The sequence below is a fragment of the Larimichthys crocea genome, chromosome I (assembly GCF_000972845.2).
Source record: "Larimichthys crocea isolate SSNF chromosome I, L_crocea_2.0, whole genome shotgun sequence".
Classification (NCBI taxonomy): domain Eukaryota; kingdom Metazoa; phylum Chordata; class Actinopteri; family Sciaenidae; genus Larimichthys; species Larimichthys crocea.
Window position 1 is genome coordinate 14,988,763 of NC_040011.1, and position 72,089 is coordinate 15,060,851.

The following is a 72,089-nucleotide window of genomic DNA, read 5'->3' on the forward strand; positions in this document are numbered from 1 at the left end:
TTTTACAGTTACAACCAAATATTAAGACATATATGGCATTTGAGTCAATATTCGAACACAGAGGACATGATTAAACCAAAGTAGATACAGGTAGAGTAAGATGTAGCAAAAAAAACAAAACAAAAACAAAAGTCACGTGATGGATAAAGATGTCATTAAGTCTCTTTAAAAGGAAAGCTACAAATTAATTTGGATGCATAGAACTGCTATGTAATGTTTGCTTTTTCATACAATTTACATCAACGCTAACGGGGCGCTAAATGAACAGTGGTAATAGACAGCATAATGTGTAGTGTGCTTTTGAAAATGGCCTCAACATGGCTTGTGGCAGGAGGCGAGGGTGCTGTGGCTTTGGAGGAGGCGGTTGGCAGTAGCGCATCTTTATCCACCAAGTGGCTATAAATGTGAAATGAACAGCAAAAAGTGAGAATGCATGCTGTTTTGGCTACTTCTACAAAGGTCTCTATATACAGAATCTTTACACTTACAGCTATGAGGTTCTTTCCTGAGCAGGAAGTTAGCAAAGGAACATTAGTGTTTGTGTGTGTGTGTGTGTGTGCTTATGTGTCGAAGCTGCCTCGTTCAAAATACAGCACTGGGTATAATAACAAAGTCACCAATCTCAGCATTGTTTAATGCACAATAACTGGTTAGTGTAGACAATAACAGATAAGAAAGATAGCCATATTTCCACTGTGACAGGAATATGTGATTTTCTCCATGTGTGAGGACCAGCACTTACTGAGTATTAAGGTACAATGTCAAAACTTTAGAAGCAATTTTTTTTTTTTTTTTCAGAACAAATTGTGTAATTGCAAAACAGGCAGAGAGAAGTTTCCCAGGCTGGCTCATTAAAAAGGAATCAAAGCCATTTTTAGCACAATTATGTCTTCCTGTATTCTCTTATCATTTAGAGATGAATCAGAGAGATGACTTTAGCTGTAAGCTGCAGTTTGACAGCAAATCTGATTTTGCCCCTAAAACTCAGATGTGGTTTATATAATCTGACATAAAACACCGGAGGGTCAGTGAAAAAAGACACAATACACGTAAAAAGAAAGCCAATGCAAGAGCACTCAGGAATGGTAGCACACAGCCTCCATGAGATGATACTAATGCTGCAAGTGAGAAAGAAGCAGAGTCAGTGTCACCATGCTAGCAGCTAATGTACAGTGTGCAGGAGTCGGTGGGGACTGCAGAGGTCACACAGGGAGAGGTGGAGGGGCTGTGGGGTAGGGTTGGGGTCTAACCCTGCTCGTCCCCGCCCTCGCTGGCTGCATTGAGAGCAGTTGTAGCTTCTCCGTTACAACGCGATGTGGGTTCGGCCTCCTGTGGTTGCTGTGGCTCTGCAGCCGCGGCTGCGACCCCGGCTCCGGCCTCCGGTTGGCTTATTTCTGCTCCAGCGGGGAGCTCTGTGACGGCAGCGGGCAATCCCTCAAGTGTCGCGGCAGATGAAGGCGCGGAGGAGTCGGCAGCAGCCTGGGGAGCCGCGGTGTCTGCTGGGGCACCGGCTGCAGGGCTCTGCTCAGGAGCTCTCAGTCTCTTCATGATGGTGGTCACACGCACAGCTTTCTGTAGGAGGAGGGAAAGCAAACTGAACTAATGGTTGCTGTAAGCTGCAAACTTCAGAGAACATAAACTCTCATCGGACTGCCACAACTCTTACACAATACTGCGCTACTCTACCTCCCTGTTCCAGGAGCGCACAACTACTGTTGAACTTTGAAGAAGAGGAGAGAGAACAAAAGGTCTTACCTTCCATTTAGCTCTGGCAAAGTTCTTCTCTATTTGTGCACACACATTTTCCTTGATGTTCTTGTCTGAAGCTGCACCGCCAGAAATCCTGTTGTACAAAAGGGGAAAAACACAACTTTACAACAAGGCTTTATAACTCCCCTATCTTTGGATGGCACAGGCAACTGCACACAGCATTATTACATTTTTTTGTTTTTCATTTTATTGACCGGCAAACTTTTGCAGGAACTGTTTAACCTTTTGGGATTGTCCTGAACATTTCTCAGTTTTTCAACAACCTTTATCTCCTAGCTTCAGCCAATGTGACATTTGATTATTTCTGTTCAAATGTATAGTTCGATGGCCCGTTTTAGTTAGGACCTGGTGGTTGGTGAGTAAGTAAGTAAAGGTCACAAAAGTGAGGAGAAAACAACACCTGGGAACAATGAATCTTTACTAAATTTTGTGCCCATCCATCTAACAACAAGAGGCTTTGGCTTATTGTCAATATTGTTGCTATGGTAACCTGCAGTATAATGCATGCTGATCAAGCACTCATTCAGAACTATGCTGTGTCTGAAATGTTATTTTAAGGGGCACGTCAAGCAAGAAAGCCTGCTCTTTTGCAGCTGTTCGAATCACATTAATACAGTCTAATATCAAAGCTCTGCTGCCTACCATTCATGGTTTATAGCCTCCTGTGCTGTCAGTCTCTGGTCTTGATCCACCTCCATTAGACGAGCAACCAGACTCTTGGCTGTCAGGAAAAAAATCACACAGAAGAAACTCAACACAAAAAATGTGAAAAACAAAAATGTGTTTGACACTGTAGAGGTAAGAAGGGAGAAAATCTCTAGATTTTGAAATGTTTACTCAGGAAGCTGTCTTTGTGCTCTAACTTTGTCCTAAAAGTACCTGAATCAGAGATGTCATCCCAGTACGGAGAGTCAAACTCATAATCGCCTGCCAGGATCTTTCGGAACAAGTTCTTGTCATGGTTTTCATAATCATCGTCATCAGTTTCATCGTAGAAAGGAGGGTTGCCTGACAGCCTGAGGTAGCAAAGGCAACAAAAAGTCACCATTATATCCACATGCCATATTTAAACACTACATTTTATGTTATATCAAACTTTACCAACATTCATCTGAAGATTTATTATAGTATATATAATATAGTTATCATCACAATGATTTAAGTTGGCACCAAGTGACTCTAAATTAGGTGTTAGGCTATGTGTTAGGTATGATTTCTTCTCTCTTTATGTGTTTTGTCACAACTTACAGTATGTACATGATGACACCTGTTGCCCAGCAGTCCACTGGCCTGCCATATCGCTGTCTGCCAACCACCTCTGGAGCTGCACAAGAGTACAGAAACCTCATTGAAATACCTCTATCCACATCACGTTCACTACTGATCTGCCTGCGTAACAATGTCTTATTAAGTACGTGGTAAATTAATATTCTCACCCAGATACTCTGGTGTCCCACAGGGGTCTTTGATTAGTCCGTTCTCCAGCTTGGCAAGATGGAAGTCGCTGATGACTATTTTAGAGTGCTTCAGGCGGTTGTAATAAACCAAGTTCTCCAACTAAAACATAGCATATTACAATGACAATTGTTAATGTTTAAATATTAAATATTCATGCTTAAGGTCTTTCATTTTTATAGCCAGTCATCTAGGGAGCGTTTAGGAGACGGAGTTTCAGTTGTGAGATCATTTTCTGACAGAAATATAATGAGAAGACTGAAAACATCTAAAAGTCTGATTATGCATTGCGGGTTCAAATGAGAAATGATTTAATTTGGTCATTTCTATTATGACTGGACTAAAGCCAAATGCCTCCAACAAGTTTGATAAATTTTACCTTCAGAAATGCATTGATTTGCATTTAAGCTAACAGGGGATCTGGGAGGTACTGAGGTAGAGAAGCTGATCTAGCTCCTGCTATAAATAGTAATCACATGAGAACCAGCTTTTGCTTCTGTTACTGGTTGAATACTAACAAGACTGAGACAAAGGACCTGCCCAGTGTGTCAAGGGTGTGCCAATCACTTTTTGGCATTTTTGTGCTGTACCAAGGTGCACCTGTAGCGTACTGAGATATGGGTTGGATCACAAAAGAATACATTATCATACACTATAGGTAGGCTACCTCCTTTTATCCTCTTTAGTCATGTCTTGACACAGTGACGCAGGACACAGGAATCTTGTGGAGAGTTTTTCTAAGAGGAAACTTATTGCTGATGAATACAGCAGCTCAAATAATCACATGAAGTGCATAATTTCAAAAATATCTAAAACCTTTGTCCAGTTAACAAGAGAGTCAACAGAACACCACTGGCTGCCATCACAGCGTGACATCAGCTTTGCTCTGCAGATCCAGACTGTCAGACACATGGAGTATAGGCAGGTTGCTTGGTTCAATTAAAGTCAATTCAATTTCCTGGAGCAGAAGCTCATGGATTCTACTGAGGTTTGTTGTTGTTGGAGATAACAGAACAGTGAGTGCAGTTCTGATGTTCTGCAAGTGAAGAAACTGATTCTAAAGGAACTCACAGATATTTCTGTGGGTAAGAGTGGTGAAAAAGTGATATTCTTTAATCAGATTACAGCTTTATTTCTTTGGTTAACAGCGAAAAGCCTCCACAGTAATAGCACCTTACTTACTTTCTGCCTACAACCAGATTTAGTCTCTATCTTTTAAATCCTGCACTACTGCAGTATGTTACCTTGAGGTTTCTGTGAACAATATGCAGGGAGTGGAGGTAGGCGACAGCCTCCAACACCTGGCGCACCACATTGCTGGTGTCTCGCTCTGAGTAGTAACCTTGATCCAGGATCCAGTCAAATACCTCTCTGCCTGTTGCACTGTGGAAAAAGATTCAGCACTGTCAACAATTCAGGTGAAGGCAACAAGAAAGCAAAGATCTGGGGATCTCTAATTGTAATTTTCCATTTTATATTTAGAGTGAAATGTTAATTACATTGTACAAGAATAAACTTTTCTGACATAACATGCTACACCTGTTAAAGGGAAATTTGAATCATTTCCCCATAGATGTTTCTGTTGTATTTGATCATTTTCTTTCTAAGCAGGATTCCTAAACCAACCAATCAAGTGTCCTCGAAGGACGAGACGAGTATCGCACATTTAGCATATCCATGGAAATGTATCAAATTCCCCAAGAACACATGCACATGTGAGAATGGAGCAGCTAGCAAGCAATCACATCTGAATACCAAATGAGTGGAGTTCAGAGCTGTTCTCATATCTACCAGGCCTCAGGCTACAACAGCTCATTCCCCACGAGTGTATAATCAACACATAGAGTTCAGCAGGCCCGAGCGACTGCAAAGACAAGCAGAGGGCCCTTTCCCCCGGCTCATCAGACATCAGAACTCACAGTTCAAGGAAGAGGAAGTACTCTTTTTTGGTCTCGAAGACGTCCACCAGTTGGAGAATATTGGGATGCTTCACCCTGAAGACGTGTCACAAAGCACAAGACACAGAGAGAAGAAGAAAGAGAGATAGAGAGAGAGAGAATGATGTCAGAAGTTATAATGGAGATAAAGTCTGAATCATTCATTCAGTTGCAGGAAGAATGTGAAGAGCTGATTTAACGCTCATGAATAACACACTACAGCAGGCAGAGAGAGAGAGAAGTCATGAAGAAAGCAAACATAATCAGTTAACTTTGCTTCACAACGCTGAGATGTGCAAGCTCAACTGCCCATCCATAGATAACCAGATTTATGTAATCTAATGCACCCATGTGGGCATAAAGACACCATGCAGCAGCATGGTGCTGAGCAGATGACCACGCCTTTGACACAGCACCAGATGGAAAACTTCACAGTGAATTTGGCCAATAAAACTACACAATTTAAGGGCGTTGCCTTCAAGAACGTTGATATTGAAATTGTGCTGAATGTGGAACAGGGTCAAAGAGGACTAAAGCTGCGTTCGAAATCTCTTCCACATTTGTTCAAGACTCTGCAGGTTGTTAAATGAAACATTAATGTGTCATTATCACTTTGAGTCACCACTGACCAGGTGGTGACAATGTTGCATAACTGTAATTAGCATGTCTGTTACATCAGGAGCCAAGGAAAAGCATCACATTATGGGATTTTTGGCTTAAAGTATTGCAGGTTCTTTGGACAATTTGTGTTTCATTGCGATGATTTCTAAGCGCACATATACATTTTAAATTTTAAATAAGCACCGAGATAATAATAGCAATAATAATAATTTAAAAAATCTATAATCTGCAAATTGTTAATTTAGAGACAGCATTTGATGTTTGCCGACAATTATTCCCAGATTTTGACATCATATATGATTAGGATGATGATTTTACTGAACAATTAGATAATCATAGAGAAGATGAGAAAAGATGTTCAGATACAACAAAGCTCTTAGAAACAGTGGATGTTAGCTTCTCAATAATGTTGTTGTGAAATCAGTTTTAAAGAGGATTAGATTGAAAACCCACAAATCATGCACTATTGAACAGACACTTAGACTCCAGAGAACATCAACCTGAATGAATGAATGAATAACTTACATCTTTAAGATGAGGATCTCATTTTTTGCAGCCTTACGGACTTTCCTTCCATCCTTTTTCAGGAATTTTTTACATGTGTACATTTTCATTGTAGTTTTGTCCTTGGCCCTGAATATCTCACAGAACTCCTCCCTGAAAAGAACCATTTTACAGGACATGAACAGATCCTGGGATCAAGGGTTACTTGAAGAGAAAGCATCATTCAAATGTTTGTGTAGATGATGTTTGACTTTACAAGAAACTTGAAATACTCACGATTTAACAATCTGACCCAGGTCATATTTATCTGTCACGTCTGAAGGATTGTTATAATCCTTCTTTTCCCCGATTGTTAAACAGCCAAATGGCATGGCCACTCCTGACCTGTGGAAAGAGAAACAGAAAGAGAGAGCAGAAGAGTGAGTGAATGAAATGAACTCTTTCTTCAATCTATCTTCTGTTATGTCCTGTTGCCCCACCTAGCTGATGATTTCTCTTCAGTTTAGTTTCAAACTGTGCCATATTATTACACAGAATGATGACTTGGCAAAAAAAAAAAAAGTGCCCCCCCTCCCCTCAGTCATAAAGAATTACTTTGATAATGCTGAGAAAGCCTTTTAAAAGTGTGAGAGCTGAAGTGCAGTGCACTGCTCAATGCAGTGGAAATTTTGTTTCACTGTTTTGTTTCACTGTAACAGAGCCTTTCATAAATCTGCTTTTAAAAAAGAGCTATAATGGGATCTGCTACATGGGCTCAGCTTTATGCTAATATCTCACTTATATAAGTAATATAACAGCAAGGAGGATCTTGTACTTCACATTGAACTAGACGTCTGGACTGAATGTACCAGTGCTTCTCTGTTGGGTGAAAGTAAAAAACCATAGGGGTCAGCGAGCAGAAGGAGCAGTGGGCAATATGGTCCGAGAGCCCAGCGAGGCAAGCGCAGCAACGAGTGAGACATTTTCAATCAAGAAAGTGAGCCAGCGATCACAGGCACAGCACCCCGCGACTCAGACAGGAATTACAGCACTTTACAAGCTCTGAATCACTTGAACACCTAATTGCAGTGTAGACTCTCTGTGGCTCTGTGAAACAGCATGGAGTGAATATGGAGACCAGCCTTTGCAACTTTAATGCAGGTTATTTATTTTTTCTTACTGAAAATGAATGAATGAGTCAGTTTGGCTGCAGTTGTTATTTTTGTATTTCTCTCCCTGAGCTGTACAGTCAGGAACAGGGGAAGAGGAAATTAGCTGTTTTTGGAGTGTGCAACAATAAAAGATTCATGCTCCCTTGCAGTCAAGGCAGTGTGTGCTTTTGTGTATGTGTGTGTGCATGCATGCATGAGAGTGTGCGTAAGCATAGCTATAAACCCAGAATCGCGTCTATGAACAAAACACAAGGGAAAAATTCACATGCTTCTTTTTTGTGTGATAATGATGTTTGAGAGTTGGACAATCTGATGATATCAGCTGATGGGGAAACCCAAACTGTAATTTACCCAGTTAATTGATGCAACTGATCTGAAAATAGTTGAGTGAACTCTTAGACTCAACCCTTACACGGGACTCACACCGAACGCGGAACAGAAGCGGAACGGTACTTTGCCCGGTGTCAACTCACACCGGACGCGGATCAGCCGCGGAACGGCAGCGGAGCGAGCCGGCCGTATTCACGCGAGATCACGCGAGAATCCTGGACATACCCGAGACCCCGCGATAAACAGTGTATAAAAAAACAACAACAACAAACAGCTGACTTTGCTTCTCCGACGTGGAGCAGATTATAAAAAGCATCTGTTGTGTCATAAATGGTTGTGTGTTGTTCCACTTCAACAATTAGTCTCTCGTTGAGACCCTTTGATCGATCTTTGATCACCTGGTGCCACCGGTCATGACGTAACGTTGATGTGAAGTTGTAAAAAGCTACATGAACTGAGTATTGTGTTTTATTTTGAAAGGGGGCGGAAGTTTATTACGTTGATTCAAGGCCCGGTTTCCTGTCTGGTGCGCAGTGCTCTGTTGAAATTTACGAGGTTCAGCCGCGGCTCGCGGAAGAAATAGAAATCTTGCGGAAAGCTCGCGCCGTGGCGCGGAGAGCCGCTTCTGATCCGCGCCCGGTGTGAGTGCTCTCATTGACTAGACTGGATTCTATTTGCTACGGTGACCGCGGCGGTGCCGTTCCGCTTCCGTTCCGCGTCCGGTGTGAGTTGGCCTTTAGAGGTGGATAAGTAGGAGCACAGCACACTGTGGTGGCCAAACTGTGAAGACCCTTTCAGACTCTTGACTCTTCAGGATATTCAGAAATAAATCATATTAGCTTTTCCTCTCCCTGTACAGATTGTAAAGCCCTCTGAGGCAAATGTACTTTGTGACTTTGGGCTATACAAATAAAACTGATTTGAAACTGATTTGATTTTCCTCCATTCTGTGCCTGGTACTGGCCACACATATATTTGTCACAGCATGCCAGGGAAGCACTGTGCGTCAGGTCGCACTTTGCTCAATGCAACAAGAAACTGTTGAGGCGAGATGCAAATAATGTGGATAATAGGTTTTAGAATGCAGTTCTGCTATTGCCACGTTGTGTCTGAAAGGACCATAATGGTGACATAAAGCTGTATTTATGGTTATAGTTTATAGTATACTGCAGTACAGTATATATAGTGTATATTAGCTGCAACAAGTACACAGTGTACCTTCAGCATACATATGTATGGACACTGCATGCACCTAATCAAAAGTTTCAACATCAACTACAAAACACGACACAGCAATGCTGCTAGTTTGACTGCATTTCACAGTAGCCTTTGGGTAGCTTAGCTAGTTTCAAAATCACATAACATTTCCAGAAGCAAGTTGCTGTTTTTTTAAGTAATGCAACCAAACACAGTAGATTAGATTTTTTTCTTAAATATCGAAAAGCTCAAAAAAATATTGAGTTATTGCTTCATGATTCTGTCCCTACATTTCCAAGTCTTAGGGCTGGACATGGACATGGACATGGAAAGTCTTCTATTATCGTGAGTGTAGTTTTATATTACAGTATCCATAAACTCTATAGTATGTCATTATATGGTACAGTTTCCAAAAATGCTGTTAAGAAACCATTTATAAATAAACTGGGAACTATGTAAATCTAATAAGGCATAAAGCAGTCCTCAATGATTTGCGATACAACCTACAATGGACTCATACTGCCTCTCCATAACAATGGAATATCTATTTTGGTACATTAAAATCTTTTACATATCTTTTGACAAGAATATTGCAATATTAACCAACCATAGACGTCATTACATTAATCCAACACTTAACAAATAATTGGTTCTGAATGCAGAATGAAGAAGAAGAAGGAGAAGAAGAAGAAGAAGAAAGTGAGAACAGTTACAACAAAGCAAGTGTGTGAGGCTAAAAGTCTTTCTGGTTCAAATCCCCCGACAGTCGCGAAATCTAAAGGGAAAACAGCCTCTACTGCTGGTGTGTCCTTGATCAAGGCACTACACTATTTATTGCTCCAGTAATGCGGCTCAACACCACGGCCTTACTGACAAGCTCTGAACTGGGCCAAATATTCTTTATGTGAAGCTGTTTGAATATAAAGCAAGGCAGTGCTGAAAAATCATTGCGCAGCAAAAAAATTCTCCAGATGAATACGTAAAAAAAATATTTATTTCCTAGCCACACAACATCCATCTGTGCCGACAGTCTGGGTGATGGATGTCCACATGTAAATGAGCGCAGCCAGCATGAGAAGTATAGCGTTATGTGTAAGGAGAGCAATCTGTTCACTGTAGCTCTGCGAACCGACTCATAATCAAATCTAAATGAACGAGGCTCAGCACGGAGACGTCTCAAATTGCAGAGAGAACTGTGCTCTCTCTGAACTTGTGCGTTGTGCAGTCAGTGAGAGAAGATGACCTTTCCTGACTGCCTATCTGTCTCTCTCTCTCTTTCACTCCCAATATACTGTACATGTCTCTCCATGATAAATGCTTCGGCTCAGTGAAGTTATGCTGCAGAGAAGAATGGAAAGTTGTGCAGGGTCTGTGGCTTAAATGAAGTTAATTCTGAGAGTAAGTCTGGCAGAAGTAAGGCATCAGGAAGCGTGTCAGGTAAAATCTATATTATTCTAGAAAATATTTATATTCTGCAAGTAGCAATAACAGTCCTCAAGAGAGCCATTGCATTGCAGAGAGAGGAAACAGACTGGAGAAAAGGAGCGAAAAAGCAATCCTGATGATGATGAACTCTAATAAATCTAATGAAGAAATCCAGCTAATAAACAGAGGCTTTGTGGTTGTGGAAAAGCTTTCTGAGTGCAGTCAGATGCAGACATAATGCAAAGTCAAATGCGTTTAGAAAGACCTAAAGAACGTCAAAGCATCTCAGCTTCTTCCATTTTACCTTTCTGTAACGATGAAGAATGAAGGATTTTCAAAGCTATAGTGGACAGAGCAGAATGACGGTCGTATCATATAGCCAAGGCTGCATAATGGGCCCATTTGGACTGACCACCATCAGCAACATTTAAGCATTATCACCCTGCTGTTATCTGCCCTTTAGGATCACCAACCAATGGCTCGTGATGTTTTACGGTCCAATGTGAGACCTGGGTCTGACATCTTGGATTTTCTGCAGTAAAGATTTATAGGACAGAATGTGGATAGCGATAAAGATCTTGGGCTTGTTAGGCGAACATCGCCCCTCCTCCAGCCAGGCAAGCCGACGAGCAAATGAGGTTTTTCTTCAACCTGTAGAAATCGAAGAGGAACTCTTATAGTGCTCGCGTCTGGGTGAAGCTTAGGATTAGGCTAAAAGCAGCACTTACGTGCGCTGTGTCAGGACTTTTAAATGCAGCAGTAAAGGGGATTATTTTACCTGCTGCTATGATATAATGGGAAAATTGCTGGTATCTGTTTGGTATGGTAAGCCTTTACATACAAGAGTGAGTGCACTAATCCCAGCATGAAATTCCTTGGTTAAACATGTGTTTCCTCGTTTTTTGGGAATTGTGCATTTAGCGTTTAGTTTTCAACTCACTGTCCTTCTTTCACCCCTTCCTGGATACTCTCCCTGTGGCATAGCAGCCACTTAATGAAAATGTACAATGCGATCAGACCCCATGTAGCTATGTAAAAATTTACACAGACATCATTCACCTGAGCCTGATTAAATCAAATCAATCATGCAATTGGATTATTAATTCTTGAAATGTCCACTCAGTTCTTGGGTGTTTTAGATGAAGTCATAATTCCATTTTCACAAGGTTCAGGAAATAATCGCTCAGTCGTTCCCTCTGTTCCTGGAGAATGGTTAGAGCCTCAGCCCCCACAAGGGCCGACTCTCCAGCTATTAGCAAATAAATATCCTTGACATTCATTTTCTTTCATCCCTGCTGATCTCATGGGATTGCCCAAGTGACTGCAATAGCACTCTGCCTTCAGCTGAAAGGAGAAGATAAGGTCAACACAGATGGGCAGATGACAGTTGTGTAAGTCTTAACAGACCAATGTGAGAAAGATGCTTAAATGGTTTCCTCCTGCTATCTTTTCTGTGCTATTGCAAACTGGAATCAAACATAAGTAAACAAGTTCTTGATGGACTGCACAAGCTCTGTCTTAACTTGAAAGCCTATAACTAAGTAATCCTGAAAGGAAACTTATTTCAAGTAATAGAGGTTTTAATTAATACTGAGGCTACAGTTATACTTTAATGACACAATCATTGTGGATACCTCTAACTCAGAAGGGCAGCCCCAAACTGAGACGGATACATTCTTACACTCAAGAGCTGGTCATTGGTTGACTCCCGGCACTGGAGGCCAAAGGCCAGGCCATCGAGAGAGTGGAAGCATAGAAATACCTTGATACCCCAACTGACCACAAACACATTTAAACCCAACAATGAAATCAACTTTTCCAAATATCATCCACACCTCTTCTTTCTGAGGAAACTTCTTAAACTCCAGGTCCACCAATCAGATTCATTAGCTTTTTATGGGTGCTTCATCAAATCCATCATCACCTTCAACATAACAACCTGATTTGTTGCTTTGAGTGTAACGTTCACCACAATCCTCCACTAAGCAGCATCTTTAACATACAGGATAAGACCAAAGTACTACAAATAACCTTGGATACCACACACACACACACACACACACACTAAACAATCAATACAACCACTTACCTTCAGGCCAAAGATACAGTTCACTTCCATTCAACACCAAGTTGGCCATATCAAGCTTTGTGCCTACTAGACTCATTAATGCTTGGGCTAGTTTAGGCTCTTGTTCCTATTTATATGGACAATCGTAGGCACTCTTAACTCTTACTGGTGGAAATTTTAAACCACATTTGTATATTGTCGTTCTTTATTATTTGGGTGTTGTGTATGCACTGATCCTAACCCTTACAGAAATCACAGATAAATAATGTTAATTTGACTGAGGTTTTAAACTAGGATATTTAAACTGTAGCCACATGGAGGTACATTTAATGACATTTTTGGTTGTTCATAACATATAAGATCTCAGCCTAGCCTATTAGTGAGGAATTCACCATCATCAAGTATTTGCTTGTAGCATTTTATTCATGTTTATTTATGATGATGTCAAATACATGTCATGCATGGACCAGGAGATGAGCATGTGACATGAATTGATTTAATATATTTGTATACATATATTTCTATAATACATTAGTGCATAAAATTGGATTTTAGGTGTGAACATTGCCTTGTAGAGGCAGGACGATGAATGTTGTGTGTTAATCAAACCAGTTTTCACCAGTCAAGGTGTAGGAAAGCCAGGCAGGCAAACTTCTAAATAATGTAGATATATACAAAAATGTAATTTTGCACTTGTAGCTCCAAAGATCCAAGAGGCATAAAAGGCTTAAAAGTGCTAGTGATTGTTATTGCTTGCTTTACTGAAACAGCAAAATCCCATTAACACCAAACTTGTCCGACTCTAAGTGAACTTTTATGGATGAAGGGCTGAACCAAGGGCCAAGAGAACCCATTAGTGGTGAGATTTACTCTATAAACATTATACTCAAGGTGGAATACTGATGTTATGCAATAAATCTAAAGTGCCTCTGACAACGCTGACAAATTATCGCAGTACTGTTGCCTGAATTTTTCTTATTATTCTGTCTATTTCTAATGGGCATCCAAGATGAAGGCCAAATCAACATACTTTATATGTATATAATTTTAGTCTTCGGCAAAAAATGCATTAATTCAGTAGCGATTCCATACATTAATGGAGGCACTTCTCAGAAACTCACAGGGGAAGAAGAAACAACATTCTGCAACATCATCACACCGCCTCATTACTGCACCTCACAAGAATTATATCTTTTTACGTTTGACTCTAAGGGGAAATGGCTTCTTGGAAATGTTGACATAAAACTTTGCATGCACAGTCTCGGGGGGGTCCAGCACTAATTAAAGTTGCAATGTAGAATATTAGACTTGCTGTTTCAACCTTTGCAGGGCCAGCAGGAGCGCGCTGAGCTGAGAGGTCTATAACGAGGGGAGAAGAGCTTGGTAATAAGAGCACATATAAAATAAATGTAGAGTTGATAAGTTGCATCAATCAGGAGTGTGTGTGGAGCAGGATCAGAATAAAGATGATGGCAAGGGTTTTTAAAAGTGGGCACATACACAATTGAATTAATTATTCATGGCTGGCAGTCTCCTTTCCCACAGCGTGTCTCACTGGGCCTGCAGTTCGTGTCTTTCTTGTATCGAGGAATAGTTGTGTCCCGGGGTGCTTGCTTAACAGTGTACTGGGAGCAGACGCATGCCAGCTCTGGCAGTGCTGTAATAATTACCAGCCTTCTCTCTTCAGCCATCCTCTAATCCCAGTTCAGTGCGCTGCACTGCTTGTCGGTGCCTGCGTCAGCCTCACACACAGCAAATCTCTAAAGAGCTGGAACTGGGAGGATTGTATGGCTTTGCAATCTACCTTATATTTTGATTTTCCAAGGACTTATTCAATAATTCCTTTAGAAAACAGTCACTCTCTGTCATTTATTCAAAGCCAGGCTCTGTATCTGACTCATATTGCTGCATTCTTCACTCAGTGAGAAAAACACTGCAGTGGCTTCTTCATGAGCAGAGAGCGGGCTTGAGAAACCCCTCACTCTTGTCCACTTCACTTCCAACCCACTTCCTTCTGTCTTCCTGTGACATCACTCTTTCATGGTCACACTCAGAGCCCCTCTATCACACTTTGCAAGAATCACAAGGCAAATAACAGCTTCCTTTTTTGACAGCTTCCTTAAAGGGGAGGTGAGACTGCAGGATCCTATAACATATATATATATATTGCACAAGAGTCACAGTTCTATAGTCTATATATCACGTTCCCTTCCAGGACTGGCAGATTGCCCTTTATACACCTGCTGCCCACCCTACCATTATTTTCTGCTCCAGAGCAGCGACAGTAAAGGCCTTAATTAGGCAGGCCGGTACACAGGAATTTCTGTTGTCAACTATACCCATGGTATTACAAAGGCAGTGAACAGCTGCTCAGAGCCTGTGTGGATTACAGCCTGAAGAAGCAGCATGGCAACATACAGTGGCTGTTTTTTGTTCGTTTTTTTGGCTCAATACGCTTTGGCAAAAATGACAGCACCTGTAAACTGTGAGAGCTTAAAAATTTGATTACAATTGTCCACTATGTATCAGTGACTGTATCTGTCTTTAGTGTCTTCTGTAATCCTGCCAGCAACAGCATTCATCGTCATATGCCTCTCCCCAAAGGAAATGATTGTCTAACCCAGATAATCGAACACGTGCAGTACAGTAAGCTCGCAGAAGCACTTCGGTAAGAGCTGGGGAAAAAAAGCCTTTTGCTGCATTTTGTCTGTTTTTTTTTTTTTTTTCATTTAACCTGCAAGTCATTAAGACATTGTGAATATGAGATGTTTTACATTAATTATTAAACTGATTCAAGCTAGTGGATAAGCTGACTCTGCTACTAGTGCTTGAATGGTAATTGTGGGCTTGACTTGCCGGGGGGAGAGGTTTTATTTCCTGCATTTAAATTTTGCTGTATGGAGATTTTTGTCATAAGATTTCAATTACTTTGTTCATGACTCATTTACAAGTCTGATGCACTTTGCAAATAAAGTATGTATTTATACAAATGTGTAAGTCTGCATCAATCAAAAAAAATGAATGAACAAAGCAGGAAGTGAAAACAGGTTTAATCAGAATAATCATCTTTTCCAGACGCAATTAAAGTGCAGCAGTAATCACATCGATCACTGAAAAAGTAACTAGTTACAGTATATTTGAGCTATTTTGTTATTTTTCTCCTTTTTGCTTTTTACAGTAACATGCTTCTACAATCTAGTGTCTGCTTACAATATTAAACTAACAGGTTCATAGCTAACAAACAATGAAATTGATAAAACAGATAAGAAGTTAAGTCATAAGTCTTTTAGAGGAACAAAAAGAGTCACAGTGACAGCTGAATCCTGCTGAATGCTAAATTATACGTGTTTAGAAATGATTCCACCCACGGCTACATGGCCACAGTTGACCTCCAATAGGCTGCCTGAGGGTGTTTCAGTGTGACATGGACAGCCTATAAATACAGTATATTACTCTTCAGGTAAGATGGCCTAGAAGTGGTTTCCCTATGGAGAGAGTGTGCGTGAACAAATTCAAGCTTGTTTTGATATAACAGCTACAGACAATCCATCCTGAGGGAGAGAATAGCGTGTGTAAGTGTATAGACATGAGTGCATGCCTGAATGCACACATGCATGTATGCATTATGGTGTGAATGCATACTCCATACTATGAACATTTGTATCCTTTGTGAAGGATACAGCCACTATTTCTAATTTTAGCCCAAGAAATGTCTGTCAAAACTCTTGTACCTTTATGTCACTTTTAGTCCAATGCAGGAGAGTGTTGGTGTGGTGAATCACAATGTACGGTGGTAAGAGCATGTTTTTAATGCTCTAATTACAGAGGCAGCTCAAAGGATGTATGATGAAGGCAGGTTCAGAAAGGGTTTGAGACTTAGATCCAACCTGAGACACCATCCGACACAAACACGGATAATTAAAACAAGGTTTTTATTTCATTCAAGATGGCGATATGTACTATAACTGTTTCCTCCATTACCGTATTATAAAAAATCAGAAACATGAAATGTCTCAGATGTTGGACGAAAGCCAAAGTATTGATCAGTAATTCCCAGTGTAGATGTTTTAATGTGAATACGTAATAAGTAGAACATATACTCCACAGAAATGTCCACAGCCACAAATACTTAAGTACTTAATTATAGGGCTTAAAGAACCAGTGTGTAGTGGGATAGTTACTGGTGGCAACTGCGCCCCACCTAGAGCCAGTGCTTGGCTTGTTTGTTCTTGGCATCAGTGGAAACCCAGTGATTCAACATGGCAGTGGTCCTGAAAAGAAGACCTGCAGCATCTGTTGATAATAAAGGTTTCATTTTAAGATAACAAAACATGATGATTCTTATTTTCAATTGGTTCTACTGTACACTAATTAAAACATATATACGATATTCAGTCTGTGCCATATTCTGGGAATAGTGCCGCATATAATGTTCCTTTAAGTTTTATTTATTCACATGCACAAATATGCTAATTATCATGAGTGAGTTCAGGTCAAAATCACGTTGAGTACACCCACGTCATACCCTCCTCCCTCCTGCTGGCTGAAATGGGTATACCAGCCTCTTGGTTTGAGCTCTGTTACTTGGTGCGAACATTTCAGACTTTGGTGCCCCCAGTGGCAGTATCAAAAAAGATGCCGTTGCATAGATATACGGAGCGCAACTCACTCCAGGCTAGAGGGGAAAACGATTAACCACACTCCATTAACTTGTCAGCCTCCTTGTCACTTGTTTTCGCTGGCATACAACAGAAAAATGTCTTTAAACTGCTGTGTGGTGGAATGCACTATAAACAAGGTAAAGAACTGAGCTGCCAAATAAAAAAACTGAGCCTTTAAGAATAAAGTGCATACAATCAATACGACGTGGAGGAGCAGCAGAAGGAAAGAACTATGAGATTCTGACACTCAGTGTGCCTATGTCTGGAGCTGCGCAGAACCTCGTTTTGATCTTTGTTCAGGTTAAATGATTTTCTTACCTGGTGATTTGATCAAATAGTTGTGAAGTAAGTATTTCACATCTGAGAAAGCAAGGTGAGAAGTAATCCAGGCCCATAGATCAGGCCAGAGAACACTGATGAATGGGCTGAAAGCAACAACATTTCTGACTGTAACCGTCTCTACAAACAAGAACTCATACCATGAGAACTATTAAAAAGACGCTATTAGCATTAGGGGGTGTAATGGTAAATGATATTAACATTTAACAGTGGCTCATTGGCCATATTTTATTACTGTAACAGTTAAGACATTCAAATATTGGTATGCTATCCATGAGAAAAAAATAAATGTCAACACTAATATCAGTAACGCTCCATTGAAAGACTCTGTTGAAGACTGCGTTGATGATTCCGGAACAGCTTGTGCTTGTTTATACAGGGCAGCAAAGCAGATACAGAAGGCACACTGATACAGAGCTCAAGCACTTTGACCATATGCTTAAATCCCGTAGACCGACACAACATAAATACTGCAATAGCATTAGTTATCACCTGAATGCTGTGGGAAGATGGACCTGCCTGTGTTTCCACAGACAAAATTCAGTTAAATAATCGGAATATAGTTTGACACTAATCATTGTCTATTTTGGTAACTAACTAACTGTGGAGCAGCGACACTACATGAGCTTGATGTAAGCCAACTGACATGCTGGGCATATCGGACCTAAATGTCCTGTACAGTCTACGACATAAGCGTCATATAAAAGTTCACTGCCATGTTTTATATCTAAAGACGTTGTAAATTTTGAAAACATTGAGATCAACGGTTACATTTTACCTTATGGTAAAGGCTAACATGATTTCATCTTGACTCCAGAACACAGGACTCTTGTTGACCCAGTGGCTCAGCAGAAGCCATTGCGTTGCCAATCCCATTAGCTTTCAGTTCCCCTGCGCTGCTTCAGTAGACAGAAACTTTAATTGCCGCGCATAAAATCGACATTACATGACATATTATCATCTAAAGGCAGGGATAAATAAAGCGTGCTCAGTTTTAATGTCAGGCTCACGCTAATTGAAAGTCCCCTCAGAGTGCTGACTGTGAAATTGATAGTGCAAAAGAGACACAAATTATGAGCAGTAAATTCAAGAAAGTCCATTAATAAAACTGACGGGAGGAGACTGTAAATTGATGACATGTGAAAGAAAACAATACTACACCACAGCAAATGCCTCCCCATTGTGGGATGAACTATTTCCTGTGGCAAACTTGAGGGAAATCGTGTTGTACTGTAGCTGAACCGCAGCAGAAGGTAACCTTAGGCTATAGTAGACTAGTCAAACTCCATATCATCCGACGTGCACAAGCTCACACTCATGACATTTCTATATCGCATCTGGTATAACATAATTGTCTTGTTAGACACAGGATTAGACTCCTTGTATAATAAAGTCTCCCACATTTAAATGACATCTTCCCTGAGTCCATGTTTCATAGTGTGTGTGTGTGTGTGTGTGTGTGTGCAGGGTGTTAAGATACATTTTACATCTTGTAGGTTATTAACATAGTTACATTTCCAGATGACAGAAACATTACAGTCTCCCTGCTACCTGCAAGAAAAGGTGTACCATAAGATATCAGATCACCAGCTTTCTGTCTGCAATAATATCAGTGCTTCTTTTCTTGCTTGATATCTCCTGATGTTAGAAAGAAACATAATCACATTAGCTGAGTGGAGAAACTTCTCCTAGTTATTTGCCTCTACAGCAGACATACTTTATGCTCCATCTCTGTCTTTGTCTCATACTCTTGGGTTTCATCAAGTTCTCACCTGCAGCAACAATCACCCCTGGCTGTCTCTAATCTCATCCACTTACTAGAATCTACTTTCACCAGTCTCAGCTGTGATATCCCAGGGAGAAGAAACTGAGGCTATCGGTACTTTTTTTTTTCCAGTTCCAGTTCCAGTTTCTGCACCTCAATTTATGACCTGAAAATGCCCCATGGCTTTATGAATCTGTTTGATGCTTGATGTTCTGGTCAGCTCTGAGATCAGTCAACGGTTAAGCTTGCAATTAACATTCACGTGATTTACATTAATTGATGTAGTCTGTGTCTGAAGACACTTGGATTCGTCAATGGGAAACCTTGAATGTTTCTACAAAATTTCATGCTAACCTCTATAATGCTGAGATATTTTAGTGGATAAGTGAAAATTTTGACCTGGCGATGGTGCTAGAGAAGTCATAGGGATCACAAAAGTGATTAGGATTCATCTTCTGAGAACCATGAATGTTTCTGAGATTTTTCAGCTTGAAACAAAGTGCTGGACTGATTCACTGACTGACTGACAGGCCAACTTGCCATCCACAAAAATGTTTCATCTTTGAAAAAAGACAGGCATACGTCTGTACAAGGCTGACATGGCAAAAAGAATACAGCCTTTTCTGCAGGCACAAAACTCCTTAACTCTAAAATGACAACAAATTATTTCCAGGATAATTTCCCTGTGCCCTGTTGTCTAGTAAATAGAAAGTAAATAGATTGTGTCTAATGCTCTCATTAGTATCTGTTGTGTCTCTGCGTAGCATTGTGTGCTGGTTCCATCTTTTATTCTCTCTTCTTATTCAGTTTAAACAGCTCTATTCTCCAGAGAAGACGCTTCTTGTATCATCGTTTCACTGAACTGAAAATAGGAAGTTCAGAGCATGCAAATTCCTTTGACAGAGGAAGTGGGGCTGACGCTGCTGCACCCGCAGCCCGATGTTAAAAACAAGGCAGATCTGGATGGTCCAGCACAACTGAAACCGAATGTGCATGAGGTCATCTGCAAGGTTTATATTAAAGAGGACAAATGAAATGTATATAAAATATGCATAAGAAAAACACAATAACAATAATATACATTTGTGGGATTTTTAAATTCAAGTCTGGTCAATAATTAGCAGCATGAAGCGAGGATTTCAATATGACTGAGCAGTACAGATCGGCTGTCTGGGTCTTGTGACTAACTGCCAGAAGTCAAGCTCTGTTGGAGTGGATTTTGATATTCAGCTAAAACAGTGAGTCAGCAAAAACAGAAACACTGCAGTGGAAGGGTTAGTGTAGTGTTAGCAAAGACAGAGCAAACTAATGTGTATGAAATCGACCTTTCTCACTCCAAAGCTGGAAACCATCAAATCAGTACAATGCTGTGTTAACAGATAAAAAATAGTCTGATTGTAATCATTTCATCGTGTACACAGGCCTCCTCACAAGTGTTGTACAAGTTTTAGGTTTTGTTAGCTCTCCATCCATGTCCAATCTTGAGAGCCATCCGCATGTTCTTTTAAATTCTCTTTCATTCTGAGAGACCAAATAAAACTCAACAGCATGAAGAGACTTCATGGCCAGGGCACCACGCTTAGAAGTGTGTTACAAGGTTCTTGGAGGGGATAGAAACTGATGGGTTGGACTGCTGCAGAGCTGTTGTTGTCTGAGGGCTTGGTGTGAAATTAAAGAGAAGTTTCTCTCTAACGCTTGCTGCTTTGGAGAGAGGCCTAGAAAATGGAACAATGATATTGTATCAGTTCATGTTAGTTATTGTGATGCTTGTCTCAACTCTTTATCTGCTACTTTATTTTGTGCTGCAGCACAGTTAAGGATGCGCGAACATCTAAAGGACATATGGTGGATTGAGATATTATTGTCCATAGACCCTGCCCTCCTGTCTGTATTTTCTTATTTCAATGTGCCTGGGATGTTTCTAGGCATCAACATTGGTGCAGTGGGTGTGCAGCCCCCAGCAAGGTATAAAAATGGAGCAACCAGTTCCTAGATCGTATGCACGCATTGTAGAGAATGTGTCATTAAGCTGTGTAGGAGGGGCCAACTCTGAATATTGAATTTACAAACTAAACTAAAGGTATTAAAGGTCCAGTGTTTGAGATTTAGTGGCATCTAGCTGTGTAGACCCTTTACCTCATCCTCCATTTCTAAGCTGTAGAAGAAGCTACAGTGGCCGCAAAACTTGAAAAACTTGAATGGCCCTATCTAGAGCCAGTATTTGGTTTGTCCGTTGTGGGCTACTGTAGAAACATGGCAGACTCACTCCGTCTGTAGATATAAAGGGCACATTCTAAGGTAATGAAAAGACAAATCTTATTTCAGGTGCTTATACACAAATGATACCATGCAGTAGATCTGGCACACTGGATGTATAAGGACAGTCAGATTCTATTTGAAAGCAACATTATGTAACTTGACTGCTATTTACAAGTTACATAATGTTGTACATAACTATGTAACTTTGGGCTCCAGGTACAATCTTGCGTCTGGTGCAGCAGTTACAGCATTCACACAACCATGTCACTGATTATGATGAAACTGCATTATATTTACTGGCAAAAATGTTTTCTGGTTTTGCCTCTGATGTCCTCCAGCTGCTCCACATCAACTCTCAGTGATTCACGGAGTTTCTTACGGACAGTAAAATAAACTGCTGTGAACTATAGCTGCTGTTGGCTAATGTTAGTTCAGTTAGTGAGCCATGCTGTCCAAATTATGATTTGCGCACCAGGGTAGTGTTCGTGGGTTTTTAGAACCAAGGGGTGCGCCAGAATCAGAGCAGGATAAGCCGGCTACATAACCAGGCTCAGGAGAGGCAGAGCATGGCAGAGGCAAAGAGACCGAAGAGGAATTATTATGATTGCTAGTTTTTGATCATAAATAATTAAAAACAAATACACAAGTACATATTTACAACAGTGATATTACTTTACTTGAAATGGTTCCACTTATTTACAGCTTCCCATCAAAAATCTGCAAAGTGTATGTCTGAGCAAGTGCACTGTGAAAGTATACACATACAGTACATGTGTATTCCAGCCTACATACAGAGAGCCTTCACATAAAGCCTAAAGCAATAAAATTATACGTCTGTTTCATTATGTGTTATGAGCACACATTGTTTGTGTGCGCGCAATTCCACATATCTATCAAATTCTTTAGTATCTCGGCTAACAGTGAGCCTGCTATGTTTGAGTGAAGCCACTTTTATTTTAAAGAGACAAAGACAACAGGACAGGGACTGAAATGCTGACAGTATGCTGCCATGATTCAACTTCACCTGTTTTCCAACAATTTGCTCAACTGAAAGCTCCACTGTAAAAGTACATGAACACTGTTGGCAGAATGGCAGCTGAAATAACCCGTCACTTGTTAACGTTATTAAAAATGGATAGGAATAATGAGATACAGGAAATGAGTGTGTGTGCTTTACAATCCCCTCATGTTAAGGTGAACACAAACTGAAACTAAATCTACTGGTGCCAAATTTCACGATAATAAAATCAGGACACACAAAAATACTTGTCAAGTTGAGTGAAACAAATATTATTATATGCAATATATATCTAATAACATCTCCTAAACATTAATAATTTATCACATTTGATGATTTATCATCACTAGATTTTTCTAGATTTCTTGATTAGGCCTTCGATGCTTGTACATTCCTAGTTTTCAGATGTAGTGGCACAAAGAGGGAGCACTGATTAATGATTATGTAAATCAGCTTTAACTATTATAATATTAATATTGATTGAAGGACCCCAAATTGAAACCTCAAACTGCAATAAGTTTCAAAATACAGTACAATTTTTTTTTTAAAAAGGCAGATGGTCAGAAAACTAAACCATTTTTTTTACAATAATAATATTAAAAGATAGTTTCAGAAGGTAAAAAAAAAACAAAACAACTACAATAACCTTGATGCCGCTGAACCTTTGATGCATAAGTGTTTGCTGGAAGAAATCAAATTACTGTGTGCGTTTTCTTGATAATTTGAAACAGTATAGGTCAGTTATGCGGTTCATAAGCTGATTTGTTTTGGTAATATGTGGTATATGGTAAATGTTTCTTTTGTCTCATTGTCTACCGTCCACCGTTGTTGTATATTCGGGTACTTGAAGGCTGATCTATATGCATGTGTTGCAGGCAGGATTTGTAATACTGTCCAAAGTACAGTACGTTGCTCTGAGAGCCTCTCCTGGCACAACCGTGAGCTGAGTAAAGAAAAGCATCATATTTTCAAATAAGTGGTTACAAGTTGTGTGTGTATTTGTGTGTGTGCTTTGGGGGTGGAGGAGGGGAAGGGAGGGTTATATCTATAATAGATGTGCAGTGTATTTCTAGCACGGTGCTTGTGATTATAATCATCGCTGCTACGCATAAATACACAGAAGTCTGGGTATGATTGAACTGAATGAATAAAATCACAAAGTTGATAAGATGGCTGTTCTGCCTCGACAGTCACCACAAAATATGACACGATGGGCTCGAGTAGCCATGTGCAAATGGTAAATTGCTGCAAAGTAATTAATTAGATCAGACACAACTTGACAGACGCCCTGCAGATAGGAAGCTGTAGGCATAAATATTCAGGATGTTTCGGGGGGGGGGGGCTCTTTAAAACACTGTCATGCTCTGATGATTTCCAACATGTGCAGTGAGAGCAGGTTAATCCACAGATTGTGTCATATTTGGGAATAATTACTCCCAACATGTTTGTGCATCACTTACAAAACATTGGCTGCAGAACGACAGCTCCTGCAGTACGAAGAACAACGCTAATGCAGTCCTTATAATTTGGATATTATAATGTTTTTCATTAAAAATATATAATAAATAATATAGATTTTATATAATAAATAATAATATAATAAAATAGTATTTTAATATGTAATGTAAGTCAGTTTTGTAATATCCATCACTGCCTCATCATATTTACAAGCTATTCTCTCTGGGGCAGAAATCCCAGCAGGATGAAGGATGCGTAATCTCTCTTGACAGAATGTTCATAAAAATTAGGATCGTCTCACTGCTGTGTGCTTTTAGATGCTTAGCAAGAGAAGCCAGCCTGTGCTGAATTTTTAACTGCCTTACAAATGACAGTAGCGTGGAGCAGCTGTATGTCTCGCCGTGTGCAGGTAAACAGATGTTGCAGACACTGCTGAATGGCTTGTAGAAAATCAGTCATAATAGCAGAATGAATAACACTGCAGTGGCGTCAAAGTTTCAAATTAGTGTAAATGAAGCTAACAGCTTGTCTCCATGGTTACACAGTGGTCACACGGGCGAAACAGCAGACAATGGCCGCCTTCATCTGCAGAAGATGACATATTCTCGGTGTAGAAAGAAGTTTTCCTGCAGTGAGGGTGCGCTTTTGCTTCTTAGACCGGGGTGAGTACACGTGTTGTGACCCACTGTAAGCACAGACCCAGTGAGGGGTGGTGAGCTGTCCTACATATGACCTTGATAGTCTCAGTGGAATCACAGCACCGCCTGCCCACCAGTCCGACCCACCTTCTCCTTTAGTGGAGCCAAGCAAACCGAATCCCCATGCTGGCTACATTTCCTGTTGCACGCATGCAAACATTAAGCCGCTCAAAAAATGTCATCTAGTTTGCATTTCAGCCAATGTTTAAATTGTACTAGACATTCATGCACCCACAGTGCGATCACATTTGTCCTTCTCAAAGGAAAGAGAACATGATCCAAACCTTTACCCATCCTGTGCTGCACTCCAACTCTGCTCTACGTACTGCACTGTATGTAGCAACAGATGTCTAATGAATCCATACAGTACATTTTATTCACAAGACTTTTTAACTTTTGAGTATCATCAATTTAGAGCCAGAAGAGCTAACTTTTAGGACCACTCATTTTGGGGGAGACCATGCTTGAAAGCAAAAAAGTAGAAGAAAGAGAAAACTAAGAGCTAATGCCTTCCAACTATTTTATATCCACTCAGCAAAAGTTCAGGCAGGACATGTAAATCATGCACAGCCCTTCACCAGATTATCATCTGCTCCCAAAGAACACCAATGAAATTCACTACATCAGACACAGCTGCCAACACCTCATTTATTTCTGCAGGTTCTTGCCTCCATGAAGCTGTGCTGTGCAGAACGGCTTAAAATGTATAATTACTGTATATGTCCTATTGTTTTGTCTTACATTACCATGGTCATACCATTTGCATATAATATTATGATGCACTAATGTTTGTACATGGCTTTATAAAACACAAAAAGTAGACAAACACGAGTAGTGGGGTGACAATCTCACCCTATGGTCCATTTCATGGATTTTATGATTTTATGACCCCTAAAATTACTGTATCAAGGATCATAGTTTTGATCTGTTGGCCTAGTCTGAAATATCTCAAGCATGTAAACCATGAAACTTTGTACATTCATGGTCCTCAGAGGATGAACCCCCCCTTACTTTGGTCAGTAGAGCTCAGTCAGTCAGTAGTAGCCCTCTCATTCTTTTGAATGGAACCAGTCCGTTTGGCAAAGCTAAGGGTACCAACACAGGGTAATAAAAGGTAAACACAGTCATAGTATTATGGATACAGGCCAGAGTACAGCGGACACAGCACATTGTGTTATTTGCCTTCTCTTTCATCTTTGTGGTTGCATGCCAGCTTCACTGTGTGCACACTGGGTTTTGCCAAATAGTAATGGTTACGCAGGGTTTTGAAACAAGTTTTATCAACTAGCACTGATTTAATAAACTGGATCATTTTCACTGCAGGATCATGGTTACACTGATTAATCGTGATGATTATACATTGATTTGATTGATTTATTTTAATTAAATGGAGAAAAAACCCCATGGTTGCTCATTGCCTCTGGTACACTGAGGTTCAAGCTGACTGCACTTGTGTATTACACAGTTGGATGTAGTTTTTACCTGTTAGAGGTCCGCACAGCCACGCGTAGAACGCAAAACTACAGACCAACTTCTACAGTTGGTTCATACAGGCTGCTGTTCGTATTTCAGCCAGTAGTCTTGTCCATGACAAATGAACAAACTCTACTAATGCACATGTAACCAACCACAAAATGGACTTTCAGATTACAGTGCCAACGTTAAAAATCTACAGAAACACATTAGTGTGATTTTCTTCATCTTCATTTGATCTGACATTTTACATTGATAATCATTTTTGCACTATGTGCACAATGTAAATATGTAATGTTTGTGTTTTTGACTCCAGACTGTTTATTTGCTTTAATATATAATAATTTGCACTATGTTATATGCACAATGTAGTTTACTTTTTTGCTTTTTTACTTCAAGTATTATTATTATTGTCATTATTATTATTATTATTATTATTATTCAAGCAGAAATTTTTCAAGTCGGGTTCAAGTCGGGCTTAGCCTCAAAGCTGCTTCTGTGGTTCAGGTTCTGGTTCATCAAAGCTCTACTGTAGAGTATGTTCATACAAGAAGCACATACCAGTACATTTTAAACATATACTGTATAATTTCTGTTTTAGTTCCTTATTAATAGGTAGGTGCTATGAGATGTACCCCTGGAGGAGCCTATTAAACTGATATCTGTTTTATGTCATATGTGACATGTGGCTCTGTTCTGGTTTTATCTTCATGACGACAATGTCCCTACCAAAAATAACAACTGTGCAGGCACAATAAAGCTAGTGTGAACTGACTCATTTAAATCCATGCTGCAAGGATAGAAACGCGTGTCCACAGCACAAATGTGTGCTGGGAGAATTGGAGCCGTAACACTGAAAGCTCATGGGGTTGGTCCTCTGATGCATGCTTAGCCTTTCTTGTATAAGTTAATGTGGCTAGAAAACCAGGCTCATTGCTCTACAAAAACCTACTATCCACCACAAAGCTGGACTCGTGCTTCTTTTCGTCCCACGTGAATGAAAAAAAAAAATCTCTGAGGCCTCCAGTCAATAGTAGCAGTCTGTGCCTAAATATACTTTCCTCTGTTTTCTTGCTTTGTCTAGGCAGTGATACAGTTAATCTGCTCTCGGTGTGTTTGTGTGCTCCATGAGAGAGAGAGGCTGACGTACGCTCAGAAAACAAGCAGGGAGGAGTGGCGAGGAGCCAGGTGACTCAGAACATGTGTCAGGGGGTCAGCGCGGTGGGAGGTGGTGAGATGAATGACTGAGGTGTGAATCCTTGTCGCTAATGGAGGCATCCACCTCCACCATGCTCTCTTCCTGAAGTGTGTGATTAGCTCATCTCTAGCCTTGTGTTCAGCTATCCGTGCCTCAGCCTTTGAGCGCCGTGTTTCAATATTCTGCTGTGCTTCACTTTGTGCTAAAATCTCTGATTGTCAAGCATAGCTGCTGCTTGTGTTAATGCAACTTGAAAAAATTGGTGAGGTACACACACGAAACAAACGCTGCTACACGTAAAAAGATTAAAAAGAAAAATGTTCCCCCGTTTTTAATACACTGTTTTGATGTAAGACAGCTCGGCTGTTTTGCTGTATGTAAAATCTGAAATGCTTCCTCTTCACACTTCACCGGCTAATCTGACCATTCTCTGTGCCTGTTGTTAGTTGCCTTGGTTACGAAGTCCTTCAGTGTGGCATCATAGTACAGTACCGTTTCTGCTCAGTGCAGAGAAGAGCATCATTTGCTTTGGAGGAGGGTGTATGTCGTATGCTGCATACTGCTAAATTTAGAGGATTTCTTTCTCTCCTTCATCTTTTGGCGGTGCAAGAGGTTGGCTTATGTCTTCAAAAGGAGCAAGTATTGATAAAACATTCATGTGCATTACCACACGAATCAGTGATACTATTGTGTCTTTCACGCAAGAGGAGTAGGAACAGTTTCTTTCAATGGGTTTTATTGGATCTGCTCATTAATGTCTACCACCTGTTCCCTCGGCGCAGTTTCCCTCCCCCTTATCTATTGACGGAGATTTTGCAAAGTGGATCTCATTCAATGTGAAACTGCTGCATCTCATTAAAGTAAACGAGTCTAATTAGTGAAGCGCCTTCAGGTGGGAAACATCACATTATTTCTGGATATGTCTTCCCTCTGTCACAACACATGCAAGGGCAAACATAGTGAGAATGTACACAGTTACAGTTACAGTACTGTACGCTACCAGAAGACTCAGATGTGGGACAGACTGAGGCAACGAAAGGTTACAACCTCCAGTTCAAGAAGCTGAAGCCAGTTTCAGGGAAATATCAATGAAGGTGGTGTTCCAGTGACATTTAACAATGTATGAAATGATGGTGTGAAAGGTATCGCTTGTAGTGATGAGCCTACAGGGATTTTTCAGCTGTATCTGCCGCTACCCTCGGCTTTACAAAGATTTATAGTGAGCTTTAGCTCATTGTTTAGCTATCTGGATGCAGTTTTACTTTTCATTTGCTCTCACTGCTCTCATAGAGTTGTTTTCAACCAAAGAAGACGGCTGGTTTTCACAAAAGAAAACCTAATATGGAGTACCTGCCTAGCACCAGATAGCAGACAGCGAAGTTGGCAACAAGCTAGTAAACATAGTAAGTCTGAAGTGCAAGATATTTTCCTACCGAGCTGGTAGAGACCAAAAACAGAGCGTGAATGTTCATCATCAAGTGGCCAGAAGCGCAACTCCAAATGAATGATGATGGATCCACTATATAAATTTAAAACGACAACGATGTGTTCTGCTGTCCCCAAGTGGCCAAAAAAAAATCTGTTACTGCAGGTGAAATGCAGGTGTTACTGGTACTGAGGCAGCAACAGTACAGGCATATGTCCATAAATGCTCTTTGCTGTGCACTTTAAACAATAATTAAACCATTAAATCATTGTTTAATTCCATTTCCATTCCACTCATTGTACCATACAACATTCTGTGAGTGATCAAGCCTGCTGGGCACATATAATTAATTTCTGTTGTTTAGGAAAAGAAATCGCTCTTTTTTGCTCCCTCTGGTGACTCAGAGCTCCTTTAACATTTCCAGTTTAATTGCATACTGTCTGTAGAGAAGTTGTCTGCTCTATTACCAAGCCCCCTCTCCCTGTCCTCCTCCTCCTCTTGCTCTTTCGCCAGAAGCCAAAATTGCACATTTACACCTTTTAAAATTACAAACTGACAAAGCCGAGCTTGTCATCACGCTTAAAAAGGAGCTCAAAAGCTGAAATCACACAGATCACAAAGCCTGTTCAACCTCTAGCAAGCTTCCCTATCAAGCTGTCTAAAAACAATGCAGTAGTATATTACAGCAGGCCAGAGTGTCATTAAGTCCTGATTCAAGGGTCAACTCAAAGCACATCTCTACCACGTCACCGTGGAGACAAACTGCCAGAGCATGAGCGAGCAGCATCGATTGTACTTATGAAACTGCCGGGTGTCTTCAGGCTCTGTCATACAACTTTAATGAAAATAGATTTCCCCTGTCCTTCACCTGTGCAATGGTGTGCTGTAGAGGCCAGTACAACATGTAGAGGAGACAATATTAAAAGGAAGTGAGAATTTAATAACAGGACTGACACATGAAAGATGACAAACTGAAGCTAGAAGCTTTAATCTTTATTTTTCTCTATGAAAATAATTAAATTCTGAGCATCGCATCTACAGTAGCTCGAGTGTTTTGGCACTGATTTAGTAAGGGAAGATGTCTCTGTAAAATGCAATACATCAGATTTTTTGTTGCATAGAGCAGAGCCATGCTGCAGAGTTGATCCACATCACCTGAGAAATTACCTTGCACTCTGAAATATCATGGTAAATGTCATGTATTTCTTCAGGACGCAGTCAGCAAACACCTCAAGTCAATAATAATACCTTCCATCCATCAGAGCCCTTATCGTTTCAACCCCTGTTATCTCTATCGCCACTGTGAATGAGAAAATGACAGAGCAGGCAGCTGGGGTGACAATCTAAGTGGCGATGACAGCCAAGCTCCACATAGGAGGCCCATTACTTCTAATGCACACTGGAAAGGAGAGGATGTGGCAGATCAAGACCGCGGTAACGTCACTGCATGCCTTTGCATAAGCAACTCGCTGAAAATGAAAATGAAAATGTCTACAGAGGGAGCATGAATCAATGTTGAGGTGAAATATTAATCCACTTCCATTTAAAATTCCCCTTCAAATTTTCTATTTGTGGGTGCTAGGCGGGGTGGCATTTGAAGCTGCATGGTACCAAGTAACCCTTTCACTAAAGCTGAGGTTTGAGGGCAGAAAACACTCCTTCCGTTTCAGTTTTTTCAGTGGACGCTATTGTGATCATGATTGCTGACATTTATCAAATCTGTCCCGCAGTATATTTTCTTAATCAACGTTAATTGTTTCCTCCTCATAAAAAAAACAGGCAGCGCGGCACGATATTAAAACATAACTGCTGTTACATGTTCCCCCTGATACAACTCATAATGACAGATGATGACAGAGTCGATGTTTTCGACAAGAGGAGAACCAGCCAGGACAGAAAAGCACAGATGAGACTGAATAATCCACAGCTGGTCATCCTATAGAGGATATTCACTGATGTCACTTTTTCACGATACTACCTCCATCACCAACACCAAATGGCACGAAGCTGCAGAGTCAAACAGAAACAAAGAAAATATCTTTAAAAAGTAAAGATGAGAATCTTCAGTGAAGGAGCAGACAGTCCAACACGGCCAGACATTTAGTTACCTAATACACACTGTACACTGCACAGGTATACAATATATAATTACTGTATGTAGTTTAACAATCTACTAGACAACTATTTTACAGTCCCTGAAAACATTTTTTAATCTTTAACAATTTTTATTTTATTGCATTAATTTCTCACAACTAAATCATAGCAATCAAAGTAAACGAAAAAAAAAAAAAAACATCCTTAGGTTTCATAAAGTCTGAGAACCAGTGGTCGAGATTACGAAACCACACCCACACAAACTATGGCAAGTGTAACAATGGTTGCACGCAATATAACATAACATAATGGTCCATAAACATTTGATCATTTTTTACCTTAAAAAATACTACAAAATATGAAAAATTAGAAAAATTAACAGATTGCATTTCCGGAAATATCTGGTTCAGTAATTATGTAGTCATATAGTCATGTAGTCATTTAGTTACGAGCTAACATGTGAGGGCAAGATACTAAGTGGCGGTAAAATGAATGGTTAAAAAACACTGCAATATAAGAGAAATATTAGGATACACTTTCCACAAATCTAAACTAAACTAAATAGGGTCTGCTAATGCTACTCTATTTTAATGTATCATTACAGTGGTAGATGCTGATCTTCATTGATTTGTAAACTAGTTGGATTTGATCACAAATTCCATTCACAGAACTGTTTAGTTAGTTGACATTACCCAGCAGCGATAAGCATACAGAAGTATTACTTCCAAAAGCTTCTTTTCTCATCTGCCTTTTTGTTATGTCTTTAAAAAGACCTGATATGTCTCAAAATCTGCATCAGTTAACATTTCTTCTTCTTTAAGTTCATGTTAACCAGAGGAAGACTGTTAGCTGCGCGGGGGGATTAGGCCTGACTGTGGCGACTTGTGTGGTTTGATGACGTCACGTTTTCCCTCAGTTGGCTGATGAGGAGCTGTGCCTCATCCCCATCTCCTTTTCACCATCCAACAATGGAAAAAAAAAATCTGATTAAAATTTACTTGAGATCATAGCTAAATGAGTAAAAAAAATGATATTTATAATAAATGGCTGTGAGGTGTGTTAACGGAGCAAGGACGGACATAATGATTAATAAGTTACCATCAGTGAAAATGTGCATGAATGAGCTCTAATAACAAGGATGGTGACAGTCAACCAGTAATAGATGCATACACTGTATGTTTAGTATTTTCAAATTTAATGCATCCATCATCATCTCTCACAGATGTGAGCATCTTCTCTTTCATGTTGAGATTAGCAGCTTAATGTCAGATGCTGCATGGCACAACTGCTTAACGACGGCTACAGGTATCACTGCAGGATTTATTCACTGTAGTATCCCCCTCATTTTACTCTCACTCACTTCTCACAGCAGGATATTGATCCACTGGAAATGGAGAGAGCACACGCACTGCTACAAAAAAAAAAAATTAATAAATAAACAACCCATGTGTTGCTGCAGATAGACTCTGATTTTATGGCATCACTTACAGTGTGTTTGCTTGGCTGCTTGAGTCATGTGAGGACAGTGTTTGAGGGCCTGGGTTTGATGGATGGACAGCAGCCACAGTAAAAGTGGAGAAGCATCAAATGAAGCCCATTAACTAAAACACAACACACCCAATCAGAGATGATGGTAGCATTTTTAACGCATGTAGAACTGAACGTCGACGTGATTTATTTTGTTCGTTTACAGGACATGGTTTGCTTTGCGAAAAAACGATATTTAAAGCATCACATTCATATTTGCATGACATCACACTTATGGAACAGAATACATCTGCAGGCTGTTTGGGAATGTTTTCTAATGAGCAAGCATTTATCATGTTGTTTAATTGCCTCTGCTGCAATGTAGCATTTTTATGTTTGGCTGTATCTGGAAACGTATATCTGTATTTATGAGGTCTACCTCACATGTGGGTTATGTAAACTCAATACAACAGTTAGCCTCTGCAGTGGCTGAGTATCCACACACTTTTGATTCTACTCTTCAAAGCGAGAGACTACGCTCATAGTCCACACACTACAGTTCTCATAAAAAGAGCCAGTCCTACCTTATTACTTTAGATCTAACCCTTCCACACTTGAGGGATGTTGTCTCTGACTTAAGTCATTAAATCCCCTTCTTCTCGTATAATACAGCTCCTTCACTCACACTCAAAGGCCATTCTCATTTTTCACAACACCGGCAACAATATAATAAAATACCACACTGGGAGAATAACTGGCATTCCAATAATGTCAGCAGCAGTGCCACCTCCCAGTGACAATTCCTGCACTGTGTCAAAATGTGTACTTCACACTCCACAGAGAAAATGGCCCTGCCTTCCCAGGTTGACACATAAAAGTTGGGCAAACACAGCAAAGACAGATAAACAAGGGAACTACATCACTGCACTCACAGTCTCCACTTGTTAGAACAGAGTGTTTTTGATTAATGGAAAGTAGAGTGTCTCAGATATTGGATACAATCTCTACCCTCTGCTTGACATGGTATATTCACTGCAGTACATACCAATTTATGCTCTAATACATACTGAGAGTGTGTTTTGATCGAGCACCAGTATTCAGCACTGTGCACTCTCTGACTATGTAAGAGAACACATGGTGAAATGAGTTTGTCGTGTGGCTCTTCCAAAGAGGCATCAGTGACCGTGGACTCTCAAAGGTCCCATAAAATTTTTAATGAGCATGAATAAATCCACTTACAAGGGCAACAAGAACACAGCACATGTAATAATGTCTTAGAGACAATATGTACTGTGTTACATACAAAGAGCCACAGGACTAGTAAAAGCAGAAAGAGATTAAAAAAACATTGTGTATTGGAGTGTATTAAGTACAGCACTGCTAGAGAAAGCATAGATCTGAATGAGACTTCCAGAAAATGATCCCACAGCTATTTATACAGGAGTAACCCCCCCTCCCCAAGTTATTTATTTCCATTCATTTACAACATCACTGTTAGACTAATTATTTCACTGGCATTGTCAAATCTGCACATCTGCAGCCGCATTTTCAAAGCAGTCCTCTCATTTCCACATTTATCTATCGTGCCAGCAGCTCACACAGAATCAAGAGCCGATGCAACACAAAGTTGGAGCGTCTCTCCCCGGAGATCTAATTGTGTACAAATTGCAAGGCTATGTGGTAATCTGCTGCGCTTTCCTGTAGCTGCTGCTGCCACAGGGCCACATGGGGTCCTCTGCAGGTCTGGACCTATGGTAGAGATGCTCCCATGGTGTTTTTTTTTTATTCCCTGTGTGGCTCAGCTGGCAAACATACACATCTGAATTTAATCTACACAGCAGCTTAATAATAAGAATGAATGTTAAGAGGTAGATTGAGTTATTCTTAATTATCTAAATGTCAGAGTGAGTGTCTGCTCAAGAGTTCAGAGAGATTAGTGTCAGTGTCTCACACTCCGCACTTCCCGCTGCATGCTGATGGTGGCGGGAGTTGTTCCTTATGAACTTGAGCCTCTGCAGGATTTAAAATACTGATTATGCCACGTTTTCCAAAAAAGGGAATTAATTTTAATGTCGACAAAGGTCGTGAGTGAGTGTTTTTGAATAACAAAAAAATAAAAAATATTTTTGCATATGGCATTTGATGTCAACGTGCACATCAAAAAGCCTCAAAGCTTTTATCTCATTTCACGAGTGACAAGAGTATTGCAGAAAAGTCACAATTGGATTGCTTGGGTTCACATTCAGAGAGCTTCTATGATCATGTGGAGCATTGATAACACGCCTGATGTTGCTCTGTTTTAAACCATCTTTAACCTCAGCCACCTTTCACAAGAGATGAAAAAACACCACAGAGAGTGTCAGAGAGCCGATAATGACCTTTGACATGGATGTGTCTGTATGGTTTTTCACATTAAAAGTCCTGTGTGTGTTGGGGTGGAGGGGCTCAACATAAATCATTAAAAGCCGTGATCATTCTATATATTTGAATGTAATTCAGTCTTGTGACACACTATCCCTATAGGGCTGCAGCCTCTGTGTTTGTGCATAAAGACTAAATGTTGTATAAACTCCTGGAACAGAAGAACCAAAAGACTCTTATTGCCGTAATAATTCAGGATAATGAGGAGGTCTGGTGTTTGCATTCATTCTTAATTCATACCCACATTAATGCTGCAGCTCTAAAGTTTGCCATTTAAAATAAACATCTCATTAGTGTCAGACAGTAAAATAATTTCATCTTTAGGTTAGTTTTGGAAACATTGTGTTAAAGTCGAGTTTGAAACAATTTCTCACACAGATTTATCTTTACCCAGATGGTGTAAAATCCATTTCATTCACAGTGGAAGGTGGCTTAATTGACGCAAGAGCGCTATTTCACAAATCCATTGTTCTCCATTCTGTGAAATATTATGTAACAAACTTCAAGTGTCAGGATTAGTGTTCAGATATATCGATAAGGGAGAAAACATGCTCGAAGTCATCGCGTTTTGCGCTTCTTCTTCTTCTGCGAGTTCATTGATTCCGAAAAGCTATTCAGCAAACATCACAACTTACCTTGACACCAAATTCCGAGCCTCTAAATGTAGGATCCAGTGACTGTCAAAGTCGAGTTTGTCCTCGGATAACGCCCTCCCCTACTCCTGTTTTACTAAACGTTCCTGTAAAGTTTAGCGAAATAAAAGTAGTTGTACATGAAATTCTTGCGCTCCTGCAGCCTGTAGTACTGTTACCATCTGTTGTGCCTGTGTGCGTCGAGCTCCGCGCGTTGAGGAGGAGACGAAGAGGGAGGGACGGAGTTCAGTGCCCAGAGCGCACAGCGGATAGGACAGCGCGCAGAGGAGGAGAGGGGTCAGAGGCAACCTGAGCGGGTTCAAATCCCACCCCACGACTCAACGTTTACTCTGTTAGACTTTACACGATCAGCCGGCGATGTGCAGCCTGTGGCTGTATCTGATCAACCAGCATGCAGTGATGGATGCACCAGCGCTCACTTTACCCACCATTTTAACCTGTGCAGATTCTTAACCACCCTTTGAACAAAGATGAATCTTTAACATTTCAGTGACATTGGTCGCCTCTTTGACAGTAATATGCTGGAAGTTGTGAGAATCATAACTAAAATTAGAATTTCTGGACATAATTGCTCGCCCAGTTTCATATTTACCAGTGCACCATTAGCCTGCCTGTAATTATGTAGACTCACTCCATTGTCGCCTGTGGCAAGTGATGGACTGACACATACTGGCAGGGTTAACATAGTGCCCTAGTTATATTTTCCTGCAGCCCTGGTACTCCATCATAACAAAACTGAATGCATGAGTTACAATGACCGTTCTGTCCTGCCTCTGTGTCTGACCAATGCCCTCCCAGCTGGTGTAACAGTAAATCCATGCCCATCAATAGCAATTTGTTTTGCTGCATTTTGTTTATGAGCTTGAGACAAATGCAGATTTTTTTTGACTGCTTCTTGATCTGTCAGATCATCCTGACTTGCGTATGCAGTTACTTAACCCAAAAATCACCTCACTGGCATCGTTCCATGCAGATGTATTCGAGTTGATGCTCACAGTTTTGGAAAATTGGATTTTAAAATTCGACCGCAGCATCTCTTTCCATAAAAAAGGTGTCTAAATGTGATAATTCATACGACAAGCTGTCAACTGTTTTCACTATTCTCTCAGAGGACGTTCAATGACAACAGTGATTGTGGAACAAATCAGGTACTTAAATGTGTAAACCTGTGCAAACAAAACCATAATTAGTATTGCTCAGTTCCAAGTGGTATGTGGCAGTAGAGATCTTCTGTAATATGGGTATACCAACCATTTAAAGGTGCTCTATGTAAGAAGTGGCAACCAGTTGAATTTATACTCCAAACACACAGGAGGCAGCAGATCACCAGAACGCTGGGATGCTCACCGCTATTAGAACTTACTAGTTTAGGAAAAAAGTTACACATAATATAACTTCTATAGCCTAGAAGTTAATTCTACAACCCCAGAAGGGGAATGGGAATGCAGCCGTCAAGGCTTTCGTAATATGGAAGTGTGCACTGGAAAAATGATAGCAGCGTTGTGGCTGCCACATTAGCATACAAACTACAGTTGATATGTCTGCAGCACAATAAATACACATCTTTGACATCAACGTCAAAACTGATATTCCTTCACATTCTGTTGGTATGTTTTAGATGTGATATATTTGATTATATCTATTTTTTAAATTCTCATATATCTCCTTTAAACTGCCAAATCAAGCTTTTGCAGCTGGACTCTGATTATTGCTCCTCTTTCTGCATTCTGCGCCTTATCCAAACCCTCAAGGGTCCACATGTTCACACACATTACAAATGAAGCATGAGGAGAGACATACACATATGCATAAAACTAGGAAACTGAAAACAGTGGATGTGCAGGGATTGAGATGGCAGATACTCAGAGAACAGACGGTTTTTCTTTCAATGTGGCACTACGATGGCCTAAATATATTCAGAAGAAATGAAACAAAAAGAATCCAGTTGCCACAAGACAAACTGGAATCACATGGTAAGGTTTTCTAATAACAGACCTGAATGCAATACAGCTTGCTAATTCCTAATTTTCAAACTGTATCCCTGCCAAGAACAAAATAGCACAGAGGCAATAGCTGCTGCAAACAAAAATCCCTCCTCTGAACGCTGCTGCCCACATGTGCAGAAATCTGCTGAGGCAGGTGAAGATGGATTCACCCACCCAAGACAAATATTTTTGGCGGGGCACAGACAGAATATTGACCCTGGTGTCTCTGGGTGCCATCTGCAGCCACTAAGAGAAGCCAAGCTGCCATACTGGCCATTTACAGCTCCTGCCAACTGGGATCATGCTTCTTCAGCTGTTCGCGATGTGCTCGCCAGGCTTGGTCACTCTGATGATGGAGTGGTAGAAGAGCATCACAGCACAGCAGGGTCACTCATTTCTAATGAGCAGTGAATTATGTTGCAGAAGCTTAATCAACTCACCATAAATAGAGGACCAAGCTATGGGGTTCTTGTTCTTAGCAAGCCTTTGACCTTTTGGGAAGTATCTTTGTTTGCTTTCTTGTTGAAAGTTCTGAGATAATACCACACTCATGTCTGCCCATTAGGCAGAGCAGGGACACTGTTAGCTTAGCACACTGTAAAGATTGGAAACAACGAGCTTGGTTCTGTAAAATTCTTTTCTAAAAAAAGAGAGATATTAATTAATGAGTTTGGATGGAGGCATGCAAGCTGTTCTCAACTGCTTCCAGTATGATAAACTAAACCAGCCTGGCTATCAGCTGTAGCTTCATATTTAGTGTACAGGCATTCGAGTGTAGTCAATCTTTTAATCTACCGCTCAGCAAAAAGCGTCTATGCTTTTGTTAAACAATTTCTTTAAATAGGGATAATTAAAGTTGGGGTCAGTCATAGATCAGAAGGATATTGATTGTTGAGTCTCGTTTGCAGGACATCAACACTGTAAATGAGCAACGACACCTGTTGTGTTGTGTGGCTCGGTCCAAGCAACTTTGTTGCCCATTCACAATTTTGACATTCTGACAGTGAGACTCAACAATCAACAAACCTTCTCCAGTATGACTGACTCCACCTTTAAGTCTTGGTTTGGGCTCACCTTTTTTCAAACAGTCCTCCTATAATTTTAGTCAAACTTTTGACTTTTGCTAAGTCAGAACTTAGTTTGGAAGAGAAAGTATGTTTTTGATGGGATGATGTAATTCATATGGGGTAAATGATAATGCATTTTAAATCAACTGTGTCTGTCCACAAGAGAAGCCTAAATATACAGCAGACTGGCAGAACTGTGACAAGTTTGAAACAAGACAAGATTAGCAATACAATGAAAGTCCTTGGAAAGAGTTGAAAAGTGCACAGAACCATGTCTGATATGTTCAGCTCTTACAGTCAGTCACTTTGTCTCCTGTCACGACCATATCAGTGATGTAATGAAGCAGGGACTAGTTATTGCAGAATGTGGACTCAGCTGTCATTTGTCAACCTTGGGACTGTAGAGACAGCTGGGGATCTGTCACCAGGATGTCATCTTCTTCAGGCCGCTGTTACTCGTCGTGAAGAAGAAGTCTCAAATGTGGCATGGAGAACCTGATTTCACTGATCTCTTCTTCTCTGTGGATGATATTAAATTAGGCGTACTCTCAGTGGCACATGGGCATACAGTAGAGGATACTTCATTGTTTAATAACAGCAAGCAGGATTGGCTGTAATATGTGTTTTATCTCCTCTCAGTCCAACCTCAGAGTGCCTTTATTGACAAATGAATTCAGGTATGATTAATGCAGATATTGTGTCATCCTCACATCACATTTTTCATATGTGCTGTTTATTTGTCACCCTGAATAGTTTGGTTGCTGTTTTTCTGTCCTCTGACCATCTTTCCAATGCTGTTCTTTTACGGCGCGCCCAGTACTTTTGGTCACAGACAGACTGTGCTGTTTCACTGCAAACACCTAACACCACAATGATGGGTGATCAGAGGGATTATTTTTCTGTGTTTGAGAACATGTACAGGATATGATGCCAGCTAGATGGCATTTTGTGCTCAACAGCAGTGGTGGAACATAATATGAAGTAGTTGACTGTACTTCAGGACAATTTTGAGGTTTTCCCATAGGCTGCTTTACTTCTACTGCATTTATTTGCATATTCAGATTATAAATACAACATATAAATCAACCAATACATTCATACATACAATTCTATTATTGAAAGTTAAGCCAAAATGATAAAATGAGCTTCTGTCTTTAGATAGAAACCAGCTGCAGCAATAAGTGATATGCATATGAATGTATCCTAATTATGATCCAGTATATATTATTCTGTAAATGGGTCTACAAAATGGGTACTTTGAGTATATTTTGAAGATAATATTTGGGGATTTTAATACTTTATTTTTACTTGTAACAGAGCATTTTTATACTGTAGTATAGCCATTGTTACTAAGGAGTAAAAGATCTGAACACCAGGCCTGAGAGTGATAGATGTCACAAGTCTTATTGCTCCTGAAATGTGCCTCAACACTAAATCTGATGTAATCGGCCATGATGTGTTCCTCCTTTTTTGGTGACCGTCCATGAATGAAGGGCCCCTCTGGCAGAAACCTATACTGCATGACAGCATCTCCCGAAACAAGCTTTTCAAAAAGGAGCCCTTCTGAGATGTGAAATCATGAAGGGCACAGCGTGATTTGATATCACCCCTACAGAAGGGTTGCTGCTGACACTCTGCTGTCACTTTTAAAGGTCAGACCTGGAGGCATCGGCAGAAATATAAGGAATATACACATTATAAAAAGTGTTACAGGTGGTTTACAGTTTAACCACTGTACATACATGTAGGTTATGTTTGCATATCTAAGAATGTTTTTAGTTTGTAAGTTCAGGTGCGGGTATCTCTCTCTCACACACACACACACACACACACACACACACACACACACACATTGTCGCTGCCTCTCAGCTCTCAGTTTTGGCATGATTTGAGATTCCATACTCACCAACAGCTGTCTTCTTTTTCTTTTATCTACCACGCTCTGTCAGCACACTGTACACTTCGTATCATTATTCCTCGGGGGAAAAGACTGTATAGATTTATACGACTCCATGACGTGGACATTGTTATTGTGAGCCACATCTATCCAGAGGAAGGATGAATGTTTCCCCATCGCAGCCCGTCGCAGCACTCGAGGCCTCTTTATGGCCTGTGGATCCAACCACTTCCCCCTTAGCAGGATTTTTTTTAGCATACTGCATCACAGCCAGTGGTGAAATTGAAATTAGAACCGAGAGGCTGCCGATAGTATATGTAGGTCTGTTTTTTGGCTTCTGGTGTTATAACATACATCAGAAAAGAGCGCTTTTGAACAGGAACCATATAAGAGTGGATACTGTAGGTAGAACTGGCATGACATATGTAAAATGTGTTTTACCTGCTATGAATTTTACAGTATCCACTGTAAGACCGAGCTTAGTTGTCTACCGCAATATAGGGCTTCTGTCATATTTTTTAATCCTTCAAATAAATTCACCACGCCAACTCTTAAATGAACAAATCCCAGAGTGTCAGCATATCTAAGTATTTTCCAAGCAGCAAAGATATTCAAATTTAGGATCAGTGATGAATGTGTAGAAATGTAATATTAGATTTTGACAAGAGTTTTGATATGCTAAAATAAAAAAAAAAAGCTGATCAAAGAGAGTATTCCTAACCATCTCTCTCTTTTAAAGGTGATTACCCTCCAGCAGGTGAACGTATCTGCACTGAACATTTGTCTGCTCGAGCTCAGAGGATTTTTCAATGCAGGCATAGAGCCAAGTGGAAGAGCTGTTCAACATTCAACTGTCTTCATGTCTGTTTATTTATGGCAGGTACTGTATATCAGGACTTGCCAAGATTCTCTGCACTATTTTTGGCTCTCCTGAAATAACAGAGTAAGCTCATTTTTGTCAAAGGCTTTCAGGGCTTAGTTTAGATTATATGAATGAATATCCATGGTCACTGTGTTGATAAAACTGCACAGATTAGACCAACACTGAATCAATGTTGCCTTTATGACTAATTATTCAACCAAAATGATGATTCTGGTGGAATTTTAAGATTGAATCAATGTTGGCATGCTGGGAAGACACATGACACCCAGTAAAACCACAATATGTTGTTTTTATCTTGAGTTTATCTTTCATGTTGTTGGGTAAGTTCATCGAGACATTAGTGTGGTTTTGATCTTCTCATCTGACTCTGAATAAAAACCTTGGCTTAATTTCCTTAACAATTTCTTAAATTTGGTCTATAGTAAAACATTATGAAGGAAACAATACTGATTAATCTTCCAGTGTAAACATACCTAGATAAATAATCATCATAATAATAATTGCACAGCACTAAACTAAGGCTAGAACTAATATCATGTTTGCATGGTGGTTTCTTTTCTACCTATATGTAGCACATTTGGTCTGAACCCACCTTCCAACAGAAGTTCAGTTAACCAAATCAACATGACGTGTATGCTCAGGTCCACTATGCTATGGCAGAGAGACTTTCTGGAATGGCATGGGATGAAAACTCCAGCTGGAGCCAGGTTTGCATGGACAAGGACCCTGCAACAGTCTCATTGTTAGCATTCACCTGTAAACAGACCTCAGTCTACCTGTGGAGGCTCTTCAAACTCCATCAATGATTTGGTAAGAAGTGACAACATGTAACAAGTATAAAACATCCACCACAAAGTATAGAACTGACTAAAAACAATTTACAAAATTGGACTTTCAGTAACAAAAATATGTTTTACTTGGAATAGTACGCTACCCACAACAAGCAAGGAAACAAGCAGAAATTCAAATTGTTGTCTCTTCTCATAATATTGTAGTACTGTGCTCCTTTGTGCTAATGTTGGCAGCTTGTGATAACTGCTCCAAGTGATCAGCAGTCATCTGTGTCAATCCTTATGTTAGTTGCTGACCTATAACCTATTTTAGGAGGGAAAAGAAGGCTGGAAGAGGTTTTGAACTGTCCCCCGCAATTCTGCTGAGCTACTGTAAAAGTCACCAGCAGTGTCTTGTGCCAGGCTCTTCAGGTCCATCTGTCAGACTGAGATCATACCACGCGATCGGAAGGATGCCAACATTGTTGTAATCATGTCGTGTGCGAGGAAGTAAGATGAAAAAGTCCACTTGTGCCAAAAGCAGAGATGTCCACATTATCACCAAAAGATGATCTGTTTGTGTCGCATATTACATTTGATTGTTTTTCATAAAGGCTTTAGACACATTCAACCCCACAGTCCTCTGTTTAGGGCGTACTGCAATTATCAATGGAATGGCCATTCTGAAATTACTGCTTTACATTTCATGCCTCAGTAAAATCATTGGCAAACAAGATCAGCATTGATTAATGGGCCCAAAATTTCCATTTACAGGACTATTTGGATTTTAATGTCCAAACGCTTCTAAAATGAGCCAAAACATCATGAATGCCCAAACACCCTGGATACACACTCCAAGACCCCCAGTCTAATCAAATCTTATTCCAGTGTCACATCCTGTTACTCCACCATGAATCTGCAGGTTTGTGATGGTGCCCCATGGTGAGAAACTGAACTGTAATTGGGGAATCTCTCTGAAAGTTCTATGTTATGAAGATACGTTTATCTTAGCTTATTGCTGGGGGGAGACCATGTGCAGGGCCTACAGCCAAGAACAGGTCAGCCATGTCGTAATGGCTGCTTCGCACTGGCATGCTGCTAAAGTACTGCTCAAGGCAGAGGACCACATGTGTAACTGTTAGTTCCTGGCATCACAGCTGCATCCATCAATAGGAGAAATCATTTTCACAGTGAAATGTAGAGAGCAGAGGCTTCTGGGAAGCACATGAGTGAAACACCCACCTACCAAGTTGAATTTTGGTGACAATACCTTCAGCTTGGTTTTGTGATCCAAAGAATATGATTGGTATTGTTTGTGGTTGGGAAACCAGTGAGTGTTCAGACTGAAATCATCCTTGTGTTAGTAGGTGCGTGTTGATTTAGGTACCATGAGACGATTCATGAAGTCCAGTTTGAGTAACAAATCCATGACTGAAAGCTTCTCCAACACCGTAGAACAGGCTGAATCCAGTGGCAAGCGCAGCTCGAATTGCACTCTATTAAGCATTTCAAACTGGGAGAAAATACGAGGAAAATCTCCTTTAAATGAAAAGCGATGGAACATTTGGCTCATACCTGAGATTATGTATAAATTTATGGTTAGATGATCTGATTCGCCCTGCTGTAAAATACTTTTGAATCACAGCCGCCTTGCCAACAGAGGTGGTTCACAGTCATGGTTTCCATGACAACGTTATTTGATAAGCTTAGTCAAAGCGATCAGAAGTGGCGAATAAAAAGCCACCTACTCAATAAGTCATAGACTGGTGAGAGCAACTCTATCTATTTATGCAATTCGGACATCAGTTTTGTCCAATGACAGTTTATTCAGGCGGAGGCCAATTATGTCTTTGTGAATCAAAATCCAATTGCAATCGGTGTACAGAGCATTCATATCAAGGTACTGCAACTGATGTGCTGCCAGGAAAGTGTCACAATAGATCAGAGAGAATCATAGTGAATGACAGCTCTCTGAAATGAATGATGCACAGATAAATGTGATGATAAATGGAAAATATGAGTTCCAAAAAATTCAATTTTTTACAAATTCTTCTGTTTTTGTAGTAGATTGTTTAATGAGGGTAAGCTCAAATAAAAAACAGTATGGGTGAATATTATTTTAGAGATCTAACGTGAGTGTCACTTCAAAATATAACGCTTGTCTATGAAGCTCATTAGGCTGTCACCTAGACTGTTTACTGACCTTAAATGTGTGTTACGCACTTCACACTGTGTCTTTGATTCAAAGTCCTGTGACGTAGCTCATGTGCCAAAACCTTCATAAAATACACATTATGTTGACAGATGATTCGTCAGCATCAACAATTAAATGCAACGATCACAGATTGGATGACACAACTCGCCGATGCAACCATGGCAACCTGGAGAACAGGATCCAGGATTTTGATAGGCTGTCACCGCTGCGACTAAGCATTGTTGCATAATGCTCTCATGACTTTGATGTGCTCCACTTTATATCTTTGCACCTGCAGTGAATATTCATCTAATGTTTAGACATATAAAATTGTATTTAATGGTGAGGGTGATAAACACGATACCGGAGAGACTAAAGGAATAAAAAGGTCAAATATTAACAGTTTCCACTTCTTAGAGGCATTAGTCTGCATGAATCTGCATTCCCATGTTATGTTAATAATATTTTGCATTGCTCACACAGAACCCAGCAAGATAACAGTGAAAACAATTAGCACACAAATTAACAGTCTGTTTCTGTCTGCATGTTTGTGTGTGTGAGGGTGGATCAGCCCCAAAACTTTGCAAACTACTTCCAGCAGACTTGAGCAGCAGAGAGAGTTTAGCTTCTGTCAGAGCCATCTGGTGCTGCTTTAATAAAATGTGTTTGAACTGTGTCACTTTTTTCTTCTTCTCTTTTTCAACTGGTCTCTCTGTTTATGCAATGCCGCGCGACATAGAGAGAGGAGAGAACCCGGAGAGCAGCGGCATGAAGAGAAAAAGTGTGTGTGTGTGTGTGTGTGTGTGTGTGTGTGTGTGTGTGTGTGTGTGTGTGTGTGTGTGTGTGTGTGTGTGTAGAAGCTGGTGGTAGTGGGTGGGTGTGTGTTGGGGGATGGGGGTGAGAGAATGATATAAATGTCACTTTAAAATGCAGTGCCTTCCCTCTAACACATGGCCATCACGTCACCCATTTAAAATCTGATTATCATTTTGTTCCTTAGCAGAGAAAAACTGCATGGATTTCATATTAAAGCGAGTTGTGATTCATGAAAGGGGAAGGGCATATTTACATATTTTTCAACAGGTTCTTTAACAAGTTTGAGACTAATAATCACAAATTGTACATTGTCTGTGATGATACAAGAAAAATTATTCTTGCATGGATTTACAGAGTGCAAGCTATTGGAGGTGCAGTCATTAAGAAGCGATTCTCTATGTGTGTGTTGGAGTATTGATGAGGGGGGTTTCACTGGTAACAGGGAAGCAGAGGAGCTGACCTCAGAAGAGGACAGTTTCTCTACTCTTAATTACCATCAATTCCTGAGAGAAAAGATGTTCATCTGCGCTGGGAGCACTGTGCACTTGTTTTCCTGCTCCTCAACCCACCTCAACGCTCACACTTGCTGCGTTGCTGAAACGCACCCTCAGCCCTTTGTTACTTCCTCATTTAATGATCCTCCCATGGAAAAAAAAGAAGTGAATTTTCACCTGCACTAACTTACAGGATTAGATATGAATATTTCAGTAGTATGTGAGGTATGTCATGGTCCATAGTGGGTGATGTTAGAGCAGCTGGAAAACCAAATCCCCTCCATTCCCCCAACCCAATCCAGCCTGAAGCTGTTAACCATCTCTCAGTGATGGGAGAACATTGGATGCATGTTGTGGAGAGTGATTGGTGTTTTTATTCACAGTGAGAAGAGGTCCAAAATGATTCCTACATGTAGAGTTGGATTATCAACACTTTGCTATTACTACTTCTCCCACGGGGCCTAATGAGTCTCATTAGAAAGCAGTTACAGATGGAAAAACACATAAATATGTGAGTGCAGATTGTTTTGGATGGATTTCAGCTTACACTGGATGTTCAGTGGAAGTGTTGACCTTGCCACACAACACATATTTCATACTTAAACAAATTCAATATGGCCCTAAGTGGAATCAGTGTGAGGGCAAATTGCGCTGAAGATAATGTATCAAATAACAGGCTAAATCCAATTTAACAAACACATCCCCTTGAGGTAAGATTAAGATAGCTTGACTGCTGATCCTTACTTTGCACACACACACACACACACATTAACACAGATACACACACACTCACAGAGTGAGAGAAGAAAGAGGCAGCAATCCCTTATTGTATTCCTATAGATATCAGAGAAATTGAATTTTTAAGGGAACCAACATCTTTCATTTTACCACCACCCGTCTAACAATGCCTGCTCACGATGGATTTTCTATCTATAAATACATATCTACCAATAGCAGTGAGGCGTGCTGAGGTGAAGTGCTGCTATTCCATCAATAAAGCTTTATTGGCTTGTTAATCCCAAGCACATTGAGTTTGGATGTAGGCATGGAGAAAGTAGATAACGTCCCACAGGTTTCCCAGGCTAAAGGGACACACACATATTGACAGACACAACATACATTTTCCCATGTACCTTTGCACACAATGTAGGTACAGAATAGAGTGATCTGCATTTTAAGTGCAGTGTGCAGTAAAAAACTCAAACCTGGCAGACCTTCCACAACCCAGTCTCACAGTTCATATCAATGACAGAGTCCATTCTCATCACACATCTGTGTAATCTACAAGAGCAAGAGGAAACCTGTCCAGCCTGCTGTTCCCTCCTGTAGAAATCCAGCATGTTTACCTGTCAGCAAACTGTACAGTAGAAGTCAAAACTCCCTCCAGCCAAAGGTCTCAGTGAGATACTGTAGCTCTCTGTTTCTCTAGAATACAGAAACCCTTCAGGGCAAGGTCTGGCAGCAGGCAAGAATATGGAGAGGTAAAAACAAACTGTAAACCCACGAAGAAAGACGTATGAAGTGTTCAGCAACATTGTTTGTGAACAGTGGCTCTGCAGCAAAATACATTTTAAGGAAGAGTTAATGGATAAAGGTTTTTATTTTTATTTTTTATGTATCATCCAGAATATTGTCCATGTCTGCAAAATGTTTACTGCCCATTGTCCCAATACAATATTCTAGGTGTGTGTGTGTAAGTAAAAATTGCCTTTGTGACTATAACAGACCTCCTCTTTGTCCTCCACTTAAACATTTACAAAGCCCCCCTCAGCGTTTACTCATACCTCGTGTGGGTACTGCAGAGTTTTTACGTTTTGTGTTGCAATGGTATGTACTGTTTTCAGGAAATAGCCAAAGCCTAGCTCTCTGAGTCCGACACTGACAAAAGCTTCCGCTTTCTTCCAGCAATGATTGAAATGGAAGCATTACAATCTGTACCTGTCGAACTGTTCCCTGTTTGCTGAAGAATACTGACGATACCCCTCGTGGGCTTCAGGGCTTGCCAGAGTTATTCATGCACCAGATTCAGATAGTACACTCTGTGCTTGTTAGCTGGAGACTATTCCTGGAGTTTGGTGAGACAATGCTAAAATTTGGTTTGTTTACTGGAAAAATCATGTACATCTAGACTGAACCCAGTGGGTAAAGCAAACTTGAGGTTTTTATGAGCTTAATACAGCTTATGACAAAATATTTTGGCAGAATAATTAAGCATACAGCACATTGCTTTACTTCCACTTAATACCAGCAAAGTCTGTCAGCAACTTGCAAGAATCAAAATATATTTTAGTTTACACCAAAAATAACCTGCTAGTGTTATTCGGGATTTAAAACTGATGGAGTTGATTCCTTGAGGCAGATGAATGAATCAGTATTATCACATATGTAATTCTCTAAAATGTGCTGTGTCAAATAATCATGTGTTGAACAAAACAAAACAAAATAAGTGGGTAGAATTATTGTTATTTTCACTACTATATATGAATTGCTTCAGTTGGTAGTTGAGTGAACATCACTAAGAAAAAACTGTTTGCACCTGATACCTCCATTGAGTTTTCACTTGTGCAAAACAACATATACTATTGAATGCTGCAGGAGATTCCTACATTTGTTACATGAATCAGATCACTTTCTGTGTTTCTACAAAAGCAAACACAGGAAGTATCCCAAGGCAACAAAGATTACTACATAAACTACCGGCTGAGTAGAGGTGTCCTACATATGTACAAAATATTATCTTAACTTTAACACTGAATCATCAAACTGAGCTGACTACTGAATCAGCATCTGACCTAATTAGTAGATTTTAGTAGTGGACTTGCACTGTTGTCAGCTTAACTGCAGTCTATAAAAACAACACAAAATTCTGATCTGTTAACCCTGATAAACTAAAGTACTTGTATAAGTCAAGGTTTGTCTTGAACATAACATAACAGCTTGGTCAGTCAGAATTAAATTTAAGCATTATGAACATTTGAACAGTGATGCAATTTCCTGATTTCCAACAGAGCATACAGGTCCTTTAAAGGTCCAGTGTGTAAGATTTTGAGGGAAACTACTGGCAGCATATGGCAAAAATTAAATATTCACAAATATATAATCATGAGTGTATAATTACCTGAAAATAAGAATAATTGTTTTTGTTACCTTAGAATGATCCCTTTATGTCTAAGGAGAGAGCAGGCCCTCTTCCACTAAATCCACCATGTTTCTACAGTAGCCCAGAACAAACAAGCTGGCTGTTGAGGTGGTGTCCAGCAAACAATGTGGGCTTCATAGATTATTGGACACCTTTCTGGGGAAAACCTGGTCTGATTAGGAGAGACGGCATCCATCCCACTTTGGATGGAGCAGCTCTCACATCTAGAAATATGGCCAAGTTTATTAGTTGACCAAAGCTGTGACAACCCAGAGTTGAGACCAGGAAGCAGAGCTGCAGTCTTGCACGCTTCTCTGTGCCTCCATTAGATCAAATCAAATCAAATCAATTTTATTTGTATAGCCCAAAGTCACAAAGTACATTTGCCTCAGAGGGCTTTACAATCTGTACAGGGAGTGACACCCTCTGTCCTTAGACCCTCGGTTCGAGTGAGGAAAAACTTGCCCACAAAAACCCTTTTAACAGGGAAAAATGTGGAAGAAACCTCAGGAAGAGCCACAGAGGAGGGATCCCTCTCCCAGGACGGACAGACGTGCAATGGATGTCACGTGTACAGGACAAATCAACACAACCATAATGTACAATGACTGATAAAATGACAATGAATTATAATGAATGATAAAAATGATTACAGTAACAGATATGGTAGTAATAATGACAGTAATATATATGTAGTGGGCGTCATGCAGGATCACAGCAGCAGCCACGATCCACGAGAACCTGCTGGACGACAGAGCACAGAAACTCCGGGGAAGTTTGGTTAGTAACATGCATTAATGAGACATGTCCACAGATGGAGAGATATGGAGAGATATGGAGAGATATAGAGATATAGATATATATATAGAGAGAGAGTGAGATATAGAGAAATATAGAGAGAGATATATAGAGAGAGATGGATATATATATATATATATATATAGAGAGAGAGAGAGAGAGAGAGAGGGAGAAAGATATAGAGAGATAGAGAGAGAGAGAGAGAGAGAGAGAGAAAGATAGAGAGAGATAGAGAGAGAGAGAGAGAGAGAGAGAGAGAGAGTTTTCGGTAAGGGAGATGTGTGCATCTTCAACCAATACCGCGCCTGGCTAGGCATAACCCTCGGTGGGGTCCCCCGGCAGTGTAATCCTATGGCAGCATAACTAAGGGATGACCTGAGCCAGCCCTAACTATAGGCTTTATCAAAAAGGAAAGTCTTAAGTCTATTCTTAAAGGTGTTGACCGTGTCTGCCTCCCGAACCCAGAAAGGTAGTTTGTTCCACAGAAGAGGAGCCTGATAGCTGAAAGCTCTGGCTCCCAATCTACTTTTGGAAACTATAGGAACCACAAGGAACCCAGCGTCCTGAGAGCGCAGTGTTCTAGAGGGGTAATAAGGTATTATGAGCTCTTTTAGATAAGATGGTGCCTGACCATGAAGAGCTTTGTAAGTAAGGAGAAGAATTTTAAATTCTATTCTAGATTTAATAGGTAGCCAATGCAAGGAAGCCAAAATGGGAGAGATGTGATCTCTGATCTTGGTTCCTGTCAGAACACGTGCAGCAGCATTCTGAATTAACTGCAAAGTTCTAAGAGACTTATTGGAGCAGCCTGATAACAAAGAGTTACAATAGTCCAGCCTTGAAGTAACAAATGCGTGGACTAGTTTTTCTGCATCCGCCTGAGAGACAATGCGTCTGATTTTAGCGATGTTACGTAAGTGGAAGAATGCAGTCCTCGAAATTTGTTTTATGTGGACGTTAAAGGACAAATCCTGATCAAAAACAACTCCAAGATTCTTTACAGTGGAGCTGGAGGCCAGGGTGATCCCATCTAAAGTAACTAAGTCTCTAGAAAGAGAGTTTCTGAGGTGTTTGGGTCCAATTACAAGAACTTCAGTTTTGTCTGAATTTAACATCAAAAAATTGTAGGTCATCCAACTTTTTATATCCTTAAGGCATGCTTGGAGTTTAGTTAACTGATTGGTTGCATCAGGCTTGATCGATAAATATAATTGGGTGTCGTCAGCATAACAATGAAAATTGATAGAGTGATTCCTAATGATGTTCCCTAAAGGAAGCATATATAAACTGAATAGAAGTGGTCCAAGTACAGAACCTTGTGGGACTCCATGACAAACTTTGGTCTGCATGGAGGATTCATCATTGACGTGAACAAAGCAGCTGCCCACCCAGTCCTTTAGTATAGAGACTGTGTCTGTCCCCCGTCACCTACATTATTTAAAGATAAAACAAACAGAAGAGGAGTTCATCATAAAAACAGTAGGTTCCACTGCTACTGTAATCATTTTATCATTCACTGTAATTCATTGTCATTTTATCAGTCATTGTTATTGTACAATATGTTTGTGTTGATTTGTTCTGATCCCTCCTCTGTGGCTCTTCCTGAGGTTTCTTCCACCTTTTTTCCCTGTTAAAGGGTTTTTTGTGTCACTCGAACCGAGGGTCTAAGGACAGAGGGTGTCACTCCCTGTACAGATTGTAAAGCCCTCAGAGGCAAAATGCGTTTTGTGAATTTAAGGCTATACAAATAAAATTTGATTGATTGATTGATTGACTTAGAAGGGGAGGGTGAGGGAAGGGGTATTCAGTCAGCTGTCAACCTTACTGCTAGAATCCAGTAAATCCTACAGGCTGGACCTTTGAGCTTAGTTAAAGGGAATGGGGGATTAAAAGGGGTAAAGATACCAATATAATGTCTGATCCTGGTGAAGCGTGAAACCATCCAAGTGAAACATTTGTTGGTCACACTAATTGTTTTTTTTGATTGAACAAAAAAACAATAATCTTGCTCTGTGTGACATAATTGTCATAATTATGTATGATTGCTTGTAATTGTCTAACTACATACAGTTTTCACCTCAGTGTACAGTCATAAGGTCGTCACTTTTGCTTCCCTCATGCTGAATAGAATTATTGATGTGTTGATCCCGTTTAACCCAGCGCTGTTGCTTCATGTGCTCAGTGACGCTCGTGTCGGTCTTGTATCTCCTCTCAGAGAAAAAAGATAAATCAAGGACAAGCAGAGGCTGTAGCCCGAGGGAGTGGAGAACACAATAGCTTAGTTAGCAAAAGCCCTAGGGTGAGCAGTGTCAGTCACTAACTCCCTGCAGAGGCCCACTGGACCTCAGCAACGCTCCCCACTGAGTACATTAAAGAAACAGGGCTTAAGGCTAGACACACATGTATATACTCACAAACTCACCTCTGTCTATGGAAGAGGAAGAAAATGATTTGTGCAAAGGTCTTATAAAGACAGTTATAGTGACTTTTGTAAATTTGGTACCATACATTCACAATCTTCAAAAGGTTAAAAATCAGCTGAGATAACCCCGGGATGTTGAGGGAATAATCATTTATTATCCAGTGTATCTATTTCTACTGCTCTGCTCTTTTCTTTATCTACTATTTCTGCACACATATGCAACAACACCAACATACAGCATCGCCTGACTAGGCTTTCTGACTCTTAGCTTCCTGGCAGGATGTAAATTAAGCCTCACAACAAACACAGTTCTTCAAAGATTCAGAACTGTTCTGCTGATATTATGACCCAGTTGACTTGTTGTGTCTTTTTTTTTTGCATCACGCCCTCTGGCCATGAATACTGTTTATCCCTCAGGTTGTCCAGCTGCTCAGTGACTAGTGTTGGTGGTGGGAAAGAAACAAGCACAAGTCACATCCTGTAGGTTTATGCCGTTGAGTCACTGTTTCTCTAACATTGCACAACTTTGGGCAGATGCAATCCATGACAGCACACTGGAATATATCAGTGTGAACATTTAGCAACAAACGCACACAAACACTGGCAATATTTCACTGTGTGGACGATCAAGAACGCAAGACCATAATAAATCAAGCAAATTAAAGCCAGCAGAGATGCTGAACATGAAATTTTGATGCCAGCACACACGTGCAATTTCCATTTTTGCTTCACCAGAGAGGCAAAAATTTACAGTGTGGGTTGTTGTGTCTCTGTAATCATCACATTTGGATATGTGTTAATAATAATAATAATAATAATAATAATAATAATAATAATAATAATAAAATTGAACCCTCTGTTCGAAGCATGTTTTACCAGTGCATAATTCAATTGAGCAGAGTGCAGACACACCAAAACATAAAGGAGCATCTTAACTCCTTTATCCAACTCTCTGAGATAATAAGCTTAGAGCTGTTAACATGTAAACCACAAGCATTTATAATGAGGTAAACACAGGTGGCTCCAGATCTGAAGTAGAAAAAAACGCATCCTGCTTTTTTAATACCTATTACTAATGGACAAACTGTTTTCACGAGACGGTGCCAGACTCGTGGGTAGAAGATAAAGATTTGAGCATTTGTTGCATCAAATTTCCAGCTCAAAAAAAAAAGAGAGAGATATGTTGGAAAAGAAATAATACAATATTTAACATAAAATGAATATTGATGAGGCAGGTGGAGGGTGAGTTAAACCAGAGTAAAACAACAACAGTGATTATATTTGAGTCATACAGCACTGCAGTAACCTGCATCACTGCATACACCACCCACTCTTCTTTGACCTTTGAGTATAATATATCATTTCAGTACTGCATATTTTTATGTCTCTTGCATGGCCAGTCTTCCTGTTCCAAGTCAATTACTAAACATGAAATTACAAATCTGCGGCTGTTGACTTGAGTGCTGTCACTTTCAACCCTGCAGGTGAAATGCCAGTGACCTCCCAAGATGAACACACACACAAATGGCAACCACAGGGAGTGCTGTCTTCAGGTATGAATTTTAAACCTATGGCGAACCTCCCTGTGTTCATCCTCTGAGGATGTTTGTGTGGTATGCGATAGGGGCACAAATGGCAACAGACAAACTCCACCAGGAGCTTATCTTTTCGACAAGTGGACCCCCCGCTACCTGAGAGAGCTCAGGTGTGCATCACTGACTGAATGTTACAACACCCCTCAAAGGAGGAGTGTTGTAACATTATGAGATAATGTAAATAATGACTTTACTTATATAGCACTTGTCAAAAACAACAAAGTGCTGTGAAAGACATAAAAACAAGAGAAATTAGCAGATACATAATAAATAATGTAGAATTGTTACAGTAAAAATGACAAATGAGCTATGAATTCATAAAACGCAGTCAAAACAAGTAAAGTGAAAAGAAGGATGAGAAATTCAAGGCAAAACCAATAACCAAAAACAGAGGTAGCTTGTCTGACCTCCTCACTAAGGTCGTTTTATGGGGTCTCATCTGGTTTTTAAGTGTTGAGCTATGAATTATTAGCAGACCTCTGTCAGAAGAGCTCAGGCTGCATTTAGGCTTTCGAGTAGTTAGTCAATGATATAAGCGTCAGGGGCCAGAACCAAATGTGCTTTAACACTAAAATTGCAGAGTTATTGTCATTCGATTTGTTTCAATAAAATATTCACATCTTTGAGGCTTTGACTTTCCCGAAAAGCATGTTATGTAGCGCCCCCTATTGTTAAGTCAGGTTTTAAAAATGTGCATTTGCAGCAGCAGGTAAAATGTATTCCTATGGAGAAAGCTATTTTACCGAGTTTAGAACAACACCCTATGTTGCCATTGGCAACAGCTTTTATCAACTACAGCATGTAATAAAGCTGTGTCATAAATCATAGCCTAACCTTCAATGTGGAAAAGAAAGAGAGTTATGAATGCAGAGGAGAGAGACGATCTTAGAGACACACTGCTGCCTGTTTTATTTCTATAATAGTTCTATATCATTCAGCAGCATCTGTGCTGCTCACCAGACCAAGCTACCTCTGGAACTAAATATTTTAAAGGTGGAGTGAATACAGATAGGCCTGCTGTTTTTGCTATGGGTGTTTAGTGAAATCTAGGAGTGGAGCACATCATGTGACTGAGGAAAAATTGCACCAAGCTCAACTACTACACACAGTGTGTGTGTGTGTGTATGTGATGTGTGTGTGTGTGTGTGTGTGTGTGTGTGTGTGTGTGTGTGTGTGTTTTGTGGCCATTTGTTTTGTTTCGTTTGTAGCAATTATTCCATTTCTTTATAGTAATTTTCTGTCTGTTTTTGCATCTCTGTGGTCGCAGTGTGTCTCTTTGTCTGTCTCGTTGTCTCATGACTTTCTTAATTGTTTTGTATCCTCTCCCATTTTGTGTCACTTTGTAGTAATGTTTCATCTCTTTATGGTTGTTTTGTATTTGTGTCTCTTTTTTTAAAAGATATTTTTTTGTCTTTTTTCAAGCTTTTATTTTTGACAGAGACAGCTGAAGAGTGACAGGAATGTGGGGAGAGAGAGTTGGGGAATGACATGCATGGCATTCCTGGGCCGCTGCAGCAAGGCTTTGTACATGTACATCTACCAACTGAGCTAATCGACACCCCATTTCTTTGTGATAATTTTGTGTGTCTGATGACCTTCCAACGACACCTCAATGATGAAACAAAATGCTAAGCACCCTACATGGTTTGGCCATACAAATGGAAGACATGGAAGATGCCAAGGAAGGTCCTATGGCATCTATAGATATAGAAGGCTCATTCTAAGGTAACAAAACCATAACAGGTCTTATTTTCAGGCAATTGGACACTAATGAAAACATAGTGATCCATATTATATTCAAATTTATTCCGGACCTTTAAGTCAAAGAGGTACAGAAGAATCACACCTGCAGGTCTTGGAGTCAAAGGATTACATTTATACCACTAGAAAGGACAAAGGAAGTCCTGTAACAACCCAGTGGACGATGCAGGATGCATATAAACTGTGCGGGAAGGAAAAAACAACATTGTAAGGAGATGAGATGTATGTAATAGTGAGTGGAAGCCAATCCGTAATGTGAATAAAGCCTCCCGAGCTAGCTTGCTGCTCACTGCACCCCACACAGTGTCTGCATTACAAGCAGCTGGTAGGTGGTGAGATGTGGTTGACGTCTGCTTGTGGGCAGATTGTCTGTAAGTTTTTTTTCAAGGAGATGAGAGGCTTTCCATTGACTGGGAAGATAGACTGCCTTCATGCAGCCAAAAGTCACATGTGGATATCTGCTGTAAGAAAATATTAGAAAACTTGTTTTTCACTTCTTCCTTGCTTATAATAGACCCAGACTCTCCTCAAGACTTTGCGGCTGGTTGCCATAGTTATGGGAGGCAGTGGAAAAACACAGCTGAATGATAAAATTATTAATAAATGAACAAAACAAGTCTCCTGCGTAGAGCTTGCTTGCGCACATGCACAGCAGAGTATGCTAATAACATCCTGCCTAAAAAAAGACAATAGACGGTGGATGCCGAAATTACATGGCTGCATAAATACATCACTCGAGTCGCGGTTTTGGACGCTGTCCATTTAGTATTTCATTAATAGATTAGTGTATTTTTGGCCACACGGATGGTGCATTTGCTGAAAACAGGAACTCTGAATACCCTCCATCCACTGAAATAATTTGGCGACATTCAACTGTCTCCTTAGTCCAAGATTGCAAATGGCATGATTCATCAAACAGTGCCCAGTGACTCTTTATTTCAGATTTATGCTGATAACCATGCTTCACTGAGAGCCACTTGTTCTGTTCTGTGTGTGAACTCAGATAGCAATGGAGTAATCCACAATGCAATCCTCTTGACGCAGATATGACATTGTTTGATGGAAGATCTGCAAAGTTGGAGGTGGTCAACACAAACACACTTTTCCATTTTTATTCTATTTGGATGATGTGTGCAGTACATTTCTATTTCATACAAATGCTTCAAATTCTGGGATTTCTGATTCATTTTAGGCAAAAAAAAAAAAGAAATGTATAGTTCAACATTTCTCTCTCCTGACACAAAAACACTCTGATGTCAGCACATTAAGTATGTAGCTAAAAACCAATATTCCACGTTGCTCCATCATCCTTGGGGGGATTCGGTTTCTAACTACTGTATTTGCTGCTCTATCTGGTCAGATAAAGAGGCTCTGTGATCGTTAACAGCAGATCGTTCACTGCTGAGGCTCAACAAACAAAGCTCCTTATATACAGAATTTAGTCATGTCATTACATTCACTGATGTGTTTTATGGGTAGGTGGACATCTCTTTTTGGAAAGATCATTTATTTTGGTACACACCTTCAGCTCCTCTGATACACACTGGACCAGATATGGACTTCACAATCATTCTCAATGACCTCTGCTGAACCTCTGGAGAAGCATCCGTAATTAAGGGCTCTAAAGCTTTTCCCAAGCAACAGCTTTCAATGATGATTTTCTCAATACATGAGAGGCTCTCAAATCAGCCCGTATTATAAAGTGGCCACTCAGAAACAACAAGAGATGAGTGTCTTCTTGAGCCCACATATGAAATAGGAGGAGAGGTCGATGATGATGGTAGTGGTGATGATCACAAGGACAAATATGATGATGATCAATAGGTCCTGGTTGCGTAAAATTTGTTGTGCACTGCCATGGAAACAGCTGACATCAGCGGGGTCAAAAGTGCAAGGAGGTGTAGGATGGGTGGGAAGGTGGGTGGGTAGAGGATCTGATGGTAGGCAGACCTGTGGAGCGGAGGTAGTGATTGTGGTGTTAATGGTTTTTCAGGAGGGGGAAGGGTTGTTGTGAGGGCTCTTCATCGCACTTCTGTCAGTTTAATGACTCCACAGCGTGATCACTCAGGTTAGTCCACACAGTTACATAAACCACCGCTCACGTATGTATGCTAAATGTGGTCGTCCTGTTGCTGTAAAGTCCAGCTGGTGACATGTAGCTGGTTATAATAGTATAGTCAACTAATACTATAGCTATAGACTTCATGACTTTGGAATACATACTGTATGTTAATCATTTAGCTGAAATAGTCTGGAATCTAGATGTGGTCTTGCTTCAAAATTTGGTAATGTAGTATTTGAATGCCACATAAAACATTAATCTTATTTCACAATATTCTCCATAAAATCTATCTAACTAAGACCAGTATGATTGAACAGGGAGTTTCATGCTCCCATCGCTTCCCAGTAATTATTTCTTGCTATGATAGTTCTGTGGTTCTTTTATATTTTATTTAGCACCTCCAACACTACTTTCACTCATTAGCAAACTAGCTCTTTCTTGTTATGTGTTGTTGCAGTAATAATGTTTGATAAAGGCCTGCCAATGCAGCTCTTACCCCTCTTTAGTTACATGTATATCCTGCAACTGCTACCGTTTCAGCTATATACATGATAATGGATGATTTATTGATTTGGCATTTCAAATGCTGAATAATTAATGAGCTGTGAGCAGTGCTGTTAATAGGCTTTTAAAAGATGTAACCTGGTTTAAATATCCACTGAATGATGGTTCTGATTTATCAGTCCTGATGAGATGCTGAGTTGTTGAGCTGTATCCGGGCCTGTATAACTTCAAGCTTAGATACTTGGAATGTAAAAATTTTGAAATATATGATTTCAAGTTCCTCTGTGAGTTCCATTGAACGTTTTGTTTGACTGGTTGATTGAACACGACCGAATTGTGCCAGTACCCTGGGTAAATTGTAGGTTGCATTTACTTCATACACATGGCTCTTTCCTACAGTGCTTTAGCCACTTTTCATAATAGAGAGTATCTGTATAAATATGGGTGATTCTGGCCCTGGTATTACTATCTAATCAGAAACATATTGTGTGGTATCACCCACCACTACAATACAGCCTGTACTGCACACCAGAACTTCAGAGGTATTGTTATTTGTAAATGCTTTATTAGTGACGAGTGCCTACGACACTCGTCAACTATTGTTCTTCTGCGTGTTTCATGGCATTATTATTCATTTTCCGCCCTTTTTCGAACATTAATGCGGGCCGCAGCGGTGAGAGGACCCCAACAAATTATATATCAAAACGTGCGTCTTGATCCCGAATCGAGTGCTATTACTTTTCTAAGAGATTCGCGTGTTTTTCGCGAATTTATTCTGGAAAAACTGCGAAAAATTTCCCATAGGGAATGACTGGGGAGGCCTGAAAAAAAGTACATTTCAACAGACATTTTCAACAATGAACTGCTCTGGCATACTTTCACCGAGAGACTTCGTTTGAACTTTAAAACGCAGGTATGCTTCCCTTATCGTCAGGGATTCACTACACTCATCGACAGCTTTTACCGTTTTTAAACTATCAAGGCTCAAAGTTGAGCAGGTTTTTAGTCAAATTTCTGGGTTTATAATGGGTGTGTATGTGGCGGAATGTTTGTGCTAGAGTGGATGACATCATCAGCTAGACTGAGGAGCAGGGAGAAAAATCAGTGAAAAAATAAAACGGATTCGACTACCGTGGCCTCAAATGCCCCACTACAGACATGATTATCCCCTCAAATGTAGGAAAATTCGAGATGATCGCAGCGATAACACTGTTGAAGCTGTCTCTTTTATAGTTTTGGCTCCATACAGGCTAACTGATCGAGTACTCCCATCGTCAGCCTCATTCACTGCCATGTTAAAAAAAGAGGGACATTTTCTTAAGGAAGGCAGAAGTAACATTTCTCTCTCTTGCTCTTAAGGACACATTTCTTCATTTATCGACACAAAATAACTATGTAAAACGATCAAGAAGGGCACGCGATGTCCCCAGTTATGTCGGTTCAATGATTGGAATTACGGTTTGGCCAGAGAGCCGTCCTCTTCGAGGGGTGGTCTCAGCATTTTCCCTCTCTCTCTGTCAGGATTTTCAACTGGCGTTCCAACTGACAACAGTTGCAGAAGCCCAGTGGCCATTTGAGCAGTTATTGGCTTCATTTGAACTTGTCTGTGTAAAATGGCCGACAGAGACAGCAGAGCAGCTAGCACATTAGCGCTAGCTGTAAAGACATGCTAACTGCTAACATTAGCAGCCAACGCTAAAATTAATGCAAATAGTAATTGCTAGCACGTCAACGCTAGCAATTAGCATTAGCCACTAATAACCAAATACATGCTACTTGTTAATATGCTAATGTTAAGATGCTAATGTTAATTAACATTAGCCACTAAGAATTAAATACATGATCTTTGTTAACATGTTAATGTTAACCTGCTAATGCTAATTAGCATTAGCAGGTTAACATTAACATGTTAACAAAGATCATGTATTTAATTCTTAGTGGCTAATGTTAATTAACATTAGCCACTAAGAATTAAATACATGATCTTTGTTAACATGTTAATGTTAACCTGCTAATGTTAATTAGCATTAGCCACTAGGGATGTAACGATACATCGTGACACGATTAAAATCGGTACAAATGCGTGACAACTCGCATCTGTTGACAGAAAAAATGAATCGCGATTCTTGGCGGTAATCAGCGTCAGGCCTGACTGTACTGTAAATGATACCATAACACAGATCCTCCAGGAATTCACGATGTTGCAATTTGCAACTTCAACGCAACTTCAGTGAATCCCCGTGAATTCAGGGGTGTTGCAATTTTAACCAATCACCGCAACTTCCGCGCAGTCTGCACGGGGGATTAAAGTCGGGTCAGGGACGGCCGCACGGTGCGGGAGGATCCCTTCGTGGGACCTCTCCCCGGCGCTGGCTGGCCCCCGCCGGGCACATTTCCTCCGAGGTGGTGCGCCGCGACCGGCTCTGCGTTTACAGCGCCCGGACCTCGCCGTTTCCCGGGCCGTGGACTCTCATGAAAGGGTAAATGAGCTATCATCTTGTTGTTTTTATTTTCAGTTAGCTCATACTTCAAGCTGAAAGGTAATGGTCAGATCAGCTGCTTGCTGGCAGCCCTAATAAGAACACAAACTGTTTGAGAGTTTCTGTAAAGAGAGATTTTTTTTCCTACAAATAAAAAGATAATTTTATTTGGTCAGAATTTGTCTGTAGCTTATTTTGATTTTTAAAAAATCGTGAAAAAATCGTATTGTGAACAAAAAAGCGTGACTCGAATCGAGTCGTGAGTTGAGTGTATCGTTACATCCCTATTAGCCACTAAGAATTAAATACATGATCATTGTTAACATGTTAATGTTAACCTGCTAAAGCTAATTAGTATTAGCCACTAGGAATTAAATACCTGTTAATGTTACCATGCTAATGTTAATTGCTAGCACGTCAATGCTAGTCACTCATTTTTAGTCATTAAGAATACATGCTAATGTTAACATGTAATGTTAACATGCTAATGTTAATTGCTAGCGCATTGTCTGTCTGAAATGATAATGACAGCAGAGCAGCTAGCATGTTAACAATGATCATTAGCCACTAAGTATTATATACATGCCAATGCTAACATGCTAATGCTTATTGATTACTATTAGCCACTAAGAATTAAATACATGCTCATTGATAACATGCTAATGCTAGCATGCTAATGTTAACTGCTAGCACGTTAATGCTAGCCACTCATTTTCAGTCAGTAACAATACATGTTAATTGCTAGCACGTCAGAGACAGCAGAGCAGCTAGCTCATTAGCACTAGCTGTAAAGACATGCTAACTGGTAACATTAGCGGCCAATGCTAAAATTAATGCAAATGCTAACATACTAATTAACATTAGCCACTAAAAATTAAAGACATGGTAATTGTTAACATGCTAATGTCAATTGCTTGCGCGGCAGCGCTAGCTGCTCCTGTGTCTAAATAAACATGTTAAAAATGACTATTTGAGGTGTGCTTTTTGACTACAGACCCCCAGCAACAGCCCACTCGTCACTCTCAAAAATTCTGCGGGAATTTTCTAGTTAATGATTGGTCTCTTTTAATCAAGGGTGTAGGATAGATTTTTTTGTTGTTGTTGTTGTGTTGTTTTAATAAATATTCATATAATTTGTCCAATAAAAATGTGTATGAAAATGGATCTATATAGCAAGCTTAGAAAGATATACTTGTGAGTTATACTTATTAAAAGAATGAAAGGAGAGAAAAAATTACTGTACTGTAGATACGACCTGAGTATTGGCCTTTCACCAACCGTAGCACATCACATCATATTTGGTGTGAACTAATTTAAACATCAGTACTGAATCAGTTAATCTGCTTTAATGTAGTCAGGGGTAGTATCCCTCCATGTAATTTTAACAGGGTTGAAAGAGTGTGTAGGCCATAGAGGGACCACTTTGCTTGTCACCCTCATGCCACTCTCCAAAGGTCGACAAGCTAAGCTCCAAGGAAGCTCCAGCACTCTCCACTCACTTTAATTAAAGACTTCTGCTGGACAAGAGTTAGCAATTAGTGTGTCTCCTCAACTACTGTATGTCCCCAGGGAGGTGCCGAGAGGAACTCCCACTCACCCATTAATGTTTAAACTGGCCTGATTGAGCTGAATTATTCAGTGAATCACTCGTCCTCTATGGGTAACTACCGCCTTGTTGGTTTGGTCCTCTGCTCTGAGTTTTTGTGACTGTACAAGCAGCTGCAGTAAGTGTGGTTTACAGAGAGACTGAAAATGTAGATGTATACTGTGAATTAGGGATCTTTTTAGACATAAAAAGTTAAAAGTCAAAAGTAGTCTAAATGTATCCTGGCAACTGACTTGCTTAGACCACACACTTATAAGAACTGAATGGAAGATAAAAGGACTTTAAGATTACGGTGGGTAATGTACTAGCTATCTTATTATTATTATTCTTGTTTGCAGTGGATGTCCTGTTTCTAGCAGGACAATACACAGGTGAACACATGAACACTGTTTTATCATTTAACTTAACAAGAGCTCATGTCTGTGGCTCTTTTCCTGCCAACTGTAACTGATTTTACGCACGTTTCACAGGAGTATGTAGGAAGTTGCTGTGCCCTGTTGCTTATATTCCAGCTTATAACTTCAGTAACCAGTAACATATAACACCAGTAAAACTACAACTTGTCATTTTCACATTTCTCTTGTGAAAAAAAAAAGTGTTAGTATTTGTGAGGTTTAGAGAAATTGGTAGATATATTTTGGAACATTGGAGAGAGAGCCAGGCTCATGGTTTTCCACTAAGTCATACAATATGCTAAGCCAAGCTAATTATCGCCTGGCTATAGCTTTGTATTTAATAGACAAACTTGAGTGATCTTCTCCTCTAACTTCCATAAGCATGTTACTTAAAATGTCAAACAGTCCCTTTAGCCATGGCTATAAACTATTAAAAATAGCGAACAAAGTTTATTAAAATGTCATTTCTTAGCCAGACTGTGAAATGAGAAGTGGGCCTAAACACTTTAATTTCCTTTACTATCACTGATAAAATAGTTTTTATCCTTAGTCCTCATAATTTATGAGCACATACAGGCAGTACAACAAAGAAATGTTACATGTCATATTCTTGGACTTATATGTTATTTTGCTATTTATTTTGTGGGGAAAAATGCATTTCATGACCCAATGGAGCTTATGTAACATTAGCATTTCAGAAGAGGTGCAATATTGCCTGGGGTTCAGATTGTCCAAGCACACACAATACATAGTACGTCTCACACTGCTCCTAATCCATTATTTACAACATTTTTCCTCTCACAGAAGCCATCAGAACAGCCTTTTTTGATCTGTTTTGAGAAGAAATTCCTTCACAAGTCAACTGACTTGGCTACATGTTCTTACTATAACTGGAGCCATTTGTAGTACAGATCCATTTTTTTACAAATCCGTTGCAGTGTTCAAGTAAAACCTGGGTTATCTATATTGAACCAAATTCTGGCATTGCTTCTGGCATCCTACACAATCTCATTGTGAAAACAGCAGTTACCTTGGTAACAAGCACACCACAATAAGGGCATCTTAGGAGACAAACAAATCGTGCTGTGCCGTGGAGGCTGGGGCCGTGTGATAGATTTACATAATCAAGGACATATACTGTAGAGCCACTCTCGCCGTGATCTTGAACATCTCAACAGCAGCAACACCCATGGAGGGTGTTCTGTTACATGGACACATCTCTCTCTTTTCTAACACCTAGCTTATAGAGATTTAATTCACACCAGCAGCTTTAATTCACTGGAGCATTTCCAGAATTTAGCAAACAAAAGAATCAAATTAATAGCATTGACTCTAACACATGTAGAGACAAAGTTTCCCCAACAATGTAACTCCACATCAGTATTTTCCTCATGTATACACGCCTGGGGCAAACTTGATGGGGGTAATTGGACGAGTTTGTTCACTTAAGCCAACAGATGTTCCTCTGTAATCACAGCTGTTAGCTTTATTTGGTTGGAGAGCTGAAAGCTGTTATCCTAATACAAAGATTTCACACATTTCTGAATGTCTTGCTTTGCATCAATGAGTTTGTGAAAAGAGGAACTGTGTTTGTGGTTTGCATTTGTCACAGCCTGTACTGCCATGCTTTCATTTTTGGTGACATTTGTTCCACACATGTAGCTGGGGTTGTCTCTCTGGGTTTGGATCTGTCAGTGTTATCAAACCAGATATCTCTTACTGTCTTTATCAAACTCCAACTCCAGTAGTAATAGGATATGTTCTGTACAGTGGGCTTCATTAGAGGCCCATTACATAGTATGATGTTTATGGATGTGTGTGTCTGTATACACATGTTCCAGTAACAAGGGAGCTATGACAGTGTCCATACACCACAGACCTGTACAAATGTTGATGACCTACATATTGCAAGCCTGAAGGAACAGCACCCATCTAGAATCTAATTACCACCAACCTTGCTCCTCTGTGCAGCAAACAGGATTTGGTCTGTTGGCACTCTATCACTGAGAAAGTTCATCTGAGGCACATTATCACATTCCTGCCACGAGGAGAATTTTTTATTTTCTTTTTGAGTTAGTTTTATCATTTTTATGTTTTGTAAGAGGCATACAAATCAATGTACTCATCACAGCGAGGATTACTCAGTCTGTGAAAACTTGGAAAGTGGGGAGAGTGAGAGGGGGATGACATGCAGCCACAGGGTCACAGGATGGAATCAAACCAGACTGCTGCTGCAAAGATTACATCTCTGTATAGGGCACACACTCTGCCAGGTGAGCTTCCAGGCCACCATGAAATAGTTAGATGTTTTAACACAAAGCTTGCATTACAAAATTAAAGGCAGTAGTTCGAAAGATGTAGTCAGAGAGAGTCTCTATGATTTGAGTTCTAGAGAGCCAGTGCTCCTTCACGTCAAAAGGAGGCAACTGAGGTTGTTCGGACATCTGATTAGGATGCCCCAGGGCGCATTCCTTTGGTGGTGCTTTGGGCATGTCCAACTGGGAGGATACCCTGGGGCAGTCCCAGAACTCACTGGAGGGACTACATAACCCATCTAACCTGGGAATGCCTCAAGATCCTCCAGGAGGAGCTGGAATGCATTGCTGGGGAGAAGTGCATCTGGAGCACCCTGTTAAACCTGCTGTCACTGTGACATGAACCTGGATAAGCATAAGAGAATGGATGGATGGATGAATTTGAATTGGGAATTGTAGTATCCACTTTATGGAGTTTGGCCAAGTGGCAACCTCCATGACTGTGACGTAAAGCCAATGCTGAAGTGTCAGAAACAGTGGTTTGAACAGCCGCTTGAGGCTGGCTACAAAACAAGTCAATCTCCATAAACTCCCATGTCCAAGTTCACAGCAGAAATAAACATGTTTACAGCCTGGTACAAAAAACAGGTTTGTTCTCGATTGCTAATTTCCCTGTCCATGCATTGTACTGAGTCTAATCTTTTATGGAACTCACCTGTTCAAATTATATTAAGGCTTTAAGTTATGCATATTTAACAGTGTGGCTGCTTTGATTGACAGGCGTATGCCATTAAAGGAAATTTGTTCGAGCACCCAAGCATCATTTGGCCTGCCTCAGCTCCACCGATGATCTGCGTCGTTGTCTATTTATAGATTAGCCAGGAGGAAGCAGAGGCAGGACTGCCAAGATGATGACGGCCACTACCCTCTGAGCTTCACAACGACCTGTGTGATGTCACACGTACAATGTCCATATTTATACTGTATAATCTTGGCCTATGTGGATTAGAAGTTTTTCAAATACAACTTTTGTGAGTGCCCAAATGTTAGGGGAATCTAGTTAAGTTATAGGTAAGAGTACTTGAAATGAATAACCAGTATTGTTACAATAATAGTTATTAGCCTTTGATCAGCCACCATTTGCTAAGCATTTCAGTGATTTTACATGTGTCCATTACAGACCATCAAATGATTTGCCATAAACCGGTCCATAAATCAAGCAAACAAATAAATTATATGATCAAATACATAACAATAAAAATTATGTACCGACATAAAAGTGCTATTAGATTTAAATGGATTTTGTCCTGACACATATAGGATGTCACACTTGAATGCATTTCACAATTCCAAGCTGTATCTCAGTAATCAGAAACTTCCAGTCTGACGAAGTGAAATGATTTACAGTCTCAGCCTCAGCCCCTGAAGACATGACTAAATTGGTTTTATGACAGCGACAACATGTAGAATCGCTCTGTCTCAAATCGTCACCTAACACAGTCATATTGTGGGGCTACAGGAGTACAGTCGCCTGACCATGCCACTATGTATATATTTAGAGCAAGAGGTTTTTCTGTCTTGTTTGCACAGTTTAGTTTGACATGATCTGACTGGAAGCACATTGGACACATGCTGACAAGTCAGCCAAAACATATTTAGCACAGGTCTATTTTCAGAAAGTAGCAAAGAGCCACACAGTCTGTGTTTTTGTGCTTATACAAAACAAGCAAAGCATAGAGCATGTTTGTGTGGTGGACATTAGTGAGCAAGCCAAGTTTGTTGAAAGGCAGAACTTTGCTGAGATAATAAAACTGACAAGATCCCTTTGTGTAGCTGTTGAGTCTGTAAGAATACAAATTTGCTGTCTGCGGCCATATTTCCTGTATTTTTGAGTTCCCAATGCCATCTATTCTATTCTACTCTTTACCCTGAATGCCCTGGTGAATCTAACTCAACAAGTCACATTTTAAGTTGGGATATATAAGAATACGAGAGAATTATATCTACTCAGAAAGCAAATATAATAGGAAGCCTATGGACAGTTTGCTATGTGAGTAAACATGGCAGCTGGTGGAAGGTATGAGTTTATTCGCTGGGATGAAGGCAGTGTTTTAATTGGCTCATGTGGAGAACAACAACATTTTGTGAAAGGACAGTGAGCAGTTGGAACATACAAATGAGACAGAGACAGAAACAGACCTCTGTTTGTCCGTTTGGTTTGTTACCGTCAGAGACGAGGAGCTGTCCACGGTGCTGAACCTGCTGCAGCAGCTAACATTCAGTATTTGTTGGTTACATTACTGCACTTCCTGTTCTGTGAGAGAAGAATCATTTCTAGAAAAGGACAAACAGCATGCATTTCATGAATGTTAATTTGATTTGTTATTTCAGTGAGAAATTTCTTTTTTTTTTTATCAGTATTGTACGGGATGCTCATTATGTCTTTTTTTTCTATAATTCATTTACTAATCCCACTGCAGGCTGTTTATGCGGGCTCTTTACTTTCCTTTCACACTGGAGGCAATGAACTAACGATGAAACAAAATGATCAGCTGAGCAGCTACAAGTTACAGTAAAAAGGAACATTTACACTTTACACGGGAAGGATTTAATTAAGAAAATATTTATTGCATGTAATCAATTTACCAAAAAAGGTCTGCAGCTCCTTCAGATGAAAAAAAAAGTACTGCACTGAAAGTAACAGATGGGGTCTGGAAATAGAATTTGAAGTCTTAGCATGTGTGTCAAAAGAGAGTAAAAACCTTTAGACGTCCTCGAAGCCCCAAAAAGGGATGAATTCCTTTGAGTTCATCCCTTTTTTGATACAACTGGTTGTGAATTTCCAATTTTACAAATTTGTATCACGATAATAGTTTTAAACAAGGGACAAGGGAACAGCTGAGAAAAATAAAATAGTGAAACATGTGACCTGTGTATATCACTGTTCATGTCCATGCCAACCGGCTCTGAGGCTGTACCATAGTGTACTGTCAGTGCTTTTAACATCAGTATGCTAACAAGCTGATGCTAAACATCAGGTACAATGTTTATAATGTTCGCCATCTTAGTTTAGTCTGTTAGCATGCTTTAGTGTTCCAGGTATAATAATGCAAATATCAGACAAACTTTGACAATTTTGATGGCACTAGGTGAAAAATCATGGGATCACCAAAGAGATACATAGATATTTGTATTCAATTTCATGCCAAGATGCTGACCTATTTCAGTCTGTGGACTGACCATAGAGTGACATTACCATCCATAGAGACATCCCCTGGCATGGTTAAAATTGAGCATTATTTAATCAATTAAAATGAATCTTAATGTCCCCACTATGCCATTCTAAATAGATAGGATGGGAAGATATCAAAGATAGATCAAATAGAGACAGAATAATCAGAAAATCAAAAGAAGATTAAAAATAATGTGTTCAGATGACATTTCACATTTGCAGTCTGTTTCCAGGGAGCAAAGCCCTCTGGGTACTCAGATGCCCAGATGTCCAAAGCTATCGAGAAGATTTCCTGCACTGATCTGTCCTGTGGTGACAGAAGACAAGTAACTCATCCTCTCCCATGATCTGATCAGCCAATCCACCCTGCAGTTTTCAAAATGACGAACCCCAGGACTGATTCCCGTGGGTTTGCTGCAGAGCTTTCTGATTGAATCTATCAGCTGCTCATAGAAATGTCATTTTATGGTGGAACTCATTTGCTTTTTGTCTGTCTGGCAGCATCAGGAAATGAAGTCTCATTTTCACTTGTGCTTAATGAACCAGATTTTCTAGCATTAGTCTGTACTAAGCAAGCACATTTACAGTATTCATTACTGAATATAGGGCATGCTTCAATATTGAGCAATGGCATGCCAGATGAGCTGTAACCACATACTGTCACACAAAGCCAAAATGTGATTCAGAATGACACATCAGCACCAAACTGGTACTGAAAATATTCAAACTGGTTCTTCTTAAAAGTCCTTCCTATGTATGGTATAAAGATTGCCATGCATTAATGTACAGTGTGTGTTTTAACAAAAACAGGATAAGATTATTATATATACATAATTGTATATATACTTTTGGTAGTTTTAATGTTTTTATCTGTGAAGCTCATTGTTTTTAGATGTCCTCATGTGTCTGCACATACCTAAAGATGCATCTACATACATCTACATACACCCATACACATTCACACACTACTTAAAAAAAAAAATAAAATAAAATAAAATACCTCTATCTTATATATATATATATAACAAGTTGGCATCACATAATAGCAAGTCTATAAAGATGTGTTTTAAGAAGTGATAAAAAGTCACTGACTCTGTAAGCCTTATCTCAGACAGAAAGTCGAGGGCCACTGATGGCAAAAGCAAGGTCACTTTCAGATTTAAGCCTCGACTTTGGAACAACCAGCAGGGCCAGCTGAGGACCTTGGCGTACTTTAATGGTGATCTGTAAAGTCTTAAAATAAAATAAAATAAAAAAGAAGCCAGAAGCTAAAGTGGAGGTGTGTGGTGATGTGGAGGTGAGAGAGTGAGAAAATGGGAACATGGATGATTGGTTTCATTCTGGAGATGATTCTAAATGGAAAGAAACATGACATTTATTACACGTACATTTCAGAATTTCATGGTAGTATTTATTATAGTATTTCACATGCATAATGCACCAAAATCCTTTTAATAATTATTACTTATACATATTTTGAAGATCACTTTCTCCAGTTCAGCACCTTATTTATTACTGAAAGACTAACTATGCAAGTCTGACACAGATTTACTTTTCTGCTAGAATAAGCAGTGTAGTGTAATAATAGATAAGCAGCGTGTCTTCGAGATGAAATACTTTCTTTTTTTTTTCTTCTAGCAAATCTTTCAGTGATTCAGGTTTCCCACTTATTGGCTTTACTTTGGTTAAGAGACTTGACAGTTGCTAAATGTTTACCAGTTAGTCACTAATTTTGTCCGTTAAAGCTTTTTTCTGCTGAGCAAGTAGTGTGCAGAAGCTTTATTAAACAGAGGGAATATTGGCTAGCCCCAGCTTGAGTACCTATCAAATTGTTAATAAAGGAAGCCCATGGTTGGAGAGAAATGCAGTGAATAACAAGCCAGTGTTCATATTCAACATCTACAGTGTGATACCTTTTGAAGGCAGCCCTTCTCTGAACAGTTTTTCCTCCCTTGAAAAATGTATGTTTCCCAGCTCTTTCATTTTCTAGTTGCCGGAAGCAAAATCCTGAGGCCCCAGTGAAACAGAATTCTTTCTCTCTGCGAGAAATACAGCAACTATTGCAGCACAATGACAAACATGCATTGTGAAACATACTTAAGATAATCAGTCCAGCAGGCCTCATCTTGTGACACGTAAACAACATCAATCAATAAGCATTATGATTCAAATCAGCAGCACAGAAACACACATCTTTTCTTCTGCTTCAGTCACCTCATGAATTATATGTTTGTGTTACAACAGAATTCTTATGCAGTCCTCCATGAAAGAAAGTGAAGCTATATCACATGCCTCTCCTTCCCACTGTGCAATTTGAAGTGTAGTGAGGCTGAGATACTTCTGTGACAGCTCCAAGAAGGCAAAATGAATCAAGTTGGTGGGGACAGACAACCGTGTGTAGTCTGGTGGTTTTCACTGGTAGATTTATTTTTCCTTTTTCAAGTCTGGAACCACACTGCATTATTGTTGCACTTTTTGTTTTCATGTTTAATATTTTTATTTATTTATTTTTTTTGGCTTATGCAAGAGAGAAGCAGGCAGGCAGATGAGCACAAACTCCCAGTGCTCTGTAAGTAACATATCAGCAGCCAGATTTACAAATTGCTTGAGACGTCTTTGAATTAACAAGTGGAACAGGCTGAACTGCCAACTGTGGATGCCTGTTGCCTTGTCTCGACTCAGTAAAATCTTTGTTTACTGTCTTATAACTCCATTGAAGATAGAGTTGTGACCATCAGTTGTGGATATGGCAGATAGAAGATGAGTAAAGTTTCAAGTGAAGAGATGGAAATCTACTGAGGAATAACCTAAAGATAGATTTAATGTTATATCCTTGAATTAAGGTGCAGGGCTGCATTTGCCTTCGCCAGGTTTACCTAATAAACAAGCAGCTGAATTTGTTTCTTTGAAATGTTTGTGCTGTTGAGTAGGGCAGAGTGATGTGTATTTAATAAAAAAAGTGGCTGCTGCAGAAGAGAATATTTCCACACTATTGCATCATTTGTGCGTCCTGTAGCTATTCAGAAAGCATGACCTGTGCCCGACTCTCTGTTGATATTGTTAAAGCTCCAGTGTCTGAGTCTCTAATTTAAAGTGTAGTATTTCAAGTCATCTTGAAGAATTTTTTGAGAAATATAGGCTAATATATATATATAATTAGACCAGCAGTGCAACCAACAATACCTAATGTAGTTTTAAAAGAATAACGTCATTGTTTAAAGCAGCATTATTTTATTCATTTATTTTAATAATTTTTGATTTTGTACTCATTTATTTATTAATAACAAGCTACTGTAGTGTATTTTCGGTGGTGATGCTGATGTTTGAAGAGAAGTTCCGCCGACACCGTCTTAGTTGTATAACAAGTTTATTACAACAAGTTCAGTATCGTAACAAGTAGAAACTACTTACAATAAAGCACATGTCTACACAAGCCTCAGCATTAATATAAGACTATGCTAAGACTATGCATCTATGTTCAGACACCACACTACATTAGCATTCATGAATGCTAAAAGTGGAAAGGTAACGCACAGTCTATAGTTTATAAAATGAGGTTGATGAGAGTGGTCAGACTGAAACAGTGAGCTAAAAAAGGCTATAGAGCTGAATAAGGTGTTGATTCTCTGAGGATTTGCCACTATGAGTGACTCCATTCACATACAGGTCACGATCCATCGTTATTAAGATGAGTGGTGTATTTTATAAAAAAAAATACACATTTGATTTATTAATGCAGTTAATCCCAGCTATGTAACAAAGTACTGTAATTACAGGAGGAAAATGTACTCATCCTTCCACTATTTCATAAAATCTTCAAATCCCTCAATACTTAAGGGCTACTTTGTTGAGGAGATAGTAAAAAATCTTTGGAATTACACTTTTTGAAGAGCCAGAACATTTTATTATGCTCCCCTAGGAATAAAAATGAGAGATGAGTCATGGATCAAACACACACATTTAGACAAATCCTCTATTTACCACAAGAATAACCATGAGGTTAGCCTCCTAAATAGCCAACTTCAGTTGTCTTCTTTGCTTGAATCTGGTACAAAAGCGGCTGAGACCTAGATTATAAAGAATGATGGGGGATTTTTAGGTGGCTGTGTTTGCAGAGCGCCCAGCTACTCATCCTTGCGATGATTGACAGGAGGGTTTTCAGTAGGAGATAAGAGGTGAGACTGTGTGAAGCAAGGTGTCAGTGAAGCTGGAACATTAAGTCCAACAGAGACGAGAGAGACAACGATGCCAACACACCACCCAAAGGCAAAATGCAGCTGGAGTGTCTGTCTGTCCTGCTGTGCAGTTAAATAGGTGATGTTCATCGCCAATTAATGTGAAACCAT

The 72,089-nt window shown here is 39.9% G+C and overlaps 1 protein-coding gene across 1 annotated transcript; it reads right to left on the bottom strand.

Moving 5' to 3' along the window:
• Positions 1-712: 712 nt before the first annotated feature.
• camkvb (CaM kinase-like vesicle-associated b) lies at positions 713-35,749 on the bottom strand. Its single transcript, XM_010734972.3, has 11 exons — positions 35,371-35,749; positions 6,564-6,671; positions 6,309-6,440; positions 5,145-5,219; positions 4,470-4,608; positions 3,207-3,327; positions 3,019-3,094; positions 2,650-2,786; positions 2,413-2,491; positions 1,756-1,843; positions 713-1,572 (listed from the first exon to the last, which is right to left on the bottom strand). The coding sequence occupies exons 2-11, from the start codon at positions 6,656-6,658 to the stop codon at positions 1,246-1,248; spliced, it is 1,269 nt and encodes a 422-aa protein (XP_010733274.1). The 5' UTR covers positions 6,659-6,671; positions 35,371-35,749; the 3' UTR covers positions 713-1,245.
• Positions 35,750-72,089: the final 36,340 nt, after the last annotated feature.

Excerpts from the sequence above, each read along its gene's own strand:
- camkvb (XM_010734972.3), bottom strand. The coding sequence starts at position 6,658 with ATGCCATTTGGCTGTTTAACAATCGGGGAAAAGAAGGATTATAACAAT. Across the intron at positions 3,328-4,469 it reads TTGTTCACAGAAACCTCAAG|TTGGAGAACTTGGTTTATTA; the intron begins GTAACATACTGC and ends GCTATGTTTTAG. Across the intron at positions 3,095-3,206 it reads TGGGACACCAGAGTATCTGG|CTCCAGAGGTGGTTGGCAGA; the intron begins GTGAGAATATTA and ends ACTCTTGTGCAG.